The 72,089-nt window shown below is 49.7% G+C and overlaps 1 protein-coding gene across 1 annotated transcript; it reads left to right on the top strand.

The window, feature by feature from the left end:
• The first annotated feature begins 14,026 nt into the window (after positions 1 to 14,026).
• Positions 14,027 to 41,924, top strand: LOC119950906 (spondin-2-like). Its single transcript, XM_038773823.1, has 5 exons — positions 14,027 to 14,284; positions 17,175 to 17,389; positions 32,290 to 32,797; positions 39,390 to 39,806; positions 41,710 to 41,924. The coding sequence occupies exons 1-5, from the start codon at positions 14,104 to 14,106 to the stop codon at positions 41,835 to 41,837; spliced, it is 1,449 nt and encodes a 482-aa protein (XP_038629751.1). The 5' UTR covers positions 14,027 to 14,103; the 3' UTR covers positions 41,838 to 41,924.
• The last annotated feature ends 30,165 nt before the right edge of the window (positions 41,925 to 72,089 follow it).

Below are 72,089 nucleotides of genomic sequence, written 5' to 3'. Positions count from 1 at the left end.
TTAAAGAGGAGCCAATTTAAGATTTGAGATTATGAGAAATGTCTTCTCTCAGAGGGTTGAGAGTATTTGGAACTCCTCGCCACAGAGAGCTGCGGGGTCAGAGTCCTTGTGTATATTTGAGGCTGGGATAGATGGATTCTTGATCAGTAAGGGAATCAAGGGTTACGGGGAAAGGGCAGGAAAGATGACGTGAGGAGTGTCGGATTAGCCACGATCCTATTGAATGGCGGAGCAGGCTCGAGGGGCCAAATGGCCTCCTCCTGTTCATATTTCTGGTCTTGATGCACAATCAATGGACACGAAACATAGGTGAAGTCCGAACGAAAGGCTTTAATTAGCAAGAAGTGAGCCCGGCAGCAGACGTACAGAAACATGGCTGGCTGCCGGGGAACACGGTTTCTTATACCCCGCCTCGTAGGCGGAGCTACCTTCCTCTTAGCCAATAGGGATAAGAGGCACACAATACCTGGGCCAATGGGCAGTGAGTCCTCTGCACCAATGGCAGCTCACATTCCCAGGTACCGTAATACCCCTAGTCATACTACCACATTCACCCCTTGTTGAGAAAGGAACCGGGGGGGTTGCGTACGGGGAATGCGGAAATAGAGAGGGGGGTGGGTGTCCCGTGCGAGTATATAAGAGACTGGTAGTATGACTAGAGATGTTGGATCGTACCTCATCAATGTTGGCTGCCCACTGGCCCACAACTATTTACAGGGTTGAGTCAAAACACAGTAACTATGTACAGTTTGGAGAATGGAAAAAAAATAGAGAACAAGCAAAAACAAGAGTCCATCAATAGTTAACATGGATTCGATCAGCCAATCGGGTGCCTTGGACGTCCTGTGCGACCTGCGAAGCTGCGCCGGCGACGTTGGAGTGGTGGTCGCCTGTGACTCCGAGAGCGATGATCCTGTTTTCACGGCTGCGTCTGTACCCCTCGTCGGAGCTAGTGGGGGCCAGGCCGGGGAAGGGTCGTCCTGTCCACGAGGCAGCGCGTGTAAAGGTGTCGGTGGGGCAGGGGGTGGGGGGGCGCCTGCCGGGGGCAGTTGGGGTTCGGGGGTGGTTGGGGGGGGCTGGTGCCGAGGGGGGGGGGCCGGGATCCGGTGGGTGCCAGGTCCCGTAGGGAGACCGTGTCCTGTCGGCCTTCGGGATACTACACAAACGCGTACTGCGGGTTCGCGTGGAGCAGCTGGACCCTCTCGACCAACGGGTCCGACTTGTGCACCCGCACGTGTTTCCGGAGCAGGATGGGCCCGGGGGTAGCCAGCCAGGTCGAGAGCGGGGTCCCTGAGGAAGACTTCCTGGGAAAAACAAAAAGGCGTTCATGAGGAGTTTGGTTAGTGGATGTACAGAGAAGTGACCGGATAGAATGAAGGGCGTCTGGGAGGACCTCTTGCCAGCGGGAGACTGGGAGATTTCTGGACCGTGGGGCCAGCAGGACGGTCTTCCAGACCGTAGCATTCTCCCGCTACCTGTCCGTTACCCCGGGGGTTATAACTGGTCGTCCTGCTGGAGGCGATGCCCCTGCTGAGCAGGAATTGACACAGCTCGTCACTCATAAAGGAGGACCTCCTATCGCTGTGTATGTAGGCGGGGAATCCGAACAGGGAGAAAGTGGTGTGTAGGGCTTTAATGATGGTGGTTGCGGTTATGTTGGGCAGGGGATGGCGAATGGGAAATGGGAGTACTCGTCAATCACGGTGAGGAAGTACGTGTTGCAGTTGGTAGAGGGGAGGGGACCTTTGAAGTCCATGCTGAGACGTTCAAAGGGGCGGGAAGCCTTTATCAGATACGCTTGTTTGGGGCGGTAGAAGTGCGGTTTTCACTCCGCGCAGATGTGGCATTCCCTAGTCAGTGTCCTGACCTCCTCGATGGAGTAGGGCAGGTTGTGGGTCTTTATAAAGTGGAAGAAGCGGGTGGCAGAGGTCCACGTGGAGGGTTTGAAGGCGGTCCACTTGTGCGTTAGCACAGGTGCCGTGGGACAGGGCATCCGGAGGCTCGTTTAGCTTCCCAGGACGATACAAGATGTCATAGTTGTAGGTGGACAGTTTGATCCTCCACCGCAAGATCTTGTCGTTCTTTATCTTGTCCCTCTGTGCATTGTCGAACATGAAGGCCATTGTTGGTCTGTGAGGAGGGTGAACCACTTGCCTCGACCGAAGAGTGGCGGATTTCGGAAGCGTGGAGGGTACGGGAGAAGAAGGCCACGGGTCTGCCCGCTTGGTTCAGTGTGGCCGCCAGAGCTACATCGGACGCGTCGCTCTCGACCTGGAAGGGGAGGGACTCATCGATAGCTCGCATCGTGGCCTTTGCAATATCTGCTTTGATGCGGCTAAAGGCCTGGCGGGCCTCCATCGACAGGGGAAAAGTGGCTGATTGGATGAGGGGACGGGCTTTGTTTGCATAATTGGGGACCCACTGGGCGTAATATGAAAATAAGCCCAAACAGTGCTTGAGGGCTTTGGGGGAGTGGGGAAGGGGAGCTCCATCAGGGGGCGCATGCATTCTGGGTCGGGGCCTATCACTCCGTTACGCACTATGTAGCCGAGGATGGTTAGACGGTCGGTGCTAAACACGCACGGTCCTTGTTGTAGGTCAGGTTCAGGAGTTTTGCAGTTCGGAGGAAATTTCGGAGGTTGGTGTCGTGGTCCTGCTGGTCATGGCTGCAGATGGTGACGTTATCGAGATACGGGAAGGTGGCCCGTAAAATGTATTTGTCGACCATTCGGTCCATCTCTTGTTGGAAGACCGAGACCCCGTTTGTGACACCGAAGGGAACCCTTAAAAAGTGGTAGAGTCGCCCATCCGCTTCGAACGCGGTGTACTTTCGGTCACTCGCGCGGATGGGGAGCTGATGGTAGGCGGACTTGAGGTCCCCCGTGGAGAAGACCTAGTACTGCGCGATCCTGTTGACCAGGTCGGAGATACGGGGGAAAGGGTACACGTCCAGCTGTGCAAACCTGTTGATGGTCTGACTGTAGTCTATGACCATCCTATTCTTCTCCCCTATTCTTTACCACCAGCACTTGTGCTCGCCGGGGGCTGTTGCTGGCCTCGATGACCCCTTCCTTCAGAAGCCGCTGGACCTCGGACCTGATTAAGGTCCGGTCCTGGGCACTGTACTGTCTGCTCCTGGTGGCGACGGGTTTGCAATCCGGGGTGAGGTTTGCAAACAAGGACGGGGGATCGACCTCGAGGGACGCGAGGCTGCAGACAGTGAGGGGGGGCATAGGGCCGCCGAATTTGAATGTTAAGCTCTGGAGGTTACACTGGAAGTCTAACCCCAGGAGTGCTGCCGCACAGAGGTGGGGGAGGACGAATAGCTTGTAGTTTTTAAACTCCCTCCCCTGGACCGTGAGGTCCGCTATGCAGCACACCGTGATCTGTACCGAGTGAGAACCGGAGGCCAGAGCGATTTTTTGCTTAACCGGTTACACAGGGAGAGCGCAGCGTCTTACCGTGGCGGGGCGGACAAAACTCTCTGTGCTCCCGGAGTCCAGCAGGCAGCTTGTCTCGTGGCCATTGAGCAGAATCTTTGTGGTTGCTGTGGAGAGGGTACGAGACCGCGACTGGTCCAATGTGACTGAGGCAAGTTGTGGCAGATATTCAGAGTCATCATCAGGCAGGGAGTAGTCACCCGCGGGGTCCTCGGTGCCGATCCAAGATGGCAGCGCCCGTCGGCCGCACTTGGTGGGGGGTGGACAAAATGGTGGCGCCCGTTCCCCGCACATGGAGTTGGGGGTCCAAAATGGCGGCACCCGAGGATCGCACGTGGCGGTGGGGGTTGGGAGCAGCGAGGTCCGCGGGCCGCACAGGGCCCCTGAGGAGAGCGGGTGGGAGGACCTGCGGTCGCTGCTTGGGACCGCAGCGACCGCTTTAGACTGGCAAACGGCCACAAAGTGGCCCTTCTTCCCGCAGCCCTTGCAGGTTGCGGAACGGGCCGGGCAGCGCTGATGGGAGTGCTTTGCCTGGCCGCAGAAATAGCAGCGGGGCCCCGCGGGTTTTTCGGGTTCCCTGTGGCGCAGGCCTGTGGGGAGGGTCTGAGTCCGTGGGGTGAGAGAGGTCGAGCTCCACGTTGCCCAGGGGGCCGGCACGTGGTCAGGGGCGTACGCGCGAGCGTTACGATTCGCAACGTCTAGAAAGGAGGCGAGGGCCCGTGCTTCCATGTGGCTTAAAGTTTCTCTCTCCAACAGTCTTTGGCGGATCTGCGAGGACTGCATACCTGCAATGAAGTCGTCTCGGATCAGAAGTTCGGTATGCTCAGCAGCAGTCACCTGTGGGCAGCCGCAGTTCCTCCCCAGCACGAGGAGGGCACGGTAAAATTCGTCCAGTGACTCACCAGGTATCTGCTGCCTCGTGGCCAGTAAGTGCCGAGCGTAGACTTGGTTCACCGGCCGTATGAAATGTCCTTTGAGTAAATCCATAGCCGTGTCGTAGTCTGTCGTGTCCTCTATGAGCGTGTACACGGCGGTGCCGATGTACGAGTGGAGGATGTGCAATTTCTGTTCCCTCGTCGGGACGTTTTCCGCTGTGCTCAGGTAACTATTGAAGCAAGCCAGCCAGTGCTTAAATGCGGCTGTTGCATTTGCTGCGTGGGGGCTGAGTTGAAGACACTCCGGCTTGATGCGAAACTCCATCCTTTAAAATCTTGCTAATTAAATTGATGCACAATCAATGGACACAAAACGTAGGTGAAGTCCGAACGAAAGGCTTTAATTAATAAGAAGTGAGCCCGGCAGCAGACGTACAGGAAAATGGCTGGCTGCCAGGGAACACGGGTTCTTATACCCTGCCTCGTAGGCGGAGCTACCTTCCTCTTAGCCAATAGGGATACCTGGGCCAATGTGTAGCGAGTCCTCTGCACCAATGGCAGCTCACACTCCCAGGTACCGTAATACCCCTAGTCATACTACCACAGGTCTTAAAATCAATCAAACAGGTTACCTTATTTCTGGATGCAGCACCTTGCTTTGTTGCAAACAAGCTGTCAATTGTTCTCCATTACGACTGTGTCTAATCTTCAAACAGATATACTTCATTGAGTGGAAAGAGTTTGGGACATTCTGACGTGGTGTAGGGCGCTGCACAAATGCAAGTCTTCTTTTCTGTACACACCCTTTATTTTACGTACTTAACTGTGGTTTGAATCTCTAACTTTCTAGCTCCGAGACACTGCACAGCAACCGTTTCAATTTTCACCGGGGTGGGGGTGGGGGAGGAGGGGAAGAGAGAAAAAGCAGTAAGGGGTATTTTTTATTTTCTAATCAGTGGCAGATTTGCAATGCCAGATATTCCACCGTTAACGTGCCCCATCAAAGTCACACAACTCCCTTTCAAACGAAAACTAACCACGCAAAGTTTTCACACAGGTGATAATTTTAGGACTGACAGCTTTCTCTGTGTTTTTCTTATTGTTTTCATTTTTCAGCCTGTGCCCGTGCAGTACACCACCCTCGAAGAGTGAAATTGTAAACCTTTACTGTCTCCGCATCAATTAAAACCTTCTTGTACTGGCCTGCCTGGTGAGGGTGTAATTAGAACACATTCATGCTGGTAAGTGCCATTTAAGGAGCCAACTTGTTCTCCTGGTACGCTGCATTAATCCCTCCTTTCTTGAAGCTTTTGAAGAGTTATATTTTCCAAATCTCTTCACTTGTTTTTTTTGTTATAAAATAAGATCTATAACTGTATACACACACAGACAATGGTGTGTTACCTCACAGAAGTCAGCTCACTTGTACATTGCTGATAGTACCAACTGCACTGAGGTCAGAATAACTTCCTTCAGCTAAGTCACAAATTGAGAGTTTAATTTTACTCTTACTTTTTCTCCTGATTTCCGCTAAAGGTGTTGCCTTCAGCAGGGCCTTGTGTTATAAATTGGCAACCGTCATCTGCTGGCCTGGCTGAGTGCGGGCAGGCAGCTATTTGACTGGAGGAACCGTCACAGTGACAGTTCACATCTGTCCTCCGGCAGTTGATTGAGGCGTAAGTTAATGCTATCCTGGCTTGTAGAATACCCTTGTAGAATGCGATGGAATTGATGTGTGGGAACCGCGTGACCCCTAAATTGGAACTCTCTCAGATTGCAGGGCCCTTGTCTGATTGGTCGCTGTTCCCACTCTGGCGGCCTCACCCCAGACCCCTGCACCCCGAAAAACAAATGTTAAAAAGGGAATTTGTTGAATGTTGGCCGTAGCACAGAGTCTAAGGAGGCTAGTATTTCCGTGCTTCACCTTGCTCAAAGAGGCAGGATGGGACAGACAGGTTCAGCAAACTACAAAAAAACATCAGCTAATAAAAAAATTCAAAATAAAGCCCTGAAAAATGGATGCACTTTGTGTTCTTGTCTAACGTGACGTTCCTAGTGCAGTACTGAACAAGTGGTGCACTGTAGGAGATACCGGGCAAAATTCTCCGCCTCGTGACGTCGCAAACGGGAACCGCGCTCGGGCGGAGAATCGGGTGTCCGGTCAAAACCGAGATACGTGCCTGGCGCCGATTCAGGCGCTATGCTCTAGTCATTCGCTAGTGGCGATAAGAAGATTTGCTTCCTGCGCCAGGGGAGGCATGCATTTTCCAGCATTTAAATGTCATTGCAGCGTTTGACCCACTTTGTTCCGGGCCTCCGCGATTCTCTGCCTGTGTCAGGGGAAAGTCATACGGCCATGGTTTACTACAGGTATTTACAAATGTGGACTGGGCGCCCAGGCTGTTGAGGGGGAGAGAGAAGGTACGCAAAATCTGAAAAACTGTTAAACGTTCTAGCGCTGCCAGGGCCGGGGGAGTAGCGGGCAGCCACTTGCTGACCGCTCCATAGATTTGGGGTGTCCTCTCGGGATCGGGGTGGCCTGGCTCAGACCCTCATTGCTGCAGTATGTGTTTTAAACCCACCCATTGGGTACAACTTACAGGCCCCTGGCTGCTCACTCTGCTGACCGCTCTCTGTGTTGGTTAATGTTCAGAGAGCATCTGGTTATTTGGGTGCCCACCCAGGCCGCCCCTCTGGAGTCCCTCAGACCCCGGCTGACCCATCACCAGGATGGGCGTGGCCAAGCTCAATCAGTGGCCCAACAGGTGCTGCCACTCCTCAGCACTCATCAGAAACACAGCCCCACTGCGGGGGAAGCAGGGGAATAGCAGAGCTCACCTCAAACAGCGGATACATGCATCGCGGCCTCCCTGGCACACTGCCCCTCTCATGGCAGAGGCTTCAGCAGTGACGCTATCAACTAGCGCACTCCTCAGGACCACCAGCTGTCTCCAAGCCCTCCCTGTTCACCGCCCCCCCCTGCTCCCATCCATCCTGCCCCCCGACAGGTTGTCACTGCCTGTGTGTCACACCCGGGACCCACATCACACTGCAGCTAAGCTCCCAGCAGCCTCACCTCCATCTGTAGGACCTGCCCACACACCAGCCTCTAAGCATGGAGGTGATTGGTGGCATGCCTTGGCCCTCTCCTGCTGGTGGGATAACACACGGCCCACCCAATGACACCCATCTCCCACTGGGGAGACAGGACAGGGGCCGCACAGCCTATCACTGACACAGGTTGTGGTAGCCACTGTTACCCCTGTTGACAGGGCCGGGTGGTGAGGATACAGACTCCCTGGTGCCTCTCATTGCTGGGGACAGGGGTAATGGCTGAGGAGTGGGGGTGGGATTGGGGGGGGGGACATGTGCAGGGTGGAGCTGAAGTGCAACTCAGCATCACCTTGTAGCCTGTTGGATCTGGTGCAAAGGAGGCACCGCATCAAGTCACGTATATACCGTCAGCGCCTGTCCTTCGAGCTCAACCATCTGTCTTCAAAGACTTTGGCTAACCAAGGAGACCGTATGCCACCAGTGCCAGATGATGGCGCACCTGGTACTGTGGGGGGTTTGGAAGAGGACACCTGCTTCCGGTGGCGTCATTATTCAAGATGGTGATGGTCGCCCTGAACCATTATGCCTGTGGGTCTTGCCAGGGATTGAGAGGGGACCTGTCTGGGATCTTCCATACACAGGTTCATCCGTGCTGTGACGTCCCCTATGCACCCGGGCAGCAGACTATATAAACTTCAATCAGGACCAAGTCCACCAGGATACTTGGGCAGCAGGATTTGCCATCATTGCTGGCATGCCCCAGGTCCAGGGGGTGATCAATGGCACACATGTCCCCCTATGAGTACCGGATCATCAGGAGGTGCCCTTCATCAATAGGAAGGGCTTCCATGGCCTGAATGTGCAGTTGGTGTGTGACTACCAGCTGCACATCATGTACATGTGCACCCGATACCCTGGCAGCGTGCACGATGCTTGCATCCTGGCACACTCGTCGGTCCCTGACACCTTCGAGGCTCTCCCTCAGGTCAGGATTGGTTCTTGGATGACAAGGGTTACCCGTTGAGGCCTTGGATAATGACACCTGTCTGGAGGCCCCAGACTGAAGTGGAGAACCTTTATAATGATGCCCATGCAGCAACCAGGAGTTTCATTGAGCGGTACATTGGCAACCTCAAGATGTGCTGCCTGGGCCACTCTGGTGGGGCGCTCCAGTAATAATAATAATAATAATCACTTATTGTCACAAGTAGGCTTCAATGAAGCTACTGTGAAAAGCCCCTAGTCGCCACATTCCGGCACCTGTTCGGGGAGGCTGGTATGGGAATTGAACCCGTGCTGCTGCCTTGTTCTGCATTACAAGCCAGCTATTTGGCCCAGCGTGCTAAACCAGCCCCAGTAGGAACTCTAACACCGGGATGGCCTGCTGCATCCTGCACAGCATCGTGCAGCAGAGTGGAGACATACTGGAGGAGGAGAAAGAATGGCAGGCTCATCTGATGAGGAGGTGATGTACCATCAATTCACTACAAGACGATGAGAACGAGTGAACATAGGCTTTATTATCCAAGAACTTGCCTGCCTGTGACTGCGGTAACAATGAGCGCCGCCCACAGGCGGCAGGTCTGTATATCGCCCCGGGGGGCGCGGAACCAGAGGCGGAGCCCACCAGAGTTCCAGTACAATACATGGAAGGAGATCATATTACCATTCCCTGGCCATAGGCCACAGTACAATACAGACAACTTATATTATGGTGAGTACATTCATCACAGGAGGATTTCAAGAAGAACCAGATATGGAGCCCCGGCTAGCACGGCAGGCCACCCAACGTGTGCTCCAGGGCCACCGCAGATGGGACAACCTCACCACCTTCAGATTTGCCAAGTAGGAGACCTAGTCACTGGCAGCTCGGCCATCCTGTCCCACCTCCCTATCCTCTCCTCCCTCCACCGCCCCCACAACCCCTTTCCAAGTGGTGCCCCCTTCCCCATAGCCGCTCACATCCTCCCCTGTCCCTCCTCCCTTCAATTCATCCCACCACCTGGTTTAGCTGGTTTAGCTAGGGGCTGGTTTAGCTCACTGGGCTAAATCGCTGGCTTTTAAAGCAGCACGGTTCGATTCCCGTACCAGCCTCCCCGGACAGGCGCCGGAATGTGGCGACTAGGGGCTTTTCACAGTAACTTCATTGAAGCCTACTCGTGACAATAAGCGATTTTCATTTCATTTCATTTCACCCAGCTGCCCCCCCCCCCCCCCCCCCCCCCCACCGAGGGCCCTACCAGCATCGGCACAGGGTGTTGGCCCAGGGTTGGCGGTATCAGCGGGTCTTGTCCACAGGACGGTGAATGATGATGACTCTCTCTGGGATGAGCTCTGGAACTCCTGATCGTTTGACCAAGTCTGACTCCTGCCTTCAGGATCAGATTCCACTGCCCCGCCTGGGTGATCCCTGTATGTGGTGCTGGGCATTCCATATACTCCGGAGGTAGGGTGGGGGGGCCGGTTTGGGTGTTGGAGGGGTGCGGTGAGGTACTGTGGTGGGGGAGGGGACCCTCCCATATTGCGCTCGGGCCCAGGGGGGGGGGAGGTTGGGGAACGTTTGGGGCCTCGGAGATCGCGTTGAATAGTCATGCGTTTCTTGGCACTTCCTTTTGGGAAGAACGCGCCCTAAATCTCCCAAATGCAGAATTTCGCCCACAGTCTCTGGGATGTTGTTAAATAAAAGCCCCGTCTGCCGATTTTGAAGCAGAGCAGGGAGCTCTCCCTCATGTCCTGGCTGATATTTATCCTTCAAACACGCATCACTGAAACAGATGGTATGGTCATTTCTCACATTGCCTGGTTGCTCCGCACAAATCGTTTGCCACACTTCCCGGCGTTCCGACAGTGACCATACTTCCAAAGCACTCCAGTGGCTGCAAAGCACTTTGGGACACGCTGAGGTCTTGAAATGCGCAATGTGACTGAAAATTCAAAACTGTGCTTCGGGACCTTGTGGGGACCGGTTAGTTCAATTGACAAGAGCGGGGTGCAGAATGACACCGTTGGCCCGTGTGGGTTCAATTCCAACACTGGCTGTGGTAGTCCACAAATGGCCATCTCCTGACCTTTCCCCCATGCTTGATGTGGAGTGGCTTCCCTCGAGCTACATAAACGCCTGTCTCTCTCTGATAGAGAGAGGTGCCTATGGCCCCTGGTGGTGTATTACCTTACCTAAACTTTGGCATCTTTTAGTCCCACCTTATGGGACCTTTGCTTAATGTATTAACTGGAACTGAAGGATTTAAACATCAACCTGGGTTCCTGTTCCTGGTCACTATGATGAATCATAGAATCCACAGTGCAGAAAGAGGCCATCTGGCCCATCGAGTCCGTAACGGCCCCTGGAAAGAGCACCCCACCCAACCCAAACCTCCAGCCCATCCCCGCAAGCCAGGAACCCCACCCAACCTTTCTGGATACGAAGGGCAATTTAGCAGAGCCAATCCATCTAGCCTGCACATCTTCCGACTCAGGGAGGAAACCGGAGCTCCCGGAGGAAACCCACGCAGACACGGGGAGAACGTGCAGACTCCGCACAGACAGTGACCCAAGCCGGGTTTCGAATGTGTCAAGCCACAGTGCTAACCACTGTGCTACTGTGCCACCCATGGAGTTTTCCTTCCTCCAGTTTAGGTGCAGCCGCACTGCCGCACTCTGAACCTGACTGAGACCCTCAATCCAAGCTACGACCGACTGGCGTAGATTTCATGGCCTCACCTCACAAGATGGAGTCAGCTCCTCAGCCCATTGACGAGCTTTAAATCTCCCTTCCGAGTCTTGCCGAAGAATGGAAACATTGGGCAGGATAAAGGGGTCCACAGTCAAATAATTCCTGGGTTCACAAGTGAAGATTGAGCATTTTGAGCTGGATTGAGGAGATGAGCTACCAATACCCCAGAAATAACCCAGCTTTGGGCAGCACAGTAGCATGGTGGTTAGCATAAATGCTTCACAGCTCCAGGGTCCCAGGTTCGATTCCCGGCTGGGTCACTGTCTGTGCGGAGTCTGCACGCCCTCCCCGTGTGTGCGTGGGTTTCCTCCGGGTGCTCCGGTTTCCTCCCACAGTCCAAAGATGTGCGGGTTAGGTGGATTGGCCATGCTAAATTGCCCTTAGTGTCCTAAAAAGTAAGGTTAAGGGGGGGGTTGTTGGGTTACGGGTATAGGGTGGATACGTGGGTTTGAGTAGGGTGATCATTGCTCGGCACAACATCGAGGGCCGAAGGGCCTGTTCTGTGCTGTACTGTTCTATGTTCTATGTTCTAAACAGTACCTTGAACCGGTGAGACGGAACAAAGAAATGACTTTCAGTGATTGTCTAACACGCCCTTTTTTTGCTGAAATGGATTCCATAATGCCATGAATCCATAACGTTTTTAGCAACTCAGTGATAAATATTTAATACAGTGTTCTCCTTTGTTGGCGAATTATCTGGAAGCTCGATATAAAGCTAATCTTTAGTTTGGAACTAAACCGTGACCGAGAGAGATACATCGTGACAACTGTTACAATGTTGACTTCCAACAAGATGCAATATTTAAGAGAATCTAGAATTAAGGACTCTACAATGCAGTTAATAATCACGTTTAGATTACACCAGCATTTGCACAAATATGGTAACTTGTTACGAAACAAGATTGCCTGCACAGGCCTTGGTTGAGAATAAGAAACGTTTAAAAAGGTACATTTTTTTTTTGAACACAGAAAATCCTTATCAGACGTATCTTGTCGAAACTCGATGGGAAGAGAAACAGAATGGGTGAACGGGAATTACATAAGGTGACGACGAGGGTGAACGAACCCGTAAGGCTAAAGCTTCAGTTGTGTCCCACAACCCCGTGACTGCCTTGTGCCACTGTTGTACCCTCTGTACTGATTTATGTAATGGTCTCTTTAAATCAACAATTTCTTTCAAATTACGTTCGTCTTGCTCCACTCTGGTAGAAAGATTAAAGAAGTAACTTGCATTCAGATATCACCATGCACAGCTTCAGGACGTCCCAAAGCATTTTACAAGCAATGAACTCCATTTTGAAGTGTTGTCACCACTCTAACGTAGAAAATGCAGCAGCCAATAGGTGCACAGAAAGCTCCCACAAACAGCAATGAAATAAATGGGCAGATAACCTGGGCAAGATGCTCCCTTTCCCGACAGCGATTTCGGAATCGGCGATCGGGCGGAGAATCCATTTTTATGACCGGATCAGGAGTGGTGCCTGTTTTACGCAGGTTGTACATACCCTCGGAGAGGGCCCCACCGGGGTGTGCACCGCACACCATTAGGACAGTCTCAGGACGTCACCTGAAGGCCCTCCCCGATGCTCCGCCCCTGATGGGCCGAGTTCACAACTGCGCAGTTCATTCCTGGGGCCGGATTCTCCGACACCCCGCTGGGTCACAGAATCACCCGGGGCCGCGTCAATCCCGCCCCCGCCGTGTCCCGAATTCTCCGCCACCCGAGATTCGGCGGGTCGGGAATTGCGCAGCGCCGGTCAGCGAGCCCCCCCGCGGCAATTCTCCGGCCCACAATGGGCCGAAGTCCCGCCACTGACAAGCCTCTCCCGCTGGCGTGAATCAAAACACCTACCTGACCGGCGGGATTGGCGGCACGGGCGGGCGCCGGGGTCCGGGGGGGGGGGCGATCTGACCCCGGGGGGTTCCCCCACGGTGGCCTGGCCCACGATTGGGGCCCATCGATCGGCGGGCGGGCCTGTGCCGTGGGTCACTCTTTTTCTTTCGCCTTCGCCATGGTCTTCACCATGGCGGACGCGGAAGAGACACACTTCCCTGCGCATGCGCTGGTATGACGTCAGCAGCCGCTGACGCTCCGGCCCATGGCGGACTTATGCCGGCAGCGAAGTCCTTTGGCATGGCGCCAAAGGCCGTTCACGCCAGCCAGCGGATTGCCAACCACTCCGGCGCGGGCCTAGCCTCTCAATGTGAGGGCTTGGCCCCTAATGGTGCGGAGTGGTTCACGCCACTCCATCACGCCGGGACCACCCGCCCCACCGGGTAGGGGAGAATCCCGGCCATGGTCCCAGCCATGCGGGAACCCGACGTGGCGGCGTGCTGCTGGCCGTGGGGGGGGGGGGCCTCTGCGAGGGTTGGGAGGACTGGTGGGGGGGGGGGATGTGGCCAGGGGGTATCCATGGGGGCACTATCCAGCAGGTCGGGTCCGCGCACGGCCAGCACCATGTTGTATGGCAGAACCGCTGCAGGTTGTCGCCGTGCGCATGCACGGCCATGGACCTGCCAATTCTCCAGCCGTTTATGACAGCGGAATCAGTTTATCCTTATATACTCTGTCAAAGTTACAAACACTGCTGGCAAACCTCCCCTTAAAATTCTACATCATGAGGAGAGTGATCTCAGCTTGTGTAGCTCCCTCCACACAGCCAAATCTCCACTGCAGCCACCATCTTCCCCCACCCACCCCCTTCCAAGTCCTTAACCTCCCCCAAAGGTGATGCCCAGAATTGGAAACAATACTCCAGCTAACTGAAGTCCTATTCTAAAGATCATTTCTGACTTGCACCTTCTAAAGTGCATGAAATGGGAGCCAGGAGGGCATCTATTTCGCAAGAGATTGATTTTAGTAAATATTAACCCGAGGAGAGAATTCCATCCTGTGGAGGCCAAAGGGTTTGTTTATTCAGAAATCTGTCGAGCCCAGGCTCCATCTCGTTATGTAAAATTCACCCTGAATTGATCTCTGGTTTCCAAACTCCAGTATTATGAATCCTTTTCTCATCTGTCCGTTCCTCGTCTACCAGGCCATCACTGCCAACGCAATCCACTGCCAAGCCAGGAAGCCAGCAAGCTACTCCCTCAGCTTCCTGGCAGAGTGGAACAGTCTCTCCTTTCCAAAGCAATATCCGACACACAGACCTCCAGCCCAGTGGTCTATGCTTTTCGGTAAGTCACGACGTTCGGTTGCATTTGTAATCTAAACGTCTCACATTCTGCTTAAAAGAAATCTTATTACAGAGAACAAGTTGAATCAATCCAGCCAGCAAGCGATAAATGAAAAGAAATCTAAAGAGAGAACCACTTTCCTTCTGAATCCATTGGCCTAGATATTTATATTTACAATCTCCAATAGATCCCAACCGGGTCTGTTCTGTCAGTTCCATACCTGGTCGACTTTGTACTGATCTTTTCTGTTTTATTTTTTAAATTTAGAGTACCCAATTCATTTTTTCCCATTAAGGGGCAATTTAGCGTGGCCAATCGACCTACCCTACATCTTTCGGTTGCGGGGACGAAACCCACGCAAACATGGGGAGAATGTGCAAACTCCACATGGGCAGTGACCAGGATCGAACCTGGGACCTTGGCGCCATGAGGCCGCAGTGCTAACCACTGCACCACTGTGCTACCCCGACTTTATACTGATCTTAACCATGAATGATCTCGGGCTTCCCGCCATGTTAGAGGGGGAGTTTGTATTTAGCAAGATTCACGGGCTGACTGATTGCTCCAGCCTCGTAAGTCTTGTGCGGGTTATAACAGGGTGTTTAGCTATTCGCCCATCTCTAATGCCTATTGAGGCCTCTTTGCAAATTTGGGAATCCCTGATGCTGTGGGATTCTCCATTGGCGGGAACCTCTGCGTCACTGGTAACACACCCAAGCTCGTGGGTTTCCCGACGGCGTGTGGGTGGCCACAATGGGAAACCCCATTGATCGGCTGCGGGAATGGAGAATCCCGCTGCCGGTGGGGGCATGCCGGTAAACGGGGCTGGCGGGGTGGAGAATCCCACCCATGATTCCCATCACAAAGGTCTCGGCACAGAGAATGTGAGTTCAAATCCCACCAATGTCATTTGTGAATTTGAAATCATTGTATCTAAAAATCACCCAGCGCAATGATATAAATTCAACTGAACTGTACATTCAATTGAACTGCATCATGACCAAACATATGGGGCGCGACTCTCCGCTGCCCACGACGGGTCGGAGAATAGCGGGAGGGCCTTCCCGACATTTTTCCCGCCCTCCTGCTATTCTCCCCCCCCCACGGCCGCCCCACGACATGAATCGCTGCTCGCCGTTTTTTACGGCGAACAGGAATTCTCCCCAGGTCGATGGGCCGAGTTCCCAGGCCTTTACGGCCGTTTTCACGACCGCAATCACACCTGCTCTCACCGTTCGTGAAAACGGCCGCAAAGTGCAGTCCCGGACAACCATGGCACCGATTGGCACGGCCGCACCACGGCCGTGCCAAGGGTGGCATGGGCCTGCGATCGGTGGGCACCGATCGTGGGCAGCGGGTCCGATACCCGCGCACTATTTGTTCTTCCGCTGCCCCGCAGGATCAGTCCGCGGGGCGGCTGAGGGGCATGACGGCCCGCGCATGCGCGTGTTTGACACATCTGCGTGATGACGTCATCCACGTGATGACGTCATCCGCGCATGCGCGGGTTGGAGCCATCCAACCCGCGCATGCGCGGCTGACATCATCGTGCGCGTCAGCCGCCGTGACGCTAAGCCCGCGATGCCGTGCTTCAAGGGGCCGCGCTGCTAGCCCTGCCCGGGGGGGAGAATCGGGTCCTGGGAGGGGGCGCGGAGGCTGCCGTGAAACACGGCCAGTTTCACAGCAGCCTTTACGACTTGCCGCATTTGCGGAGAATTGCGCCCATGATTCCATGAGATAGTAAACCTTTAATTTAATTACTGTAGGTCAACTCTTCTTAGCTTACATATACGTCACCAAGTGCCTAGTGCATGCAATTCCTTCAATCTTTATTATTGTCACAAGTAAGCTTACATTAACACTGCAATGAAGTTACTGTGAAAAGCCCCTAGTCGCCACACTCCGGGGGCTGTTCGGGTACACTGAGGGAGAATTCAGAATGTCCAATTCACCTAACAAGCATGTCTTTTGGGACTTGTGGGAGGAAACCAGAGCACCCGGAGAAACCCACATAAACATAGGGCAAATGTGCAGACTCCGCACAGACAGTGACCCAGCCGGGAATCGAACCTGGGACCCTGGCGCTGTGAAGCAAAAGTGCTAACCACTATGCCACTGTGCGTTCTACACAAAGTTAAATAGCTCAATCAATCAGTCTACACATTAGACATTTATTTGAAAAATGGGAAATGGTACTGCAAAAAATATTTTGGTCATCCTTTATTCTGAACTGTTGCAAAGGTGTCCAATCAAATAAAGGAATTAGTTCAGTTGGTTGAGACAACCACATCTTAAGTCGAAACATCATAACTCGGAACCAATTTTCCCATAAGAACAATGTTATAAATGGGGGATTGGTTCCTGAACAAAATTAAATAGAATTTTTAGATGCGTAATAAACAACATTCGTGTATTTATGCTGTAAATAATAATCATATTGACATATTAAAAATCGCACATAATAAGCTAAAAATACACCTAGAAATATGGTACCACGCTGTACACTGAGTGAGGGAGATGTGCGGTGCAGAATATTGATATGAACATTTGAATTTGTTGGATGGTATGGCATCATGTTGGAGCAAGTATTGTAAAGTCGACGACTGCCTGTAATTATATTAATGGGATTCAGAAAGAATGACATCTTCATATGGGATTGAAACAGATACTGCTGTTAGGATCAGATTATACCAAGAAATGCTGGCTAATTGTTTTGGTTACATATCCGTGCTCACAGTTTGTGGTGATGATACTGAACCTCAGTGTGGTTGGTGTCAAGGGAGGAAATACAATTCACAGCGAATACCTGATGGGAGATCAATGAGAGATCATTTGAACGTATGTAACCATTATCCAAAGTCTCTTCATTCTTTGCCCTTTGCCCTTGCAGGCTGTGTCCACAACTATGACTTCACTTTATGGGCTGAAGGGGCCATGGCCTCTTCTGGTATTAAGATGTTTGTGGAGGACGGAAAACATGAAACTCTAATAGAAGAGATGAACGCTACACTAGGTGCTGTGCAGAGCTGCTTTCACACCAACCCCATCACGGCAGGAGAAGGGAATTCCAGCACAGTTTTTACTGTCACTCCTGCACACCCTCTTGTAAGTAACAAGAACAAAAAACTTATTTAACTCAACACGTGTTTTGTAACTCTCCAATGCGATGATGTATATTTCATCTACTCTCGACTTTCAGACATCTCTGCTACAGTCCCGAAGACAGTGTCTCTTTCTGATGTGCAGCCAATGTGTGCAGCATCATTATCAATATCTGGTGGCCCTTCCTCATCCATGAAGTTTGAATGTATATGGCAACGTGGATCGCAATAGAGAGCCCCACAGCTCAATCCATTAGTGTCATTCTTGCTGCTGGAGACACACACATGTACACATATATACACACACATATACATGCACACACACATATACATGCATACATTTACATGCAAACATACACATACAAATACATACACACACATATACACACACAGATACACGCACATATTTACATGCACATATATATATATATACACATGCGCAGACATCCATATACACGTATGCACACAACCTTTTGTACACATGCAGGCATGTACATATATATATACACATGTACACACATGCGCACAAACACACATATACATACACACATGCATGAACACATACACACACATGCATACACATATATTCATGCACACACATATACATACATATACATGCACACATACACACACGTATACACATGCATATATAAACACATACATACACATACGCACACACATACGTGCACGCATATACATATATATGCACACATATACATTCGCACATATACACATTAACATATAAACACGAACACAAATGTGTTCAAAACCATGAGAGATCTAGACAGGATAAACACAGGGTTAAGAACAAGAGGTCACCCATTTAAAGTGATTGGCAAAGAAATGTTTTATGCACCAAATGGTTAGGGCCTGGCGTGCACTGCTTGACAGTGTGGTGGAGATAGGGTAAGTGGGGCTTTTAAAAGGGAATTTGATAAGCACTGAACAGAAAAGAAACGACAAAGCTATGGGAAAAGGGCTGGGAGTGGGACTAGTTGTTCTTGTAGAGAGTCACTAGGGAAATGATGGGCCGAACAGCCTCCTATCTGTGTTCCAACCGTTCTTCGACCTGGATTTTCCAAAGCAGAAAGCAGATATGCAACCCAAGATGCATGTTGGGACCCTGTGGAAATCCTGACGCATTAATCTCTGAGGGAATTACCCTGGAAGTTTGAACTTCCAATGCCAATTCCTCCGCTTCCCAGGACCCTCCGCCAAAGTCGCCAACCTATTTTGGATAGCCCCAACTACCTTACCTGGATAGTTATGCCAGAAATGTTAGGCAGAAAAATATTTGTCTGACTCCTGGGTAACTACAGAACTGACCCCGCAATAACTCACACTGACCCCCTTTAATTCCCCTCAACCCCCTGACTAACACCCAACAACCTCCTAACCCCCCCCGGCTACCCCTCACCTGACTAACTCCCCAACCCCCTGGTCAATGGTAACCCCAAGATGTTGACAGTCAGGAATTCAGTGATGGTAATGCCATTGAAAGCAGGGGATGGTTAGGTGATCGCTTGTTGGAGATGGCCATTCCCTGGCACTAAGGTGGCACAAATGCCACTTGCCACTTACCAGCCGAAGCCTGAATGTTGTCCTATTCTTGCTGAACATCAACGCAAACTGCTTGACTGTCCCAGCATTTGTGAATGGTACTGCACATGAAAATCTTCCTCAACAGCGTAAAAGTGTTTGCATTTAGAGATAATCACAGAAACCACTCAGCTTACACTGCCATCTTGAGTGCGGTAGGAGCTATAATTTTAGCGTAAGCCATGTTAAGTGTGGCACTCACTGGATGTTTTAGGATTTCTACAAACAAGGAGATAAAATGGCAGGACGAAAATCTTTTTTTCATGTCGGCATGTTTGAAATGTGAGAAAAATGTGACAATTGAGCAGAAGTCAAAAGACAGTGAACTCCATAGAAACACTGTGCCTGCATTTTCTCACGAGCCTGCTGCGGAGTTCAGAAGGGTATTTGTGGGATAAATGACCTGGTTCAAAGGTTGTGGTTTTATCGTATGATTGAGATGAGGTCACATAACTCCCAAGTACTTACCACAAACATCATCTGATAAGGAGCTTCAGCTGTGTCTCGTTCTTCTCCTCAATATTTTTCTGCTCCTCAAGGTGAGGTACCTCAGTGTTCTAAAGTGAAACTTCCCGCATTTAGCAGCTAGGAGCACTAGTGCATTACTTGTCCCACATTTGGAGTCCGTTTTTTGACCAGTGTTTGACATGCACATAAAGGCGAACTTTGTCCTGCCTCATGCCAAGCTGACAAGGCCCCATGTGCGGCAGTCAGAGTGCTTGCTGGGAAGATGCTGGAAGTGTGTAAGGCCCAACTCCTGGCCTTGCTGAATTTACTTGTTAAGTATTTATTCCAAATTTCTTTTTTTTAATATAATTTAGAGTACCCAATTTGTTTTCCAATTAAGGGGCAATTTAGCATGGCCAATCCACCTACCCTGCACATCTTTTGGGTTGTGGGGGTGAAACCCACGCAGACACGGGGAGAATGTGCAAACTCCACACGGACAGTGACCCAGAGCTGGGATCAAACCTGGGACCTCGGCGCCGTGAGGCAGCATTGCTAACCACTGCGCCACCATGCTGCCTTTATTCCAAATTTCTTACTGCCCATAGTTACTGCCTTTAGACAACAAAGTCACAAGAAAGCAAATACAGTTCCCTGCCACTACCACCACTCTTGGTTTTCACAGATAGCCAGCCATATCGGCCAAAGTGTGCGAACCATTTACCATCAGGATTGACATCCAAACTGAATAAAGTGCATTGCCATTTTGTGCAGATCAATGTTTACTGGTTTGCTATTCATAAGCCAATTGAAAGATTTTTTTTCTGGACCCAATTATCATCTTGTTTTACATATAAACATAAAGATATAAATAGAAGCAAGATATTGTATGACCGATCTCACATGAAGCACATTGGCCAACTAAAGCTGCCCAAGTCATTCAGACAGTGAACAGCCGGTAAGTGGAGACAAGGGCGGTCACCTCACCCCTGGCATTCAGTTCTTTTGTCCACGTTTGAACCAAGGCTGTAATGATGCCAGGAGCTGAGTGACCCTAGCGGTACCCAAACTGAGTATCCGTAAACAGGTTCAAGCCTTTGATCGAAATCTCTAAAAATCGGAGCCCCCGGAGGAGGATTCGCCCATGACAGGTTTTTGGAGGGGCAGTCCTTACCGATGGTGGAGGGGGAGAGAAGGGAAGAGTTGGAATCCCCGTTGGGCCCTGTCCTTGACGGGCAGGGCACAGACTTTATAATGATTGTCCTCTTAAGGTTTTTATTTCTTTTTCAGTGTCTCCCCATTTTTCACACCAAATCTTTCCTTGTTAGAGTCAACAAATTGACAGCTTCCTTCATTTGGGCGGGAAAGACTCCAAGGATTCGTAGGCAGTTTCTTCAGAGAGATAGTCAGGTGGCTTAGCTTTACCTAATTTGTTATTTTCTTACTGGGCAGCTAATATTGAAAAGTACTGGGTGGCTCAAGGGTCCGGATTCCATAGGGGGCGGATGGAGGCGGGCCCTTGTAGTGGTCCTAGCTTGGGTGCCTTGGTAACTGCCTCGCTTCCAGTTTCCTCTGGAAACATCTCAGGTCTGGTAGCAGTGTCCGCTGTGAAGATTTGGAGGCAGTTTAGACAACATTTTTTTTTTAAATTTAGAGTACCCAATTATTTTTTTTTCAATTAAGCAATTTAGTGTGGCCAATCCACCTAACCTGCACATCTTTGGGTTGTGGGGGTGAAACGCACGCAGACATGGGGAGAATGTGCAAACTCCTCACGGACAGTGACCCAGAGCCAGGATTCGAACCCGGGTCCTCAGCACCACAGGCAGCAATGCTAACCACTGTGCCACCGTGCTGCCCTAGACAACATTTTAAGCTCGGCTCCATGTTGTTGTTCGCCCCGATTCGTAGTAATCATTTCTTTGTGCCGGTGGGTTTAGGTTCGATATTCAGGTCATGGGGGCAGGAGGGTCTGGAGAGGTTTGTGGATCTGTTTGTGCAGAGTAGGTTTGCCGATTTTGAGGAGATGTTGGAAAAATTCTAACTCCCAAGGACTAATTTATTTCGGTATTTCCAGATTGGTGATTTGTTCCGTAAGGAGTTTCCTTCGTCCCCCCCCCCTTGGCACCTTCACCCTCTTTCTTGAATAGAATCTTATCTCTGGCCAATGCAGGTGAGGGGGAGGATTTGGGATATTTATACCTGTTGGCAGAGTAGGCTCCTTTGGATGAGGTGAAGAGGAAGTGGGAGGGTGAGCTGGGTCGGTTTTGGGTGGAAAGGTGTGGAATGAGGCTCTTCACAGGGTCAACACCACCTCCTCATGTGCTAGGCTCAGCTTGGTTCAGTTCAAGGTGGTGCACAGGGCTCCATCTGACAAAGATGAGAATGTTTTTTTTCTCTTTGGGGTGGAGGATAGGTGTGAAGGTTGTTCATGGGGGCCAGAGAACCATACCCATATGTTCTAGTCATGTCACGTAGTTACACCCACATTGATGTGAGGGAGGGAGTTCCAGGATTTTGACCCAGCGACAGTGAAGGAATGGCGATATATTTTCAAATCAAGGTGGTGAGTGATTTGGAGGGGAACTTGGAGGTGGCGGTGTTCCCAGGTAACTGCTACCCTTGTCCTTCTAGATGGTAGTGGTTATTGGTTTGGAAGGTGCTACCTAAGAAACCTTGGTGGGTTCTTGCAGTGCACCTTGTAGATGGTGCCCACATGGCTGCCACTGTTTGTTGGTGGTGGAGGGATTGAATGTTTATGGAAGGGGGAGCAATCCAGTGGGCGGCTTCATCCTGGATGGTGTTCAGCTTCTTGAGTGTTGGAGCTGCACTCATTCAGGCAGGTCGTCCAAGGCTTGGGTCACATTGTTCTAACATGACTGAGGCGCAGGTCATGGGAGCCCAGCCGCAGGCAGCTCCCCCCCCCCCCCCGCCCTGCCACTCCTTGGCAGTCACAGCCCAAGAACCAGTCCCAGCCCAACCTTCCACTGGTGGGACAACATTGAGAGGCAGATTGGACTGGTGGCAGAAAAATATTTGACAATGCGTTTTTACGGATTGTGTCCCCTTCCACCTGACTATGTTCAACTACACTCGTGCCAACTTACATTTCATCTATCTTTCTGATCTTCCGTGGCTTCCTGCTCCTTCTAGCTTCTATCCCAGATTGCACATCAGGAGTGGAGGTGGCCTGCTGCTCGTCTTGCCCTCTCCCCTGTGAAGCCCTTGGTGGTCGTCCTCTGGAGGGCCTGGACCTGGATGGGCCTGGCTGACTTCCGGACATTACAGGTGACGATGTGCCACCCTGTTCTGCCCACCGCCCAGCAGATGCACCAATGTCAAGAAGGGTTGGAGTGTTCCAGCATCTCTCTTGTGGGATGCCCCAGGATGGGGAATCCTCTCTCGGGGTGCTCGCTGGCCCCTGGGTTACTCCGAGGGACAGAGGGGCAGCCGGAGTGATCTCCAGAGGCTTAAATGTCATCTGCCGCTGCCAGTCCTGGAGGCCCACCCTCACCTGAACCATCGTGTTGATGCCCTCAGCCATGGTGCTCTGTGATGAGCTCCATCTCCATCAACCAGTGAGCCATGTCCCTCACTGTCTTGGTCAGGTCCCTCTGTGACTGTGTCACAGCACGGTAGCACGGTAGCACAAGTGGATAGCATTGTGGCTTCACAGCGCCAGGGTCCCAGGTTCAATTGCCCGGGGCACTGTCTGTGCAGAGTCTGCATGTTCTCCCCGTGTCTGCGTGGGTTTCCTCCGGGTACTCCGGTTTCTTCCCACAGTCCAAAGACGTGCAGGTTAGGTGGATTGGCCATGATAAATTGCCCTTAGTGACCAAAAAAGGATAGGAGGGGTTATTGGGTTACGGGGATAGGGTGGAAGTGGGTTGATGCAGGCTTAAGTGGGTCGGTGCAGACTCAATGGGCCGAATGGCCTCCTCCTCCACTGTATGTGTTCTATGTCCCTCTGTGACTGGCCAAGGTCTGTCATTGCCTGGCCAATGCTCTTGATGTCCTCACCTATGACCCTTTGTGAATGGGGCAAGCTCTGGAGAACCACAGCAATGTCCATCTGTGCCCGGGACATGTCTGCCTGTGACTGGGTTCCCCTGTCCTGCGCCTCAGCCACGGACAGCACAATGTGACCCAAGCCTTGGACATCCTGACACATGGCTCTACCATCTTGCCCCAGGCCTTCCGCTGCAGAGGCCCTTTAGTGTTGGCCTGGGTGCCACCGTTGTCGGCAACATCTCCCGCACTGAAGACGATTGGACTCCTCCAGTGTTACTTGCAGGTGCTGGGATGTTGCTGACATCCCCTCCTGTAAATACTGGCTCTGCATCTGCATCCACACCAGTGATGAGATAACCTCTTCCAAAGGCAGGACAACTGTCTTGGGGACAGCTGTTCCCTGGGATTGGACAGCCCTCCGCCCGGCCTCGCCCTCTGGAGTACCTGCCTCCACCTTATGTGCTGCAGCTTGTGTGTGATTCTCACTGAGGGTGACCCAGACCCAGGAGCCTGACCACTAACACATCCCACCAAGGTGATAGTCTTTGTACTGGTGGGCGGTGCTGGTGAGAAGTTGGGGTTTTACCCAGAGGCCAGAGGTCTGGTCCGGGGTGTTCTGAGGTCTGGAGGTCAGGGCTGTGACCCTGGACGGCCCGGCCTTCTCTGATGGGGATCCTGGAAGACAAAGGACATGAGGTCAGCCCTTGGGAAGGACTGTGGGAGATGAAAGACTCACTTGAGATGGAACATCTGGATAAAGTTGTATTGGGCTCTCAGTCTTCGGCGATTGCCGAACTCCATGTCAGCCACAGCTCGCACCTCAGCCTCCTTCGTGAATTCCGTGACCCTTTCTTCAAAGGGGGCTTGGACTAGTATCTCAAGCATGCCCCCCGCCTGCCTTTTGACGCTCCCTTCAATTGTGGATCATTTTATCCTTGGGGACACAGAAAGGTTATACCAAGATGCCAGCCTGCTAGTTTTAGTAAGGGTGGGGTGGGGATTCTAACTGGTACCACATGTGGGCAAGGCATCTGGCCAAAGAGGACAGGGCATGTGTTGGGGGTTTTTGGAGGGTGGGTTCTGAGGGACATGCTAGTAGGAGTGTTACTGGTATATAACGGTTTGAGGGAAGAATTCAGGGATCAAGGTCGGGGGTGATGCCAGGACGTCCCAGGTGATTACTCACCCGAGCTACTCAAAGGAGATGGTTCATCTTCTTTCTGTATTGCATGCCAGTCCGCCTGGTGAGGTCACCAGCACTCACTGCATCTGCCACCTCGTCCCAGGCTTGATTCATTACAACTGGCCGGTGTTTCTGCCCCACCGTGGGCGCCCCTTCTCATCCTGCAGATGCCCACATCAAGGAAGCGTGGTGCAGCTCTTTTAGCAGCCATCTTCTCAGCTGGAGTGGGAGTCTGGGCTGAGTGGAGCGCTTAACAGCTGTTCCCGCTGGTCAGGCTCACAACGGGATCCCCGACCCCAGCGAATCACTCGCCTGGGGTATTGGCAGTCGGGCGGGATACACGTGGGCAGCGTGCTGGCCCAATTGCAAGGATGGAATCGCGCCTCCCCAGAGCTTCTACTGGCAGCACGGAAATGTTGTGGTTCTCCGCTGCCGGGAGCACTTAGTCTCTCAACCAGACAATCACATCCCGAGTTTTAAGGTGCTTTAAGGGGCATCTTAAAGGAGAACAGGTGGCAGAAGGTGAAGTTTCGGGAGGTAATTGCAGAGCTTAGGACCTGGTGTCCAGCCTTGTAATCACCTCTGCAAATTTGTTTTATGGTCATGTTAATTGAGGGATATATTTTGGCTGGGTCACAAAGGCCACCCTGCTCGCTTTCAAATAGTGGCTTGGCATCTTTTGCATCGAGCTGGGAGGATGGGCCTTGGTTTAATTTATCATCCCAAAGATGTTGCCGCTGACATTGCAGCCCTCCCTCGGCACTGCAGAGGGGTGGCAAGCAGGATCCTGTGCTCGAGCGAGAATTAAGCCAGAACCTTCTGACTCAGAGGTGAGATATTACTCACTGAGCTATGCGAGTCTTCACTTCAAAATGCAGTGATAAGATTAAAAAGAAAGAAGCAGCATTTATATAATACAAAAACAGAAAATGCTGGACAATCTCAGCAGGTCTGACAGCATCTGTGGAGAGAGAAGGGAGCTAACGTTTTGAGTCTGGATGACTCATTGTCACAGCTGGAGAGAACTGGAAATAGGGTCATATTTATACTGTTGTGGGGGGGGGGGATGGAGCAGTGGGGGGCTGGATAGAGGGCCAACGATGGATGGACATTGACAAAGATGTCGTAGACAGAAAGATAAAGGGAAGGTAAATGGGGGTGATTAAGGCTAAGAGTGGTGCTGAGAGTGACACATAAAGAGATTAGAATGTGTTAATGGCAGAACAAAGTTTAACATTGGGTCAAAGGACAATTGGCACAATTGCCAAGGAACAGATGGCCCACGTAGTGTGTGGTGGGGGGGGGGACAATGGTGAGGGAAAAACAGATCGATGGAAGAAGTGAAAATAAGTTGATAGATATAAAAATGGGGTGAAAGTGGAGGAGAGAGTTCACAGTCTGAAGTTGTTGAACTCAATGTTACGTCCGGAAGGCTGTAATGTGTCTAATCGGAAGATGAGGTGCTGTTCCTCCAGTTTGCGCTGGGCTTCACTGGAACATTGCAGCAGGGCAGGCCAAGGACGGACATGTGGGCATGAGGGCAGGGTGGTGAGTCGAAATGGCAGCGACAGGAAGGTCTGGGTCCTGCTTGTGGACGGACCAAAGGTGTTCTGAAAAGCGGTCACCCAGTGACTCAACATTGGAGAGACTGCGTTTAGTCTCTCCAATGTTGACTAGGCCGGAATTTATATGAAAGACATTAAACCACCTTACAGACAATTATGTACTTATGAAGTGTCATTACTGTTATGGTGTAGGAAATGCTGATCAGTTTGCATAATGTTCATTTTGTTTATCAGGCCCTCGGGACTTCATATGTACATATAAATTGAAAATCTTCAACATCAGTCAAATATCAGAATATATATGGATCAGAATGATTGACGTCTGGCAAGGCCTTAGCCAGTCCTTTTACGATGGCCGCCTTTACTGTTATCCAGTCCAGGTTTTTCTATTTACTGTTCTCACTTGTGCAGAGGTTTCTTGAAATGTGTTTTATTTTAATGAAAAAAGGATAGTTAGCCGGTTAATCTCCCCATCTCCTTTGAAATTCAGACATAAATACTGATGTCAAGCCCAGTCAATCAGAACCATGCATTCCAAGTATCAGACATGAATCTTATTTTTACTTTAAGATTACATATTTTGACAGTAGTCATGCATGCCCAACAGTGACATTCCATTACGAGGATAAAGGCATGATGGAACCTCTACTGACATTGTGTAGCCGAGAGTAGAAGAAAATATGTTACCTTAAAACTACACGATGCTTGCACGGTGGTACAGTGGTTAGCACTGCTGCCTCACAGCGCCAGGGACGTAGGTTCAATTCTGGCCTTGGGTGATAGTCTGTGTGGAGTTTGCACATTCTCCCCGTGTCTGCATGGGTTCCCTCCGGGTGCACCAGTTTGTTCCCACAGTCCAAAGACGTGCAGGTTAGGTGGATTGGACACGCTAGTCATAGAATTTACAGAATTTACAGTGCAGAAGGAGGCCATTCAGCCCATCGAGTCTGCACCGGCTCTTGGAAAGAGCACTCTATCCAAGGTCAACACCTCCACCCTATCCCCATAACCCAGTAACCCAGTAACCCCACCCAACACTAAGGGGAATTTTGGACACTAAGGGCAATTTATCATGGCCAACCCATGTACCCCCTTGAGTCCCAAGGTTAGGTGGGGTTACGGGAATAGGGTGGGGGGCCTAGCTAAGGTGCTCTTTCAGAGGGTTGGGGCAGACTCGATGGGCCGAATAGCCTCCTTCCACACTGTAGGGAGTCTATGATTCTATATGATATTATAACATTCAACATTTCACAAATTGATTTGTTTATGGAACTGCAAACATGGCAGTCATCGATACCAGTACCACCCCATAAACAACATTAAGATCAATGGCCAATAAGGTTGTTTTAGTGGTGTTGGTTGGGTGGGGAATGCTGGCCAAGAGAACTCATTTCTGTTGGCACTGCCGTGGAATCCTTAATGTCACCCTGATCACCTCAATATTGCACTGGAATATCAACTTATTTCATGCAGTTCAAAGCTGACATGGCAAGTTAGAATGCTATCAGCTAGGCCAGGCAAGGCCATCACCAACAATTGCAATTTTTAGATGAATATTATATATTTAGACATTTTAATGATAAAATCTGATTTTAAAAATAACTATTCTTAATGTAGAATCAGAGTAAATTCATGGCTGAGTAAGAGGCCACACGGCCCATCGTGACTGCACCAACCGAAAATCAAGCCTCCCGGCCTAATCCCACTTTCCAGAATTTGATCCGTAGCTCTGTAGGTGACAGCACGCGAGGTGCACATCCAAACACGTTTTAAATGAGTTGTGCCTCTGCTACTCCTTCAGGTAGTGAGTTCCAGACTCCACAACCCTCTGGGTGAAAAACCTATCCCTCATCTCCCCTCTAATTATTCCAGCAATCACTTTAAATCAATGCCCCCCCCCCCCCCCCCCCGCAATCACTAACCTCACTGTTAAGATAAATAGGGCCTTCCCATCCACTCTATCCAGGCCCCCTCACAATTTTGTATATCTCAATCAAATCTTTCCCGACCTCCTCTGTTCCCAGCAGAACAGCAACACCAACATCTACAATCTCTCCTCCTGGCTGAAATTTCCCAGTCCCAGCAACAGCCTCGTAAATCTCCTCTATACCCTCTGGAGTGCAATTACATCCTTTCTGTAATGAGGTGACCAGAACTGTACACTGTACTCAAGTTGTGGACTAACTAATGATTTATACAGTTCCAGCATAACCTTCCTGCACTTCTATTCTGTACATCAGCTAATAAAGGGAAGGATTCCATATGTCTTCTTAACCGCCTTATCGACCTGTCCTGACACCTTCAGGAGGGATCTGTGGATTCACTCCAACCATCCTCACTTCCTCTACAATATTCGCCCATTCATTGTGTACTCCTTGCCTTGTTTGACTCCACCCCCACTCCCAAATGCATCGCCTCAAATCTCTGGGATGAATTCCATTTGCCACTTTTATGCCCACTTGGCCAGTCCATTGATAACTTCCTGCAGTCCAGAGCAATCCTCCTCACTACCAACCATGCAACTAATTTTTGTGTCATCTGCAAACTTGATTATGCCCATTACATTTACATGTAACGGCAGCACATGGTTAGCACTGCAGCTCCACAGCGCCATGGACCCAGTTCAATTCAGGCCTTGGGTGACTGTCTGTGTGGAATTTGCACTTTCTCCCCGTGTCTGCGTGGGTTTCCTCCGGGTGCTCCGGTTTCCTCCCACAGTCCAAAGGTGTGCAGGTTAGGTGGATTCGACATTGTAAATTGCCTCTTAGCGTCCAAAAGGTTTGGTTGGGTTACAGGGATAGGTTGGGGGTGTGGGGCTAGGTAGGGTGCTCTTTCCAAGGGTCAGTGCAGACTCGATGGGCAAAATGGTGTCCTTCTGCATTGTAGGGATTCTACAAGCAAAACTCTAATATATACCACAAAAAGCAGGGTACCTGATACTGAGCTCTGCGGAACCCCACTAGAAACAGCTCTCCAATCAGAAATCTCCATCAATGATGACCCCTTGTGAATGTATTGTGAAACTTAGGAGACCTCTCCACAGAGGGCTGTGGACGCTCCATCATTCAATATATTTAAGGCTGGGATGGACAGATTTTTGGTCTCTCAGAGAATCAAGGGATATGGGGAGTGGTTGGGAAAATAGAGTTGGCACCCAAGATCAGCCATGATCATATTGAATGGCGGAGCAGGTTCGATGGACCATGTGATCTGCTCCTGCTCGTATCGCTGGTGTTCCTGTGTAAAGTTTGTTGAAGTTCTTCGAAGACTCAGTAAATAACACATAGGGAGAGATTTTTAGTTTGGCTACCGAATGGGCACATTACCTCCTACCGTTTAGGAGAGGTGACCAACAGTCGCTTCAAGATCGCTGGTCAGGTCTCCCATTACCTGGAAAAATTAGAGCGGCGTGGGCTATTTGTGCTTCACCTATTTTCCCCTTGAAAGTTGCAGTCAAGGTCTTACCACAGGTGTTAAACCTTTGATGTGTATATCGAAAGAGCCTCTCACCTGCTTTAGGTGAGAATGTTGGTGCCCATTTAAAGCCTTGCCTGATGGCTGATAGTCAGACAAATGGATACGTATGATGCTCGCCCAGACTTTTAAATGCTTGATTTCCTGTTGCTTGGGTGCACCGCCAATGGTGCCATCCTTCAGTTGATGTCAACCAGGATTGTGCCATGATAGGGTTCAACATTGTTGGGCTACTTATTATGCCACAGCTGGGTTACTGAGAGGCGATATTACCCAGGGTTGTCATTTCTGATCATTGTACAGTTCTACTGGAAAGTGTGAGTCCGTGGATGTTGCGCAGAACAGGATTGACCTGCCGACACGCGCTAATTTTCACTATCAGTTTGTGCAAAACTACCTGTTATACATCGTACCCCGTTTCTCCATTCCAGTGACTCCTAATCCCTAATCCAAAATGTTACACCCCTATTCAAAAAAAAAGGACAAATCCAGCAACCACAGGGCTGCCAGTTTACCCTCACTGATGGGAAAACCTTTAGAAAAGATTATCAGGGACACAATAAACAGTGATTTGGACAAGTGTGAATTAATGAAGGAAACCCAGCAAAGATTTGTCAAAGGCAAATCATGTTTAACTAACTTGTTGAGTTTTTTAATGAGGTAATAGAGAGGTTTGATGAGGTTCATCTGGTTGATATCATGTACATGGACACTCGAAAGGCATTTGATGATGTGCCACATGATAGACATGTCAGCAAAGTTGAAACGGAATAAAAGGGACCATGGTAGCATGGATAGAAAATTAGCTGAGTGAGTGCAGTGGTGAATGGTTGCTTTTTGGACTGGAGGGAGGTGATATGTTGGGGTTCCCCAGGGGCTGGTAATAGCATACTGCTTTTCTTGATCTAAATTAATAACATACGCTTAGCTGTACAGGGCAAAATTTAAAGATGGCACAAAATGTGGCTACGTTGTGCATTGTGAAGAAGATCGTGATGGAGAACATATTCAAGCTGGTGCAAAGTATTAGTCTCCTTATTTCAGGAGAGGATTCGGCGGCACGGTGGCACAATGGGTAGCACTGCTGCATCACAGTGCCAGGGACCCGGGTTCAATTCAATAGTCACTGTATCACCATCAATGGAGCAGGTAGTCCGCATTATCAATGGACAGCCCACCTTCTGAAATGGCAGTGGAGGACACAGTTAATTTGAAATGAAAATCGCTTATTGTCACGAGTAGGCTTCAATGAAGTTACTGTGAAAAGCCCCTAGTCGCCACATTCCGGCGCCTGTCCGGGGAGGCTGGTACGGGAATCGAACCGTGCTGCTGGCCTGCTTGGTCTGCTTTAAAAGCCAGCGATTTAGCCCAGTGAGCTAAACCAGCCCCTGGTCTATTCCTATAACAACTTTGAAGGATGAATTGAATACGTATTTGTAAAAGGAGGGATTACAGGTAAGGGCAGGGCAGTAGAATTGGACTAGATAGCTCCATATGAAGAGCTCAAATTTTTAAAAATTCATTTACAGGATGTGGGCGTCGCTGGTTAGGCCAGCATTTATTGCCCATCCCTAGTTGCCATTGGAAGGTGGTGAGCTGCCTTCTTGAAACCCTCCAGTCCTTGAGGTGTAGGTACACTCACTGTGCTATTAGCGAGGGAGTTTCAGGATGTTGCCCCAGCGACATTGAAAGAGCGGCGATATATTTCCAAGTCAGGGTGGTGAGTGACTTGGAGGGGAACCTCTAGGTGGTGGGGTTCCCAGGTATCTGCTGATCTTGTCCTTCTAGATGCTAGTGGTTGTGGGTTTGGAAGGTGTTGGCTAAGGAACCTTGTTGAGTAGCTGCAGTGCATCTTGTAGATGGTACATATGGCTGCCACTGTTCGTTGGAGGTGGAGGGTTTGAATGTTTGTGGATGGGGGAGCAATCAAGCGGGGCTGCTTTGTCCTGGATGACGCAAGCTTCTTGAGTGTTGTTGGAGCTGCACTCATCCAGGCAAGTGGAGAGTATTCTATTGCACTCCTGACTTGTGCCTTGTAGATGGTGGATTGGCTTTGGGGGGTGAGGAGTTGAGTTACTCGCTGTAGGATTCCTACTTGTACAGGAATGATGGACTGAATTCCTATGGGTACAGGAATAATGGACTGAATGGCTTCCTGTGCTGTACGTTTCATGCAGGACAATCAAAGGTTTTATAACTCAGCTCAATCTTACTTGGCACTAAAGTCAATGGTAAAACCAGTCAGGGAGTAAAACAGGTAGACTCCCCAATGTAATCCTGCCAGCGTTAGGTTAAAATTGCCTCCGATGGTTCAGTGCCTTGAGGAAAGGAGGGTGGACAATGGGGTTGTGGAGGGATAAAAGAAATATTTTGTGTACAAAACAGGTGGTAGCAACTCAGCAATACTTTTAAATTCCACTCATTATGTTTTCCTCGCTGCCGATTCACTTCCATTTGCTTTACATGACCCCCACAGCAAATTTCAGCCCCTAGGAATTTTTTGTAAAGTTACGAAAGTTGGGATTCTCCCGTTCTTCCCTCTTGCGAGTCAAACTTTTTTCTTCCTCGTTATGAGTTTACCACAAAAATTGAGGAACTAACCTGGATTTTCATTTTGTTTCTCAGGTGTCATTTCTGGTGCGTATAATTCCCAGTCCAGATTGGTTTCTTGGTGCTAACAGTATCAACCTGTGTGAGAGTGATAATTGGAAAGAATCCTACACCTTGGATCTATTCCCTTGGGATGCTGGGACAGACAGTGGATTTACATTTTCATCTCCAAACTTTGCCACCAACCCTCAGGAGACAATATTCCAAATAACAGCCAAGCATCCGTCCCATCCAGCCAATTCCTTTTACTACCCACGACTGGAAACCTTGCCCAGAATGGGCCACTCAGAGTTCACTCTGCTCTCCGCAGACTTGCCCAGTCAGGCACCGAGTGAGGAACCCGAGCCAACACAACTAACCCAAGGAAGGAACCTGACTGAACTTCCTCAGTTTAACCGGACGGTCACTGAGAATGGGACAAAGACTGAAGCTGAACTCTTCAAAGTCGACGATGTTTTCAATGATGTGCTTGAAAAGCTGTTGAATAAGGAGCCTGGGAGTAGGTACAACACAAATGGAAAGAGTAAGTGATAACCTGAGCTGGACCATGTGCTCACAGGGGAGAGGGACAACAGTAGACCAGTCAGTCCTCTGAGCCATTCCATTAGATCATTGGTGGATCTGGTGGGTCTGGCCTTTACTCCACTGACCTGCCTTAACCTCATATTCCTCAATACCCTTTCCCAAACAGGGGCGGCATTCTCCCCTACCCGGCGTGACAGAGGGTCCCGGAGTAGGGGAGTGGCGCCAACCACTCAGGGGTCGGGCCTCCCCAAAGGTGGGGAATTCTCCCCACCTTTGAGGGCCAGCCCAGCGCCGGAGCGGTTGGCACCAGAAGACTGGCGCAAAAAACCGGCGCCCCCGGCAGCGGGGCTGGCCGAAAGGCTTTCGCCGGTCCGCGCATGCACCGGCAGTGACGTCAGCGGCAGCTGGCCGCTGACGTCACTGCCGGCGCATGCGCGATGTGGGGTTCTCTTCCGCTTCCGCCATGGCAGCCGCGGAAGGAGAAATAGTGCACCCAGGGCACTGGCCCGGAGTCTGAGCGGGGGGCACCGATCGCGGGCCAGGCCACCGTGGGGGCACCCCCCAGGGTTTGATCGCCCCCCCGCCCCCCCCCCCCCAGGACCCTGGGGCCCGCTCGCGCCGCTGATCCCGCCGTTCCAGAGGTGGTTCAAACCTCGGCGGCGGGAGAGGCCTCCCAGCGGCGGGACTTCGGTCCATCCGGGCCGGAGAATCACCGCAGGGGCCTCTCCGATCGGAGTGGCGAGATTCCGCCGCCGCCACTTCCCGGGTGGCGGAGAATCTCTGCCACGGCGGGGGCGGGATTTTAGGCGGCCCCAGGCGATTCTCCGACCCTGCTGGGGGTCGGAGAATTTCGCCCCAGAAATCTATCAAACCTGAAGGCCGTGATTCTCTGGTCCCCCAGCCGTGTGTTCCTCGGCGGCGCGCCGTTCGCTGGTGGCGTGCCCCTATGAAACCTGCTGGCAAAGCTGCGTTGCAGCAGGGAAATTGAATCGCAACGAGCAGAGAATTCCGGCTGAAAGCTCCAATGCCCCAGTATCCACACCTTCCGCAGGAAGAGAATCATCTTCCTCATTACCTTCTGTGTGAAAATGTGCTCCCTGATTTTGCTCCTGAACAGCCTGGCTCGAATTTTGAAACCGTCCCCTCGTTCTTAATTCCCCCACCAGAGGAAATAGCTTCTCCATATCTCCCTTGATTAATCTAATTAACACCTCAATCAGATCGCCCCCTAAATGCGTTTGTACAATACAAGTAATCCCTCCTTATAATTTACCCTCGAAGACCTAACGGACTTCAATTTCCTCAATTTGTGTCAGTTGTTGGGAAATTCTTCCGATCTTCACCTGCCTCAACTTTGCTGGGTGTCCGCCGCAGTAAGGTAACGAAGCAGGAGCAGGTACACAAAGCAACTCATAACATTTCATGTATTTACTTTTGAGGTTGTTTCAGACGTCCACATTGTGGTGCACAGTTTACCCACTGGCATCACATATTGGGAACTCAGACAGAGGATTCCTGTAGTTTTCTGTCCATTAAACTTTGCAACAGGAGTGTCAATTCATGAGATAAGTCATTTAACCGTTGGAGGTCACAGAACCTGATTTTGTAACCAATGCTCCCCTCCAGAGAGCCACAACAATGTTGCTCCTCCACCTCGGATTTGTACTCCCTTCAAAAGTGGCTTCCATTCTGAAAGTGGGAAATGACCTTCTATTACCTTCCACTGAGCACAAAGTGTAAGCCGGCACTCCGTAGCATTGTACTGAGAGAGTGCTGCACTGCCAGAGGTTTTGTCTCTATAGATTGAGCATTAAACCAAGACCCCGACTACCCTCTCAATTGGATGAAAAAACATTACTTTGCGGCAGGGTAGCACAGTGGTTAGCACTGCTGCTTCACAGGGCCAGGGACCCGGGTTCGATTCCCGGCTTGGGTCACTGTCTGTGCGGAGTCTGCACGTTCTCCCCGTGTCTGCGATTCCTCCAGGCACTCCGATTTCCTCCCACAATCTCGAAAGACGTGCTTGTTAGGTAATTCGGACATTCTGAATTCTCTCGCCATGTACCCGAACAGGCGCCGGAATGTGGCGACTGGGGGCTTTTCACAGTAACTTCATTGCAGTGTTAATGTCAGTCTACTTGTGACTATAAAGAGTATTGTATTATAAGAAAGGCTGGAGAGGTATCCCCAGTGTCCAGGACAACATTTCCCCTCAGTTAACTTCACCAAAGGCAGATAATCTGATTACTGACACACTGCAAATTGGCATCCATGTTTCCGGCATCAAAAGTGCTTCTTGATTGTAAAGCACTTTGGAAAATCCCAACGTTGGGGAAAGTACTCCAGAAATGCAAGTTGTCTCATTTTCCCTTTTACTGCCATGCACAATAATTTGAAGGCCTTTCTCCTGTTGTTCCTTTTGAGACGTTACTGCACCGTTACACACAGACGGCCTCCTAGCTGAATCCTCAGTATCAAAAACTGAGAGTCATCAATTTTTCTGTTGCTAACCATAAAGGTCGTCTACACAGTTGTTATGCCAAGATTGTAAACATAATATCGAGGAAATCACTAAAGTGAAGGGTCAAGACCCATTGTGCAGGAGACAATTAGAGGTATAAACAGTTAAAGGGAAATCAAGTAAGTTGGCTAATTGTGGTTGGCGAGACCAAAGTTGGATTTTAAAAGCCTGAAGATTGGAGAATCAGTGAAAGTACTGGGGACCAGACTTCAGTGGGTTGCTGTTTCCCCAGTCCTGCACATTCCAATGTGCAGAACACTGACACTGGACTGATTCCTGAAACTGCAGCTATGAACAGGAAAGATGGGCTGGTGCCAAAACAAAAAAATTCCTCAGCAACTCCCACTGTTACTTCCTAGAGCTAAGAGAAACCAGAGATTTATTGACTTCTGTTGATGATAGGAGCATGTTCCTTCCACTGCTTAGATTGCCATCTTCAACATTGCTGTTGCAGAGCTGTGCAGGCTGAGAGACTCATGGTGGGAATAATCCCGGCCTGCGTTTTCTGCTGGAGATTGAGGAAGTCACAACCTGAAGCAGACTCCTGCCAAATGAAGCAGGGGGACGATGGATTAAAGATTCACCCTGCATTTTCATCAGGGTGGGTGCCACTAAAAGGCTGATTAGTGCTTTGACACGAAACACTGGGCTCAAATTCGGGTTGCCATCACCTGGTGTTGACGAGGCAGTAATGGCTTCAATTTTGGTTTGGTAGCTTCACAATCATGGTAACACCCTGCAATGCAGCTGTCACCTTATACCTGATAGGGTTACCAAAATCTGGCTGGTCATATTCCTGGATGTTTCTTCACATGACCTGACGCCTCCCAGCCACCGTACCCCCCCCCCCCCCCCCCCCCCCCCTGACATCCTCGGGCACTCCACTAGCTAGAGAACAGGCCTTACCACAACTGGACAATTTGCGACTTTCGGTCCAACTACTCTTTCTCTCCCCCACGTCGAATGTTTTGAAATTAATAGGTAAAGGTGTTCCAATAAAGTGAAAATATCTTTCCTCCTGGTTGCTCACTGCGGTGTCCGGAAGATGAATGTTCATTTCCTGGAGACCCCAATCCTACTGATTGCTAAACTGGATCCACTCCATGCTGAGTGCAAAAACCTGTAATCGTGTTTCCAATCTTAGCATTTGAAAACTGATGAGTACAAAAATTCACCCAAAAGAAAGCCGAGCACTTTTTTTCCTTTGACAAGTGTTATCTCTTCATTGACGTTGGGCAGCTTTACATGCTTTCTGCTGTACTCGTATATGTCCTGCACCACTAATGGTGGGCTGTCTAAAGCCAGGGATTATCGAACAACCTGCATAAACCAATACATTAACACAAGGTTATCAGCTAGCAGTCTGAGCAGGCAATTAATTCACCAGCAACAACCTCCAGGAGAAGCAAATGATTTCTTTTCTCAGCCCCTATTATTTGATTTATACCAGGTCTCCCACCCCAAGCATCTTGCGAGAAAAGGTGTGGGCAAATGATTTATCGTCTCCCATCAGCTCACCCCCTCAGCACTGACGTAGGAACCGGAGCGGCCAATTTAACTCCTGTAGTCTGTTCCACCCTCTCATTCAATGAGATCATGGCTGACCTGGGTATAACGCCATATACCCGTCTCTGCCTCAGACCCTTGGTTAACAAAAATGTATCAGTCTCACATTTAGAAACATAGGGAATTAGCAATTGATTTAGCAATTGATTTAGTTGTTTGTGGAAGAGAGTTCCAAATGTCCACCATCCTTTGCTTGTCGAAGATATGCTGACCACTCCCAAAAGACCTAGCTCTAATTTTTTGGCTTTCCCCCACCCCTAGAGATTGGGCACTTGACCCCTTTGAGCAGTCACAGCTAGGAACAGATGCCTCCCTGTTACATGGCGCTGAATTGCTATGCTAATATGCTTCGACACTCCCTGAGTCAACAACAACTCGAATAATGCCACACGAGGTCAAGTATCTGCCTAACTAACATTGATAATCTCTCTGCTCCCTTCTCAACCCTAACCAATCTCCCTGGGTCCCACCTATCCTGGCTCCCGTCTATTTCCTGATACTATGGGAATGTTGTTCAATTGACAACGAGAGAAGTTGGGAATCTAGAGAAACATCCAACAACAAAAATAACGATTAACCTCTAATTGACCGTATGATCTCTTCAGATCAACTCCCTATGATGAGTATTGGACTATTGGCCTTAAAAGAACAGGTCAATAATTAAATATGACAAACATGCTCAACACCGCAGATTGCTCATGAGCAACAGGGTGGCCCGGTGGCACAGTGGTTAACACTGCTGCCTCAGATCTCCACGGTCCTGGATTCAATTCCAGCCTCGGGTCACTGTCTGTGTGGAGTCTGCACGTTCTCCCCATGTCTGCGGGGTTTCCTCCGGGTGCCCCGTTTTCCTCCCAGTCAAAAGATGTGCAGGTTAGGTGGATTGGCTATGCTAAATTGCCCCTTAGCGTCCAAAAGTTTAGGTGGGGCTACTGGGTAATGGGGATGGGGTGGAGGCGTGGACTTAAGTGGGGTGATCTTTCCAAGGGGCTGGTGCAGACTTGATTGGCCAAATGGCCTCCTTCTGCTGTGTTAATTCTATGATTCTATGATAACAGAATCAACAATGCAGTCATTAAAACCCACTCGTAAACTATTTGAAGAAATTATATTAAGGGTGGCACTGTAGCATAGTGGTTAGCACTGTTACTTCACGGCTCCAGGGTACCAGGTTCGATTCCCGGCTTGGGTCACTGTCTGTGTGGAGTCTACATATTCTCCCCGTGTCTGCTTGGTTTCCTCCGGGTGCTCCAGTTCAAAGACGTGCAGGTTAGGTGGACTAGCCATGCTATATTGCCCTTAGTGACCAAAAAGGTTAGGTGGGATTACTGGGTTACGGGGATAGGGTAGAGGTGTGGGTTTAAGTAGGGTGCTCTTTCCAAGGGTAAAATGGACTGAATGGCTTCCTTTGGCACTGTAAATTCTATGATTCTATGAACAGGATGAGAGATTAGCTAGTATGATATAATGTGAAATACCAGTTACTGGAATCTCCAATACCACATACTTGTGTAAAATAAAAGCAAAATACTGTTATTGTGGGCAGCAAGGTGAGCAGTGGGTTAGCACAGCTGCCTCACAGTGCCAAGGTCCCAGGTTCGATCCCGACTCTGGGTCACTGTCTGTGTGAAGTTTGCACATTCTTCCCGTGTCTGTGTGGGTTTCACCCCCAAAGATGTGCAGGCTAGGTGGATTGGCCACACTAAATTGCCCCTTAATTGGAAACAAAAATTAATTGAATACGCTAAAAACAAATTTTTTTAAATACTGTGCTTGCTGGAAATCTGAAATACAAACAGAAAATGCTGGAAAAACACAGCAGTTCTGGCAGCTTCTGTGAAGAGTGAAACAGAGTTCACGCTTTCAGTCCATATGACCCTTAGAGTCTGTTGTAATCGGCTAGTTAATACAAAACTGTGACTCTTGTACATGTACTCATAATATAGTAATTTTAGGTACACTATATAAATACAATAATCAATTAATGTGTTTTTGTCCATTTACAAAGAGTTGCACAAAAATGTTAAAGTTCACATGCAAAATGCACAGAAATAAATATCAAGATTTAAATTGTGATGCTGATTACTCATTTTTTCACAGCAGAAAACTAATTAGCCTCATCTGAGACTCTCAATTAGCAACATGTGGCTAGTGGCTAATGTATTGACCTGAGGAAGGAGCTGCGCTCCGAAAGCTAGTGATTCGAAACAATCCTGTTGGACTTTAACCTGGTGTAAGAAGACTTCTTACTGTGCCCACCCCAGTCCAACACCGGCACCTCCACATAATGTATTGAATGACATTGGGTTAAACTGTGCTATGTCGATATGGAATTTAAGTGATAATTCTATGTATCAAAGTAGTATTTCAGCATTTATTGGCAACAATGGCACTTCATTGGAAAGCGAAATCAAAATGCACACCAATGCATTGAGCAGTAATGACTAAATGCAACTGCGTTATAAGGTAGAAGTAACAAGATTTTTATTTTGTTACCCTTCAGACTCCCAGGCAAAGGAATTCACCAGCACGCCTCTGGATTGCGAAGTCTCTGCCTGGTCTTCCTGGGGTCTCTGCAGCCGTAGCTGTGGAAGTGGCATTCGGGAGAGGACACGGTTCATCTTACAGCATCCCGCCAACGATGGGGAGGCCTGTCCAACCTTGCTGATCCAGGAAGGGTGCGAGGAACCCCCTTGTCCGACTGCCGTGACAAACAGCAACGTCACTGTTTCAGGCCCAGCAGAAGAAGCTACAAAGACACACTTTGAGGCAAACCTGAACGAGAGAGTAGACTCTGATTTACAGGAAGAGCCCCTGTCACAGCACAACCAAACAGCAGGTGAACCAGAAAATATCACAGCACTAGCTCACCCTGACACAGTGCGATCCCAAGAAAGCAGCCAGCTTCTCAAATTCACAAGTAAGTTACAATTGTCCTTCTTTTCTGGAGCAAATGCAGCAGGCCTTCTTGTTCTTGTGCCTGCTGAAAGACTGCCCAAACAGCGGGTACGGGAATAATCATAGAGTCATAAAGCACAGAAACAAGCCCTTCAGCCCATCATGTCTATCCCGACCATCCAATACCAATCTACACTAATCCCATTTACCAGCACTTGGCCCGTAGCCTAATATACCTTTGCGATTTAACTGCTTGCCCAGATGCTTCTTAAATGTTTTGAGACTATCTGGCTCCACCGCCCTCGCAGCCAGCACATTCCATATTCCCACCACCCTCTGGGTGAAACAATGTTTCCTCAGGTCCCCCTCTAAACCACTTACTCCTCACCTGAAACTATGTCCTCTGGTCTTTGACACCTCTGCCATAAGGAAAAGATTCTTCTGATCCACCCTGGATCTCTGACGCTGTGAAGCAACAGTGTTAACCACTATGCTACCATGCCACCCATAGAAGGCTTCAAAAGGAAATTGGATAAATACTTGAAGGAGAAAATATTGCAGTGATACGGAGAATAATGGCGGAATGGGACTAATTGGACTACTCTTAGTAAAAGCTGGCATAGACGTGACTGGCGGACTGGCATCCTTTGCACTGTATTTTATGATTCTGTGGAACCTATTCCGTGCATTGGTAAAATTCAGTTCTTAATGCGCCTGAACTTGTGCAAATCTCATCAACAATGGCCTGGGGCAATCATTGAAAACAGGTATGAGTTCATTTTAAGTTGCAACATGGTGCAAATCCTTTACTGCAGGCCAAATGCTAACCACGGGCAAGGATATTTGTATAATTATTCACTATGGCTCATGCAGATTCAGATGGATCTAGGGAGCAGTAATTTTAACTGTGACCAATATCCGATCAGCCACCATATCTCATTAAACGCAGCGAGCTGAAGGTGGTCTTTTCCCTCGTTACATCTGTATAGGCCAGTTCCAAACTAGAAGCTACTGTCACCATGGATACCAGCAACAAATGAATTTCAGAGCAGCTTATTGCTTTAAAGTTTTATTTTTATTCTTTGATGGGATGAGGGGATCACTGACAAGCCAGCAATTGTTGCCATCCATCCTAATTGCCCTCTTCAACTGAGTGCCATTGTAGAGGTCAGTTAAGAGGAAGCCACATTGCAGAAGGCTGGTGGATTTCCCTCCCTAATTAATTAATTAATGTCACTGTCAACAGTGGTTAGCACTGTTGCTTCGCAGCACCAGAGACCCAAGTTCGATTCCCGGCTTGGGTCACTGTCTGTGTGGAGTCTGTACGTTCTCCCCGTGTCTGCGTGGGTTCCCTCCGGGTGCTCCGGTTTCCTCCCACAAATCCTGAAACACGTGCTTGCGAGGTGAATTGGACATTCTGAATTCTCCCTCTGTGTACCCGAACAGGCGCCGGAGTGTGGCGACTAGTGGCTTTTCACAGTAAAATGTAGTGTACCCAATTCATTTTTTCGCAGTTAAGGGGCAATTTAGCGTGTTCAATCCACCTAGCCTGCACATCTTTGGGTTGTGGGGGTGAAACCCACACAAACACGGGAAGAATGTGCAAACCCCACACGGACAGTGACCCAGGGCTGGGATCGAACTTGAGACCTCGGCGGCGTGAGGCAGCAATGCTAACCCACTGCTCCACCGTACTGCCCTACTTCATTGCAGTGTTAATGTAAGCCTTCTTGTGACACTAATAAAGATTATTATTATCACCATATAAATGGCTTTATATTCCAGATTTATTAATTGAATTAACCTGGGTCTTTGGATAACAAGCCTATTGACCATAACGCTGCACCGCTGTCTGCAAGAGGCCTGTCTGGTAATTCCAGCTCGCAGGACAATGATATTTATACTTCTTCCTCTCTCACCTGCAGATGAAAGCCAGTGGATCTCAGAGGCTGGAGCTCAATCCATTGAGAGTTTGCCCGTACTTCGAAATGCTTCTACTGATCAGTCCTTCACTAACCTAAACTCAACTACAGCAACAGAAAGGGCTGGATAGGAAGCACCCAATCTACTGAAGTCAACAGAACTCATACTGGTTCTGATTAACTATGTGGTGAAAAAGAATAAAGTTGTTTACAAAGCATTTGTGTGTGCATTGTGCTGAGAAATGTGGAGCTGATGGGAAGGATAATATCAGAGACACATAGGGCTGGATTCTCTGATTTTGAGGCTATGTCTCCACGCTGGCGGAACAGTGGCATTTTACCACCGAAAATTCGGTGCAAAACGGCCACCGATCCTCCCTTTGGCTGGGGCTAGCAACCGCGAAGCGTAGAACACCCGGTGCTAGCTGCTGATACGGCCCAGAGAATTGCCGGGTCCGTGGCCGCGCATGCGCATGACAATGGCCGCGCCATGCAACATGCCGCTGGCCGCTCGCGGACCCGGCCTGCGAAATAGTGCCCCCACTTTGGCCGGCTCGCGAGCCAAAGCCCACCCCCCAGCCCCTGACAAAGTCCCCCTTGCTGGCCCTCCCCTGACTGCTGGACTGAGTCTGCAGCCACTACGCCAAGTTCCCGACGGCTAATACCTCACGCGACCGACGTCGTAGGAACCCGGCCGGTCGGGAGGCAGAGCATTGCGGGGGGGGGGGGCCTCAGGCAACATCCTGAAGCTGTTGATACGGCGAGCACGCCGCTTTGGAGGGGGCGTAGCATCGCAAAAGTGGCGCCGCCCCTGATTTTGTCGGACACGTGTATTTTCCGGCCGATTGCCAAATGGGGTTTCGGCGTCGGCGATCGGAGAATCCTGCCTATAGTTTTTCTCAACAAGAGCAAGTTGAGTACGACACTCAATTCTAGTCACCAGTCAGGGGAGGCATGAGCTACCAGGCTTCACCCTGATCTTGGAGTTTTCAGGTGTAAGGAGTGACTGGAGGAATCTGTGCTCTCTGGCCCTGATAGGATGCACCTGGGGGGAAGCAAATAGAGGCATATGGACAGTGAACAAATGGAAAAGATAAATCCTGAACAATGCTTTAAATTAAACTGCAAGCACAGGACAAGGGGTCACTGGGTTTATTGCTAAATGTAGGGTTGAGATCAGGAACCTATTCACACAAAGGCAAAAACAATGCAATTGTTTAGCAGTTGGGTCTCCGGGTGATTTTCTAATTCAGTTGGGAAGTTTGAACATGGGATCAGCGTGCCTGATTGTAACTCAAGTTCGTAGTCAACTAATCTACTCATTCCACTGGTCACTATTACAATTTGGTAGCAAAGGCAGCCTATTTAAAAGTTAATAAAATACGGATTACTTGAATAACGGAAAGACTCTCATTCCAACATCAATTTTGTCTTTTAAACAAAGGTTGTACTAGAACGCGAGTATTGACAGATGCTTATTGAATGATATTGAAAATACTGCACATCAGGATTAAGTATTGTTCGCTTGACCCTCAGTCCTCCAGCAATCAATCAGTTACTCCAGGTACACAGCCTTGCCTCCAAGTTCAGCTTCAGGGCACCAAACACCCCTTTCAATGAAGAATTGAAGAATTCATCATGTAGCCCCGGGTGACTGATTGTGTGGAGCTTGCACGTTCTCCCCGTGTCTGCAGGGTTTTCCTCTGGGTGCTCTGGTTTCCTCCCACAGTCCAGATATGTCAGGGGCTGTTTAGCACACCTGCTAAATCGTTGGCTTTGAAAGCAGACCAAGGCAAGCCAGCAGCACGGTTCGATTCCCGTAACAGCCTCCCCGAACAGGCGCCGGAATGTGGCGACTAGGGGCTTTTCACAGTAATTTCATTGAAGCCTACTTGTGACAATAAGCGATTTTCATTTTCATGTGCAGGTTAGGTGGATTGGCCATGCTAAATTGCCCCATAGTGCCCAAAGATTAGGTGGGGTTACAGGGGTAGAGTGGGTGGGGTGCTCCTTCGGAGGGTCGGTGTAGACATGATGGACTGAATGGCCTCCTCCTGCACTGTAGGGTTCCTATAATTGATTCTATGACTTCTATAATGATTGACCTCCACATTCACAGGAAGCACCTTTCCAAGACCTTATTAAAAAAAAGAACAAAGCTGGTTTATTCGATGTTTATTCCTAATATTAACTCCGGCAACCGGGCTGGAGTTTATTAACATCAGCAGAAACAGGCCCCAATGAATATAATTCAATGTAATTTGAATGTGTGCCGAAACCCAGTATTGAACCGGGAACCTTCAGTCTAGCACTGTTCCATGGTCCTGTTAGCCTGCCAACAACTTGGGAGGAAATTGAACTTTCTCCGATGTGAATGGAGAAAGTTCACAGCGGAGGAGAAGGATGGGAAAACTCCAGGAACACTCGAGTTTTCATTGAAATCATATCTACTTAAAAAAATATAGCTGGGGGATGTTGCCGGGGTGGAACTGTGCGAGGCCTTTGGGTGGTTTGAGACCATTGAACAGAGCTGGGGTAGGTGAGGCCACTGTAAATATTTGGTAACGAGGCAAATAACACATGGCAGTGAAGATTGTGCACAACGGGTGCAGTGACACTGTGCTATAAGAAGTCCTCTGTTGCAGACCTGGTTGTTGGTTGTACAATATATCACTGGGAGTTTCATAGAAAAAATAGATGCAGGAGTAGGCCATTCGGCCCATTGAGCCTGCACCACCATTCAATATGATCATGGCTGATGATGCAAATTCAGTATCCCACTCCCACTTTCTCTCCAGACCCCTTGATCCCTTTAGCCACAAGGGCCACGTCCAGCTCTCTCTTGAGTATATCCAACGAACTGACCCCCAACATATTTCTGTGATGGAGAATTCCACAAGTTCACAACTCAGAGCAGAGGTTCTTCCTCTTCTCAGTCCTGAATGGCTTACCCCTTATTCTTAGGCTGTGACCCCTAGTTTTGGACGTCCCCAACATCGGGAACGTTCTTCCCTCAGCCAGTCTGCCCAGTCCCATCAGGATTTTATATGTTTCTATGAGATCCCCTCTCATTCTTCTAAACTGCAGTGAGTACAAGCCCAGTCGATCCAATCCTCCGTCATGTGTGAGTCCTGTCATTCGGGGAATTGGTCTGGTGAATCTGGTTCGACAGCTTCATCCCAATGCCTTTTCTGCACGAGGAGTATGTGCAAAAATAATTCAAGTATTAAATTGTAGCAGCTGGTGTTCAGAATTAAACCTTCTTCGTCCTGTGCAATGGAGATGCTCGGACCCCCTCCTGGGAGCAGAGGGGTTGGGGGGGGGGGGGGGGGGGGGGGGGGGGAGTGGAGGTTTCTCTCCAATATTCCGAGCTGCAAATCCTGTTCCAGATCAGAGGGGGTCGAGCCACAGCTTCAGAGTGCAGCCGCCAGCTGGGAGCAGAGCAATGTTGTGATACTGGAGCTGAGCTGCCATCCATCATGTCACCGAGTTCATATGAATCATTCTGTGCACACCCAGAAAATCAACTCGCAACGTTGGTCCACCGGAGGGTTGAGTGATCTCCCGGGCAGGGCTGTTCATTTGTCTTTTTGGGGCCACATGTGGGGAGGGGAGACCTCACGGGGCAAAACTCAGATGCCAGCCTGGCTCAGTCAGTATCAGTCTGGGCTCTAGCCAGAAGGTAGGAGCCCTGCTCCATGTATAAGTCTGACACAATGAGACCCTCCACCCCCATTTTAACCTCGAGCTGAATTTACGCTCCATTGGCTTTCACATCATGTAGCTCAGGGTCAATATTGAAAGCAAGGCAGCACGGTGGCGCAGTGGTTAGCACTGCTGTCTCACAGCGCCGGGGTCCCTGGTTCGATCCCGGCTCTGGGATCACTGTCCGTGTGGAGTTTGCATATTCTCCACTTGTTTGTGTGGGTTTCGCCCCCACAACCCAAAAGATGTGTAGGGTAGGTGGGTTGGCCACGCTAAAATTGCCCCTTAATTGGAAAAAATGAATTGGGCACTCTAAATTCATTTTTTTAAAAATATTGAAAGAAAAACTCAGAGGGAACATCTGGAGTTCCCACTGCTTTACATGCAAGAGGCCTAGCTCATTCTTCACGGGTTAGCAGTTCTCCCTCAGCCGTGGACTAAATGACGTTATGTTTCTGTGATAGTCTCTACAGAGCCCCCCCCACCCCTTCTCATGGTCCAACCACATGAATGGTCACAGAGTTGAGAGAATGCACACACCCTCACACACATGGAACGAGGGGGGTGGGGGGAGGGGGGAGGGGGGGGGGTTGTGGAGGAAGGAACTTTGAGACACAGAATTCCAGTTTCACTACTTCTGGTCCAGATCATTTCTGAGCAAAATCCACAGCCGTTTACAAGCAGAAACCTCACAGAAGTACAAAACAGCAACCGCCAGACATGATTTGCATTCATATAGTGCCTTCCCGAAAGTTCAGGGCTTTTCCAGAGCGCCTAAGAGCCAATGAAGCAGCACTGCCGTGCAGGAGTGAAGAACTATTTCAGAGCAGCAATCCATTTGCACGCAGCAACCAGAGTATTTATTTTTTTTATTGCTATTGGTTGTGGGATAAACATTGGGCCAGGACATCAGGAAAGACCTACCTTCTCTTCTTGAAAAATTTCCCACCTGGAGGATTAGGCCAAGGCCTTGGTTTAACACTCCACTCGAAAAGAAACAACACATCTGACAGTGCAGCTCTCCCTCAGTGTTGCAATGGAGTGTCAGCCTAGATTTAATCTTCAGGTCTCTGGAGTGGAACTTGAATTCCCAACCTTCGGATTTAGAGACCGGAGTATTTCCCAATGAACTGTGACACTATCATAACATTACCAGCTTACAAGAACTTTACTGTTCTATATCTTGGTTTCGGACAATGCTCGGCACAACATCAAGGGCAGAAGGGCCTGTTCTGTGCTGTACTGTTCTATGTTCTATGTTCTTATATACAGTTCCGCCACTGAAGTTACATCTGCCCATTACTAGCCCAGAAAATGCAGAATAAAATCTCCCGCTGTGCTGGATGATGGATACTGTGCAAAGGGCGTTATGACTGTGCAGTGTATGACAGATCATTAAGTACTCAACAGGTGAGGTTTGTCCATTTAGTTAACTAGTGTTGAGCGATTTTAATTAGGACTCTTGTTCATCTTTCAAATTGACACAATTTGCTTTCAGATGGAAAATACTCCCCAATCATATTAGTCAGATAAACAAACACCTTGGTATCCAGAGCTGAATAGAGAATTGTGTGTTTTCACGGGCAATAGCCATCAAATAGAAGCTTGCAGCAGCTTGTGACCGAGATGCCTGAATTCAAATCTGTCTGAAAAATGTTGGATTGTGATTTGTTTATCTTACAGCCCAACGTTTAATGAGTTGCTTGTAATATGATGAGTGATAGATTCACTATTCACTAACGTCCTTCAGGGGAATGAATGTTCCGCCCATACCTAGCCTGGCCTATGTGACTCCAGACACACAGCAAGGCAATGGCCCAGCAAGCAACCCAATTGTAACAACCCATTGTAAAGACAAGAGCAATAAACCCGGACTAATCACCCAGCACTGACCTATGCAGTGGACACAATAAAGACACACTCCGTCCAGTCAAATCTGCAACACCACCTCACTAACATTTAAAGACTTGTTTCAACATTGAGGGAGCTGTACCTTTGACTCATTGAGCAACAGCCTGGCACAATCATGTTGATAGAATCAGACATTTCACTTTCACCCATTGTCTCAGACTCCTCCATCATCTCCCCTGGGTATGTCTCGTGCCATTGGCAGGATTGACCCGCCAGGGGTGGTGGCACAGTCTAGAAGGTGTGTCCCTGGTAGTCTTGGGCACTGACCTTAGACCCCATGAAGTCCTGTGGCATCAGGTCAAACAATCCTTCTGATTAACATCGACCACCCTCCCATAGCTGGTGAACCTCCTCCATGTTGAACGTCACTTAGAAGAAGCCCTGAGGTGGCATAGAACCTACTCTAGATGTAGGACTTCAATGTCCATCATCAACATTGGCTCGGGAGCATCTGTGAAGATTTGTGCTCCAGAATGAGCCACACCGCTAGCCGAGCTGTTCCAATACATCTGCAGCACAAGCATCTAATCATCAATGGAGAAAATTCATAGAATTTACAGTGCAGAAGGAGGCCATTCAGCCCATCGAGTCTGCACCGGCTCTTGGAAAGAGCACCCCACCCAAGGTCAACAACTCCACCCCATCCCCATAACCCAGTAACCCCACCCAACACTAAGGGCAATTTTGGACACTAAGGGCAATTTATCACGGCCAATCCACCTAACCTGCACATCTTTGGAATTACCCAGGTATGTTCTGTTCAGAAAAGGCAGTTCAAATTAAACCCAACCAATTAACACTCCAGCAATCTACTCTCAATGATCAGCAAAGTGATGGAAGGTGTCATTGAGATAGCTATCAAGCAGCACTTACTGAGCAATGTTCTGCTCCGTTTGGCTTTCACCAGGACCATTCAGCTCCAGATCTCATTACTGCCTTTGTCCAAATCTGGGTAAGCAAACTGAGCTCAAGAGATGAGATGAGAATGACTGCCCTTGACATCAAGGCAGCATTTGACCAATTACAGCATCAAGAAGTCATAGCAAAATTGAAGTCAGTGGGAATCAGGAGTAAACACTCCATTGGCTGGAGTCAAACCTGACACAAAGAAAGGTGGTTGTAGTTGTTGAAGGCCAATCATCTGAGCCCCAGGACATCTTTCCTCAGGGTAGTGTCCTGGATCCAATCATTTTCAACTTGTGAAATTATGGCTACAAGGGCAGGTCAGTGTATGAATGTTCTGCAGTGAGTAATTCACATCCTGACGCCGTGTCCACCATCTGCAGGACAGAGTCAGGAGTGTGACGGAATATTCTTCACTTGTCTGGATGAGTGCTGCTCCATCAACACTCAAGAAATTCAATACAGTTCATGAGAAAGCAACCTGCTGCATTGGCACCCATGGGTGCCAGGGTTGTAGCTGTGCTGGAGCAGCTTGGCTAGGGGTGCAGGTCTTCAGGACTACTGCCGGAATGTTGCAGGGCACATAGCCTTTGCAGTATCCAATGCCTTCAAACATTTCTTGGTATGACATGGAGTGAATCGAATTGGCTGAAGACTGGCATTTGTGATGCTGGTAAGGGGAGCAGGCAGGAGGGTGGGGTTGAAGTTACAGTCAGTTCAGTCATGATCTCATTGAATGGCAGAGCAGGCTTGATGGGCTGAGTGGCCTACTCCTGCTCCTAAGTCATATGTTCGTAAGAGTTTTTCTTTTTTATGCTTTTAGCAAATTGGCCAACTGCAATAATCTGTCGAGCTGTGCTTGGCACTGTCCAAACAAACCAGGCAACCAGTTAATGCTGCAGCTGCACTCACATCCAGACAGAAAGCCTCAAGGACTCCTAGAGCCAAACATAGGGATTGGTCTGAACATTGGTAATTTCTCAGGGGATTAAAGAGGCAAATATATTAGACTGCACAACACATACCTTGATTTCTCCACACCTCTAATTCATTTTCCTTGGCTAAAGCCTTGATGACATTGAGCTCGAAATGATGAGTGATATCATTCTATTGAACTTTTGCCATCGCTAATTTATTACCGTCTAATTTTAGTAAAAATAGCCAAAAGATACAAACTGTAAATAGCTACACAGCAACACAATTTGCATTTATCTACTGATTCTTATGTAGAAAGAGGACTCAAGGCGTGTCGCAGAAGCAGTGTCTGATAAAAAATCAACACTGAGACAAATGAAATATTAATAATAACCTTTATTATTGTCAATAGTCGGCTTACATTAACACTGCAATGAAGTTACTGTGAAAAGCCCCTAATCGCCACACTCCAGCGCCTCTTCGGGTACACAGAGGTAGAATTCAGAATGTGCAATTCACCTAAAAGCACGTTTTTTGAGATTTGTGGGAGGAAACCGGAGCACCCGGAGGAAACCCACGCAGCCACGTGGAGAACGTGCAGACTCCGCACAGACAGTGACCCAAGTGGGATTCAAACCTGGGACCCTGGGCACAGTGAAGCCACAGTAGTCAACTCAAATCTAATCTTCTTCAGCCTGAGAAAGTTGCACAAGTCCCCAGCCAATCCGCCACCCCCGGCGGTGTGTCCGGACCTTCAAGTCAACAGGATCCTTCACCAGGCAATCAGAGAGGTCAAAGTGGCACAATGGCGCAGTGGTTAGCACTGCTGCCTCACGGCGCTGAGGACCCAGGTTCAATCCCAGTCCCGGGTCACTGTCCATGTGAAGTTTGCTAACTACTGTGCTACCATTCCATCCACAGAGATTATTAAAAACTTTACCGAAAGAGGTGGGTTTTAATGGAGGGCCCTGAAGATGAAATGGGAACTGGAGAGTTTTAGGGAGAATATCCCAGATCTTTGGGCCTCGGCAACTGAACACACAGCTGCCAACGGTGAGATGAGGGGAGGAGGGATGATGTCCGAAACCTCAGAGTCAAAGGAACGCACAGTTTGGGGTGGGTTAGAACCATAGAACAGAAGAATGGCATTCAGCCCATCAAACCTGTACCAGCTCTCTGAAAGAGCTATCCAACTGGCGATTAAGAAGGCGAATGGAATTTTGTCCTTCATTGCTAGAGGGATGGAGTTTAAGACTAGGGAGGTTATGCTGCAATTGTATAAGGTGCTAGTGAGGCCACACCTGGAGTATTGTGTTCAGTTTTGGGCTCCTTACTTGAGAAAGGACGTACTGGCACTGGAGGGTGTGCAGAGGAGATTCACTAGGTTAATCCCAGAACTGAAGGGGTTGGATTATGAGGAGAGGTTGAGTAGACTGGGACTGTACCCATTGGAATTTAGAAGTATGAGGGGGGATCTTATAGAAACATTTAAAATTATGAAGGGAATAGATAGGATAGATGCGGGCAGGTTGTTTCCACTGGCGGGTGAAAGCAGAACTAGGGCACATAGCCTCAAAATAAGGGGAAGTAGATTTAGGACTGAGTTTAGGAGGAACTTCTTCACCCAAAGGGTTGTGAACCTATAGAATGCCTTGCCCAGTGAAGCAGTTGAGGCTCTTTCATTACATGTTTTTAAGGTAAAGATAGATAGTTTTTTGAAGAATAAAGGGATTAAGGGTTATAGTGTTCGGGCCGGAAAGTGGAGCTGAGTCCACAAGAGATCAGCCATGATCCCATTGAATGGCGGAGCAGGCTCGAGGGGCCAGATGGCCGACTCCTGCTCCTAGTTCTTATGTTCTTATAACTGCTTCGACTTCTGCTCTTCCCCACAGCCCAGCAAACTTTCCTTTTCAAGTATTTATCCAATTCCATTTCGAAAGTTGCCACTGAATTTGCATTCCAGATCACAACTCACTGTGTTAAACAATTTCCCCTGATGGGCCATCTGATCTGTGCCAAAGAGTTTGAAGGCGGGAGGAGGTTACAGTCATAAAGAGAAGCGAAGATGTGAAGAATTTTAAACATCTGGATGAGAATTCAAAGTTGAAGGCACTGGACAACCATGTTAGAGTTCTAACATAAAATAGGCATTGTCCTGATCATATGCTCCTGTCTGTCAATACTTGGATAATTAAAATCTTGCTGAATGATAATTTTGGTATTGTTACTTATCTCTCAAACTTGACGGAGGATTTCCTCCTCTATTTTCTCTCTACAATTTGACAATCTTATAATAGTGGTGGAACAAACCTCTTTTGTATTCCATGCTGACTCTGTCGACATCTCCTGCATGTTTATATATTTTATCTTTGCAGCATCTGTCCATTGCCTCTTTTACTAATATTGCCTCTCCATCTCCACTTGAATTTTTTTTTTACCCCTCTGAAACATACTTCATGCTGTTGTAGCGATGCCCCTTTAAGGAGACGAGATCCATCGACCACGTGACTGGCTTGGGGCCAATTGTGTGGGAGCGCGCCAACCTTGGCCAATGGGAGTTTGCGTGGGGACCTGAGGGCCGATGTAGTAGCCTTTGATTACCTTTTTCTTTAGAAATTTAGAGTACCCATTTAATTTTTTTCCAATGAAGGGCAATTTAGTGTGGCCAATCCACCTACTCTGCACATCTTTTTGAGTTGCAGGGGTGAGACCCATGCAGACACTGGGAGAATGTGCAAACTTCACATGGACAGTGACCCGGGACTGGGTCCTCAGCGCCGTGAGGCAGCAGTGCTAACCACTGTGCCACTTTGACCTTCGCCTCTCTGATTGCCCGGTGAAGGATCCTGTTGACTTGAAGGTCCGGTACACCGCTGGGGGTGGCGGTCTGGCTGGGGATTTGTACGACTTTCTCAGGCTGAAGAAGATTAGATTCAAGTTGAGGGGGTCAGAAGAGGGTTTCGAGGTGGAGGCAGTTCACGAGGAGCTGTTTGCTGCGGGAGGGAGGGATTAAAAGTCTGTTGACTGCGCTTTGATGGACTGTGTATTTTATTGATGTTGTGTATGTTTGGAATAAAATATCTTTGAAAAATAATCATTGTGGGGAGGGGGACCATTGCCAGGAGACCTGCCATGTTTGGGATTTTGTGTGTTTCCATTGCAACCAACAAGGGAACGTTCAACCATGTTGCCGCACAAGGCAAAGCGCATCATTGTAAAATAAAAAACAGCAGCAACAATCCACAGCACCACAGAACATAGTGGAGAAGAATTCTGGTGAAGAAAATTTGATGTATGGGTTGAATGCAGTCCAATTGATCAGAACAGTTCTGATTGAAATAATCTTAAGGATGAATAGTGGACCCCTTAAACTGGATGTTAACACCGGGGCTTCAGTGACCATAGTGGGTGAACAGACCTCGCAATATCTTTGGGCAGGACCACTGCCTTTAGGCTTACAGAATACTGCAGCCAAGCCTTCAACATACACGGGGAGATATTGAAGATCCTCAGACAGCCAATACCCCAGTGGTCTACAGAGGGCAGGAGATTAATCTAATAATAATCGCTTATTGTCACAAGTAGGCTTCAATGAAGTTACTGTGAAAAGCCAATCTGCCTTTGGTTGTTGTGGAAGGACATGGACCCAGCCTGTTGGGAAGAGACTGGTTGAAGACGATTAGGCTGAAATGGCTGGAGATCTTCAAAACATCTGACAGCATCCTCTAAGATGTCTTGAGTAAGTATTTTTCCATGAAAGATTGGGCCAAATTAACGGCGTAAAAGCAAAGATATATGTCAATCTGGATTCAACACCCAAGTTCTTTAGAGCCAGGCCTGTGCCATACGCATTTCCTCAGAAGGTTGAAGCAGAGATAAAGAGGTTGGAAGAGCTGGGGATAATCAAGCTGGTTTGGTTTTCACAGTGGGCTGGGCCGATAGTCCCGGTCCATAAACCCGATCAGCCGTTAACAATTTATGGGGACTATAAGATGACCATAAATCAGGCTGCCCAGGTCAATCGGTATCCAATTCCTTGAATCTCTACACCAAGCTGGCAGACGAGGCCTCGCCCATTCAAAGTTGGACCTCAGTCACACCTACCTGCCATCAGAGCTGGATGGCTGCATGAGGGGCGTGGGAAGTTTTCTACGAGCAACGCCCACAAAAGCCTCTTCCAGTATACCAGATGTTGCTCGGCATTGGTTCAGACTGAGCTTTTTTCCAGTGCACGATGGAAAAATCGCCTGCAGGGGATTCCCACGGTGATGGCTTACCTTGATGACGTCCTAGTTACTGGCACCACACTAGAAGAACATGTGGCCAACCCAGAGGAAGCATTAAAGAGCTTTCATGATGCTGGGGTCTGCCTAAAACATGAAAAATGTACCTTCCAGGCCTCTGAAGTGACATTCCCAGGATTTTCTGTTGATGCAACGCAATTGTACCCTTTGGAGGAAAAGGACAAGGCCATACAAGATGTCCCTGCAGTTAAAAATTTCAGTGAGCTTGTCCTTTCTTGGTATGGTCAATTATTGTGGAAGGTATATTTCGAATCTAACCACAACATTGGCACCATTACACCTACTTTTAAGGAAGAATCAGGGGGTGGCAATGGAAGGAGCCTCAAAAAGATGCCTTCCGAGTTGCGCCTCAATATCAGGTTGAGAATAACGACCAGTAGATTCCCCCACTGCCATGGCCACCAGGTAACAAGTCACACATTTGGACAGTCCACAGTTTTTTCTCTTTAGGATCACAATTGTGATGAGGTTCACTGTGAGGAAGGGTTAGGGTTAGGGTTATCAATGACCAATGAAATTATCCATCAGCCTGGGAAAGACATTACAAGTATGGTCGACGTGGTGTTGACAAAGTCAAATAAATACTAATACACACACTCGCACACATACAGAGACAATAAAACACTCACACTAACACACACACACACACACAAAGACACTAATACACACACTCACACACACATAGACACTAACACACACACAGACACTAATACACACGCTCACACACACACAGACACTAACACACACACACACAAAGACACTAACACACACACACACACAAAGACACTAATACACACACACATACAGAGACAGTAATACACTCACACACACACAGACACTAACACACACACACAAAGACACTAATACACACACTCACACACATACAGAGACAGTAATACACTCACACACACACACAGACACTAACACACACACACAAAGACACTAATACACACACTCACACACACACAGACACTAACACACACAAAGACACTAACACACACACACTCACACAAAGACACTAATACACACACTCGCACACACACAAAGACACTAATACACACACTCACACACACACAGACACTAACACACACACACTCACAAAGACACTAATACACATACTCAGACACTAACACACACACAAAGACACTAACACACACACACACTCACAAAGACACTAATACACACACTCACACAGACACTAACACACACACAGACACTAACACACACACTCACACAAAGACACTAATACACACACACAGACACTAACACACACTCACACAAAGACACTAATACACACACTTGCACACACACAGACACTAACACACACACAGACACTAACACACACACTCGCACAAAGACACTAATACACACACTCGCACACATACAGAGACAGTAATACACTCACAATCACACAGACACTAACACACGCACACACAAAGACACTAACACACACAACACACACACACAAAGACACTAATACACACACTCACAGACACTAATACAAGCAGTTATTGGATAGGCACAGGAGCGCACCAGAATGACAGGGAGTGGGAAAGTTTGATCTTGGTTTCGGACAAAGCTCGGCACAACATCGAGGGCTGAAGTGCCTGTTCTGTGCTGTACTGTTCTATATTCTATGTCTTCAAATCTATTTGTCCATTTTGATCCAGGGGCACCAAGCGTGCTTACATGTGATGCCTCCCCTTACAGTATCGGGGCTGTTTTATCCTACAAAATGGGAGATGGTACAGAACGCCCTCTCACATTTGCCTCAAGGACCCTTTCAGGAGCAGAACAAAACTACGCCCAGATTGAGAAGGAGGTTATTTTCGATGTGAAGAAATTCTACCAGTATGTACGGTCGACGGTTCGACATGGTAATGAACTGCAAATCATTACTGGGCTTGTGAAGGGAAGACAAGCCCATACTGCCCATGGCCTCTGTGAGGGAGCAGCGCTGGGCCCTGCTGTCGGCGGTCTGCTGCCAAGTTTTTCAGCACTGGCCTGCGATGTAAATTGTTAATGTGGATGCGTTAAGGAGCGGCACATGGCACTGCTGCCTATGGCGCTGAGGACCCGGGTTCGAATCCCGGCCCTGGGTCACTGTCCGTGTGGAGTTTGCACATTCTCCCCGTGTCTGCGTGGGTTTCACCCCCACAACCCAAAAATGTGCAGGTTGGTGGATTGGGCACGCTGAATTGCCCCTTAATTGGAAAAAAAATTTGTGCACTCTAAATTTATTTATTTTTTAAATGTGAATGCGTTAATTCGCCTGCCCCTACCCAAGAGCATTCTGCCTCCACCTGTACCCCAGGAGATCATTCTATCCTCAACCTCTTAGACACCCTGCCAGTGTCCGCAGGGAACATCTGCAGCTGGACACAAAGAGACACATAGGTCAAATGAATGATACATTCTGGCTGGCGATACGAGACGTTTGACCAGCTGAGGCCCTACTTTATGCATCAAAACAAGTTGATATGTGAAGACGACAGGATTTTCTGGGAATCACAGGTGGTTGTCCCACCTTAGGCCAGGGGCCCCCCTTCAAGAGTTACACAGCACCTACCCAAGGCAGACAAAGATGAAGATGTTGGCGCGCGTCTATGTCTGGTGGTCAGGAATAGACAAGGCCATTGAAGAGCTCGTACAACAGTGTTACCCTTGCCAAATGCATCTGTCTTTGCCACCTTCTGCCACCTTGGGAAGGGCCAGGTCGCCTGTGGACTAGGGTGGACAGGAGTTATGCAGGCCCGTTTTTGGACAACATGTTTTTGGTGCTGGTAGATGCCCATTTGAAGTGGTTATTGATCCAGGAGATGGGGACCACTACCTCGGCAGCCATGGTCGAGGCTTTGCACCTTGTGTTCGCTATTCATGGGCTTTACATTAATGGCATTCAAAAGGCAACTCGACAAACACATGGATAGGATGGATATAGAGGGATACGGCACAAGGAAGAGCTGAGGGTTTTGGCCAAGGTTGGTATCATGACCGGTACAAGCTTGGAGGGCAGAAGGGCCTCTTTGTTCTTTGTTCTTTTTAAGATAGCTTTGCAAATATCCCCTCCCTCTCAGTTATAAAGTTTAATTAGCCCTGCTCTGGATTATTCCTTGTCCCTTTTCAGGACCAATCTAAACCTTAAGCGACAATGGTCACTGTCCCGTAAACCCACTCGTACCAATATTGGGTCCACTTGGGCCAAATTCTCCAGAAGCTGTTCCAACAGTGCCTGCCCTCTCTGACTGGAAATACGGCTGCAGAAATTATCTTGAACACATTGCAGGAGCTCACATCCTTACTGTCCTGTTGCACTATTTCTATCAGTCTATATTTGGATAATTGATGTCCCCCATTATAATTATTCTGTAATTCTTGCAGCTCTCTGTAATTTCTCTGCAGGTTTGTTTCTCTACATCCCTTTCACTACTTGGTGATCTATATTCTGCATCGATCAATGTTATTGCACCTTTCTCATTCCGTACCTCTACCCAGAGAGTTTTTGTCCTTGACCCCACAGGAACATCCTCCCCCCCCCCCCCCCCCTTTTCTGCCCCCTTACCCCTGCTGTGGTTTTCCTTTCTTTTTCTCTTAGGTTTAGCTGCCCCCCCCCCCCCCCCCCCACCCCCCCCCCCCGCCGGTCTATCCCTCCCTCTCATGCCTTTGCTACTTTCCCCTGATTCTTGGCTACCTGGCTATTCTTCTGCTTGTTCGTTGGCCACAAACAGGTCTCAGAACAATTGGGTGAATGGCTCCCACGTTCTGTGGAAGCCGTCGTTTGACCCTCGGATGGCGATTTGATTTTCTCCATTTGGAGAGATTCCGAGAGGTCGGACAGCCAGTCTGCAGCTTTGCGTGATGCTGTTGACACCAGCGTGATGCTGTTTCCTCTCCACCAGGAGCTCTACGGTCGGGTCCTCGGAGTATTTACGGTCTACCTCCAGTATGGAGTTGACCAGCTGCTGCCTAACTACCTTTCCTCCCTATCTCTTCGCGCTTTGAAAGCGATAATTTCCCCTCTTAGTACGGCCTTTAGCGCTTCCCAGAACGTGGAGGGTGAGACCTCCCCGTTCTGGTTGTTCTCCGTGTACTCTGCTATGGTCTGTGATATCTTTTCTTTGAAGGCCATGTCAGCTAGTAGGGCAATGTCCAACCTCCATGTGGGGCGTTGGGCCCTGCCCGTCTCCAGCCTCACGTCCATGTACTGGAGTGTGGTCGGATATCACAATTGTGGAGTATTCCACTTTGTCTATCCCCGGAAGCCCCGTTTTCCCCACCACAAAGAAGTCAATTCTGATGTATACATTGTGCACTGGGGAGAGGAAGGAGAACTCCTTCTCCCCTGGGTGGTTGAACCTCCAGGAGTCCACCGCTCCATCTGTTCCATAAAGTGACCGAGTTCCCTTGCCATGCTTGAGATTTTCCCCATTTTGGGGTTTGATCTGTCAGGCGTTGAATCCTGTATGCAGTTGAAGCCCCCCCATGATTAGTCGGTGTGTCGCTATGTCAGGGATTTCTGCCATGGTATTTTTGATGAAGCTCGTGTCGTCCCAGTTGAGCACGTGCACGTTAACTAGTACTACCGGCGCCCCATCCAGGGCCCCGTTGACCATGACATACCGCCCCCCTGGGTCTGTAACCGTCTTTGTCGCCCTAAACATCGTCCCCTTGTTGATCAGTATTGCCACCCCCTGGCCCTCGTCCTGTAGCAGGAATGGTAGGTCTGTCCCACCCAGCCCTTTCTTACCCGCAGTCGGTCCTGCTCCCTCAGGTGCGTCTCTTGGAGGAAGACTATGTCGGCCCCCCTATTTCTGAGGTGGGTGAGGACTCTGGATCTCTTCACTGGGCCGTTGAGACCCCTTACGTTCCAGGTGACTATCCTGGTGGGGGGCTTCTGCCCCCTCGCTCCTGTGGGATTAGCCATACTTATCTGGTGGACGCGCCCCTGCCCTCCGGGGTTTCCCTTTGTTGGGGATCCGTCCAGGATGGCCGCTGTCACTGCTCTCTCCATGTGGTCGGGTCCCTGCGCTCCGGGGTTTCCCTTTGTTAGGGGTCCGTCCAGGATGGCCGCTGTCACTGCTCTCTCCATGCCAGTCGGGCCCCTGCCCTCCGGGGTTTCCCTTTGTTAGGGGTCTGTCCAGGATGGCCGCTGTCACTGCTCTCTCCATGTGGTCGGGTCCCTGCGCTCCGGGGTTTCCCTTTGTTAGGGGTCTGTCCAGGATGGCCGCTGTCACTGCTCTCTCCATGTGGTCGGGTCCCTGCGCCCCGGAGTTTCCCTTTGTTGGGGATCCGTCCAGGATGGCCGCTGTCACTGCTCTCTCCATGTGGTCGGGTCCCTGCGCTCCGGGGTTTCCCTTTGTTAGGGGTCTGTCCAGGATGGCCGCTGTCACTGCTCTCTCCATGTGGTCGGGTCCCTGCGCTCCGGGGTTTCCCTTTGTTAGGGGTCTGTCCAGGATGGCCGCTGTCACTGCTCTCTCCATGTGGTCGGGTCCCTGCGCCCCGGAGTTTCCCTTTGTTGGGGATCCGTCCAGGATGGCCGCTGTCACTGCTCTCTCCATGCGGTCGGGTCCCTGCGCCCCGGAGTTTCCCTTTGTTGGGGATCCGTCCAGGATGGCCGCTGTCACTGCTCTCTCCATGTGGTCGGGTCCCTGCCCTCTGGGGTTTCCCTTTGTTGGGGATCCGTCCAGGATGGCCGCTGTCACTGCTCTCTCCATGTGGTCGGGTCCCTGCGCCCCGGAGTTTCCCTTTGTTAGGGGTCCGTCCAGGATGGCCTCTGTCACTGCTCTCTCCATGTGGTCGGGTCCCTGCGCCCCGGAGTTTCCCTTTGTTAGGGGTCCGTCCAGGATGGCCTCTGTCACTGCTCTCTCCATGTGGTCGGGTCCCTGCGCCCCGGGGTTTCCCTTTGTTAGGGGGCCGTCCAGGATGGCCGCTGTCACTGCTCTCTCCATGCGGTCGGGTCCCTGCCCTCTGGGGTATCCCTTTGTCCAGGGAGCACCCGACATGGCCGCCCACTGTGCGTCCACCATGCGGGTGGTCCCCTGCACTCCGAGGTCTCCCTTCGCCCAGAGACCCTACTGGGTGGGTGCTTGCAGCGATTCCTTGTTACGAGCCTTTGGTTGTGGCACTTTGTCGTCCTAGTGTTTTTTCCTTTCTAGCCTTGTTTGTCCCTCCTTCCTCTGTCCCCCCCCATCGGTCCCTCCCTTTCCCCCCCTTTTACCCCCTCTCCCGTATACCCCTCTTTTGTCCCTCTTTCCCCTGTTCCTATCCCCATTTGCTCTCCCGCCTCTGTTGAGTGCCCCCTCCCCACCCCCGGTCTGGCACCTTCCCCCCTGTTGGGGGCGCGCAGCGGCCCTGCTTAATTACATGTCCCCGGCGCTAGCCTTCCTGCTCGTGCAGTGGCCCCCCTCTCGGGAATTACTGTGTCGCTTCTCCCTTGCCCGGCCTCTGCGGTTTTCTTTTTTTAAAATAAATTTAGTGCACCCAATTCATTTTTTCCAATTAAGGGGCAATTTAGTGTGGCCAATCCGCCTAACCTGCACATCTTTTGGATTGTGGGGGTGAAACCCACGCAAACACGGGGGGAATGTGCAAACTCCTCACGGGCAGTGACCCAGAGCCGGGATCGAACCTGGGACCTCGGCAGCAATGAGGCAGCAATGCTAACCACTGCGCCACCATGCTGCCCTCTCTGCCGGTTTCTGCCCACTCTTCCCCCATCACACCCTGCACTCCTCTCGCTTGCTTTCCCTTCTCTGCTACTCTCGTTCCCTTGTGCAGGGGCCTGGCCTCCCACCTGAAGCTGTCCCTCGGGTAGTGGTTTGCTTTTTGTTCAGGGTACGCTTGCCGTGGTGGGGGGGCCTGGCGTTGCCCCCCCTCCATCGGCGTGCTATTGCCCCTTGCCAGGAGCACCTTAGTTCTACCCTCGCTGTCGGCTTTCCAGCCCGTGTTCCTCGACAAACTTGTTTGCTTCGGCGGGGGCTGTGAAGAAATATTCTCTTTCTTGGTATGTGGCCCAGAGTTCCGCTGGGTACAGCATACCAAAACGCACGTTGCTCTTGTAAAGAGCTGCTTTCGCTCTATTGAATTCAGCCCATCTCCTGGCGAGGTCTGCCCCAATATCCTCGTAAACTCTAATGTGGTGTCCTTCCCATTTGCAGGTTCTGTTTTTCCTGGCCCAGCGCAGGATTGTTTCCCTGTCCTGGTACCGGTGCAGTTTTGCTGTAACTGCCCTCGGTTGGTCCCCTGCCTTGGGCTTCGGGCGCAGCGTCCGATGTGCTCTGTCCATTTCTGGTGGGTTGGGGAAAGTTTTCCTCCCCATTAAGCTGCCCAGCATCTCGGCTACATATGCCGTGGGGTTTCTACTCTCGTTCCTGGTAGGCCCACTATCCTGACATTTTGCCTTCTCGAGCGGTTTTCCTGATCGTCCACTCTGCCCTTCAGACTCACGTGCGTTGTGCCAGTCTCGCCGCCTCCTTCCCTAGGGCCGTGATCCGGTCGCTCATGTCACTCGCGGCTTTTTCCTGCTCCTTAATGGTCACTTCTTGGGCTTCCAGTTTCTCCTCTTGGGCTTCCAGTTTCTCCTATTGGGCTTCCAGTTTCTCCTCTTGGGCTTCCAGTTTCTCCTCTTGGGCTTCCAGTTTCTCCTCTTGGGCTTCCAGTTTCTCCTCTTGGGCTTCCAGTTTCTCCTCTTGGGCTTCCAGTTTCTCCTCTTGGGCTTCCAGTTTCTCTTCTTGGGTTTCCAGTTTCTCCTCTGCTCTGCCCAGGGCGAGCTGCACCTCCACCAGGGCTTTGGCCATTGCTGCCCGCACTGCGGCCTCCATGTCTGCTCTGGCTTGTTTACCTGCTGATGTCCCCTCAGTGCCTCGGCAAAGGCTGCCTTCCAGTTCCAGTTCCCCCCCTGGCCCAAGGGGAAAATGCTCCTGTCTGCCCAGTTCTTTTTGTTGTGGCGAGCCTTCCATTCTGCCCCTTCGTACGCCGATTAGCTCGCCTGAACGGGCTCGCCCATCGCCTCATCTGCTTTTGGTGCCCTTTCTCCCTCTGCTTTGGCTCTCTTCTCGCATTTTTTTATCCTCCCCTTTCTTTCCCCCTCCCTTCTCTCCTTTAACACTTTTTTTTAAAACTCTTTTCAAAAAAAACTTTTTTTGTTAAAAAGTGAAAAAATTATTTTCCTTTAAAAGTTTTCTTTTCAAAAAGTTTTCTTTTGGAAAAAGCGGAAGTTCTTTTTTTTTTCCTCACACACCCAGGGTCGAGAGAGAGAGAGACAGAGGCTTCTGGTTGGGCCTGGAATCCCTCTGTGCTCCTTGCTGCTGGCTCGGTCCCTGCTTTGGTCCGGGCCACCGCTCGTCCTACGTGGGGGTGGCGGATCGCTCTGCTCCCGAGCGCCCAGGTCTCCCACTTGAATGCGCTTTGAAGTCTGGCGGGTTCTTCTGCTTCCCCACTCTCTTGTTGCGGGGCGAAAATGGACGAATTTGCGCACTTAGATGCAAGTTCTCGGCGAGGCACGGGATGAAACTTCCACCCCACCGCCCCCCCCCCCCCAGGAACTCCTCCACCCGTGACCGCTCTCTTCCCCCGCGGAAGCCGAATCCTGTTTTAGCAATAATAACATAATTCTATTTGTCAACCTGTGACGGTAATTCGACAGTCTTATTACCACATTCCGTGCATCCACACTAACCCTGATTTAGGCTATTTTACTTCCCCCCCCCTTATTCTGACCCCATCTAATGTTACTATTGTCCACTCTAATTCTATCAAACTCTCCAAATATTCTGAAATATAAGCATAAAATGCTGAAAAAACTCAGCAGGTCCGGCTGCATCTGTTATTATGGGCCAGGGGTTAGAGAACCCCAAAGTGGATCATGGAGTTCACCTGACCCACAACTTTTAATAGATTGTGGTGATGGGGAACACATGGGCTTTCCTTTACCACTTTAACAAACCCCACTGCCTTATAGAACATAGAACAGTACAGCACAGAACAGGCCCTTCGGCCCTCGATGTTGTGCCGAGCAATGATTACCCTACTCAAACCCACGTATCCACCCCATACCCGTAACCCAACAACCCCCCCTTAACCTTACATTTTAGGACACTACGGGGAATTTAGCATGGCCAATCCACCTAACCCACACATCTTTGGACTGTGGGAGGAAACCGGAGCACCCGGGGGAAACCCACGCACACACGGGGAGGATGTGCAGACTCCGCACAGACAGTGACCCAGCCGGGAATCGAACCTATCCCTCACAGGCTGAAATTGATGTCGGAAACCAAGCTTTTGATTTATGAATTAATCATCTGCCATTTCTGCTGCTAACCTCAAGTTTTAATCTTCTGCTCTTCCGCATGAGTTCTCACCACATCAGGAATTTTTAAAAAAATAGATTTAGATTACCCAATTATTTTTTCCAATTAAGGGGCAATTTAGCGTGGCCAATCCACCTACCCTGCACATCTTTGGGTTGTGGGGGTGAAACCCACGCAGACACGGGGAGAATGTGCAAACTCCACACGGACAGTGACCCAGAGTCGGGATCGAACCTGGGACCTCAGCGCCGTGAGGCAGCTGTGCTAACCACTAGGCCACCGTGCTGCCCCACATCAGGAATTGAGGGCCCGATTCTCCGCCCCCCACGACGGGTCGGAGAATAGCGGGAGGGCCTTCCCGACATTTTTCCCGCCCTCCCGCTATTCTCCCCCCCCCCGCCCAACTCCCGACACGAATCGCTGCCGCCGTTTTTTTACGGCCGGCAGCGATTCACAGCTGCTAGATGGGCCGAAGTCCCAGCCCTTTACGCTGTTTTTACGAACGGCAAACACACCTGGTCTGGCCGTTCGTAAAAACGGCGGGAACAACTCGCTTTTTATAACCATGGCACCGATTGGCACGGCAGTACCACGGCCGTGCCAAGGGTGCCATGGGCCCGCGATCGGTGGGCACCAATCGCGGGCAGCGGGCCCGATGCCCGCGCACTATTTCTCCTTCCGCCGCCCCGCAGTATCCATTCGCGGGGCGGCTGAGGGGCATCCCGGCCCGCGCATGCGCGGGTTTCGCGCAAATACGTGATGACGTCATCCGCGCATGCGCGGGTTGGAGTCTTCCAATCCGCGCATGCGCGGCTGACGTCATATGACGCGTCAGCCGGCGCTAACTCCGGCAAGCGGGCTTAACGAAATTCGTTAAGCCCGTGATGCCGGAGCTTGCGGCGTCGGGCTGCTAGCCCCGACCGGGGACCAGAATCGGTTCCCGGTCGGGAAGGGGCGCGCTGGCGTCAAACCCGCCCGGGTTTGACGCCAGCCTTACGATTTCTCCCGTTTTGGGAGAATCGTGCCCTGAATTTTTAAACTCCTCCAAAAGTATAATTTCTCTGAAATCTTCATACGTTTTATCTATTTTCAAAGCCCTTATCCACCTATCAAAATTACTGTTTGATCCTTGCAAACCCCACGTACATTTGACTAGGTTCTCTCCTTAAGTTTCTAAACCTTTGTCTGTAGGCTTCAGGCACTAGTTCATATGCACCTAAGATGGATTTTTTCACCTCCTCGTAAGTCCCAGATACCTCTTCCGATAGTGATGCAAACACTTCACTAGCCCTACCTACCAGCTTTGTTTGAATCAGTAATACCCACATGTCCTGTGGCCATTTCATGAAATGAAAAAGGCTTCTCCCTCCTTCGCATCAAACCTTGGCACTGCATGGACATATTTAAATATATCCCTACCAAGCCTTTGACTATGACGCTCTTTCTCACTATCCTCATCACTATCCTGAAACTGTACATTTCCCTTTATGTCCGCCAATTTTAACTGACTATCATGGTTCACGGCCATTTTCTGAAGTTCAAACTCTCTCTCTTTTTCTTTTTGTTCTGCCAGAGCTATTCTTTCTTTTTCTCTTTCTTCTCTCTCCTTTGCTCTTTCCCTGATCTGTATCTCCCTTTCTCTTTCTTTTTGTTCTGCTAGGGCTATTCTTACTTTTTCTCTTTCTTCTCTCTCCTATTCTTTTTTCATGATCTGCATCGCCCTTTCTCTTTCTTTTTCTCTCATTGTGTATTCAAGCTGCTTTAATTCTTTTTCATGCTCAAGTTACTTAATCTGCAACTGGATCTTTACCATTTCCAATGCGTCAGACTGTTTCTCAGGCAATTTTAAATGTTCAGTTACCGTGGGCAGGATTCTCCGACCCTACGGCAGGTCGGAGAATCGGCGCCAGCATGGTTGCCGCGACCCCAGTCGCAGGCCGCTCTACGTGGCCCCCCTGTGATTCTCTTGCTCGGATGGGCCGAGCGGCCATAAGAAAAGAGCCTAGTCCCGTCGGTGCTGTTCTAACCTGCTCTGGGCCGGCGGACTTTGGTGTGTAAGGGTCGGGTGGCGGCCTTTGGGGGAGGAGGGAGGGTCCGACCCCAGGGGGGACCTCCGATGTGGCCTGGCACTCAATCAGGACCCACCGATCGGCGGGCCAGCCTCTGTGGCTAGCGGCCTCCTTTCCTACTCTCCGGCCCCTGTAGTCCTGCGCTATGTTGCGTCGGGGCCGGCGCGTTAAAGGAGGCCACTGCGCATGCGCTCAGCGGCACCACTGCCACTGCTCATGTCCTCATTGGCATCGGCGCAACTGCGCATGCGCGGATCCCGTTACGCAAAGTTCGCGCGGGGATCTGCAGCTGGAGCGGCGCGAACCACTCCAGCGCCGTGCTGATCCCCTGTAGGGGCCAGAATTAGTCGTGGGTGCGGCCCGTTGACGCCGTTGTGAAAGGCGACGGCATTTACAACGGCGTGGACACTCTGCCTGTGGGATTGGAGAATCCCACCCCATTTCTTTTTGCATTTTGCCAGGTAATGTTAACTGCGATATTTTTACCAAATCTAAAAGCCTGTTTTTAGTCTCTGTCCGTAAGGTACTGCGTGTGACCTTCTCCACACCCAGAAACTTCAGAGCCTCTGAAAGAGCCATTGTCCATACCACACTCCCTACTTAAGCTGGAATACCACACTTGAAAAGCAAACACAATATGGTCTCCCCTCACTGTCTTTAAGTTCACTAAGCCAATCCAGTAGATAGACTTTTATCCCCCTCCAGCCCCCAATTTGTTATGGGCTAGGCTTTAGAGAACCCCAAAGTGTATCATGGAGTTCACCTGACCACAATATTTAATAGATTGTGGTTATGGGGAACACAGGGACTTACTCTGCAGGTGTGATGCAACAGAAATATAAAGCACTTTTAAATTAAAGCAATGTTTATTTATGAAACCAGTTAAACCCACAGGAAACATCTTAACAACTACCAACACCAATAAATCCCCAAAGAATACAGTATGCTATAAGTAACTCTTAATCTTTCCTTGCAACATCCATAAGACACAAAAAGAGCCCTTTTTACAGAAAGACATCAGGTTTAATTTCTCTACTGAGAACAGTTGCCACTTTGAAATAACCAAATGAACATTCCCCAGCCTGCAGAGATTCACACACATCTTGCTGTGACTGCAGCTTCTCCAAAACGAAAACTAAACTAAACAAACCCTGTAACAAACAGCCCAAAGCGAAAGTAAAAGCAGACAGACAGCCCAGCTCCACCCATTCTCTGACATCACTGATAAACACCCATTTCTTAAAGGTACTCTCACATGACACTGTGGAGAGAGAAACCGAGTTAACGTTTCGAGTCCAGTATGACTCTTCTTCAGAGTTAAAGAGGGGCAGAAATGTGATGGATTAGATACCGTATAAGAGGAGGTTCAGCAGCTGGAGGAGAGTAGAAGGTCAGTGATTGGTGGGAGAGATTGCAGCGAAGATGTGTTGGGCAAAAAGTAAAGTGAAGTAATCTTTATTGTCACAAGTCGGCTTCCATTAACACTGCAATGAAGTTACTGTGAAAAGCCCCTAGTCACCACATTCCACCGCCTGTTCGGGTACACAGAGGGAGAATTCAGAATGTCCAATTTACCTAACAGCACATCTTTCGGGACTAGTGGGAGGAAATCAGAGCACCCAGAGGAAACCCACGCAGACACGGGGAGAACGCGCAGACTCCGCACAGACAGTGACCCAAGCCGGGAATCGAACCTGGGAGCCTGGAGCTGTGATGCAACAGTGCTAACCGTGCTGCCCAAGTAAAAAAGAATTCTATTTATCTTGATATTACTCACTGATATGAAGGAGGTCCTGTGGAGCAGCAGGTAGTGTCCCTGCCTACTGAGCCAGAAGCTTTGGGATCTAGTCTCACACTAGGATGTGATGGCCAAGAAGGTTCAGAATGTGGCCAACGGGTTGAGTATCAACCTGCAAAATCCTTCCAAACACATCAATGGCCGGTGGTGAGAGCAGGAGAGACGCCTGGTCAGCCTTTCTTGATGTGGAGTGGCGGCCCTCAAACTATGAGCTGCCAGCAGCCAGTTCCAGGAAAAGACTCGCTATGGAAACAGATGAAAGTCTGCCTTGTCCAGCTAGGTGTGGGACGAGAAACAACAACAATTCACTGATATATCCTCCTTATCGGTTTATGCTTCTCGTCTTCCCACTGACACATTTTCTCCCTCTGCACTCTGAATTATCCCTCAGCTTCCCATTCCCTTGATAATCTAGTTTGAACCCTCCTCAAGAGCATTAGCAAAGCCTCAGAAATCTAAAGCCCAACTCCATTTCTCGAACCACTTGTTGAACTCATCATCTTCCTGTTCCTATGCTCACTAGCATGTGTCACTGGGAGGAATCCTGATCCTCCTGCCCCAGCTTTTTAATTCCCTTCCTAACTTCCTAAAATCTGCTTTCGGGACCTCATCCCCTTTCCTATCTATATCATTTGTTCCATTGTGGATCGCAACTTCCAGCCCTTCACCCTCCCCTCAAAGAATGTTCTGCAGCCGTTCTGTGACATTCTTCGCCCTGGCACCAGGGAAGCAACATAGCATCCTGGAGTCACAACTGCAGCCGCAATGGGCAGCACGGCAGCACAGTGGTTAGCACTGTTGCTTCACAGCACCAGGGTCCCAGGTTCGATTCCCGGCTTGGGTCACTGTCTATGCAGAAACTGCACGTTCTCCCCGTGTCTGCGTGGGTTTCCTTCCGGGTGCTCCGGTTTCCTCCCACAAGTCCCAAAAGACGTGCTATTCGGTAATTTGGACATTCTGAATTCTCCCTCTGTGTACCTGAACAGGCGCTGGAATGTGGCGACTAAGGGCTTTTCACAGTAACTTCATTGCAGTGTTAATGTAAGCCTACTTGTGACAATAAAGATTATTATTAAAACACCTGTCTGCTCCCCTTTGGGATCTCCTATCACTTATAGCATTTCCATTCTTCCTCTTCCCCTCTGAACCACCTGTGGTGCCACAAACTTAGCTGTTGCCACTGTCCTCGGAGGAACAATCTAACCCACCAATCCATTTGATTTGTGCCCCTAACACTGGACTCAATGTCCACTGCCTCCATCACTGGCACATTTCAGCTGTAAAATGCACCAACTACAGTATCCAATTCTGAAACTCAATCAGCTTACTTTGTCAACTCAGTCCTGCAAACTCTATCACCATGGATAACATGTGCAGCAATAATGTGGAAATATCCATATTCCCCACAGGCCATCCTAACCTGGTTAGACATCACTCTTCCAGCACAGTCAAAATCCTGGAATCTCCACCCTAACGGCTGAGCTGGGAGTATCACAAGACAAGCAGCAGCTGAAGGAGGAGTCCCATCACCACTCCACAATTCTCTTCTCCTTAAAGATATTCTGAAAGCTGACCTATTCGGGATTTTGGTCATCTGTCCTAAAGTCCCCTTCTTTTGCTCAGGATTTGTCTTGCTATGCAGATAACACTGCACCTTGCATCAGATATTTCTCAGTGTGCGCACAGATGCTTCGTCAATCTCCAAGAAAGTTGGAATGCTCAGTTCTTGCAATAAGTACAATCCGACCCCACCTACTCACAGATTCACCTGCTCCATTTTCGTTTGTGGAGTGTACCGGGAAAGTGATGAGTGAGCTCCTCGAGTTAATCATGTTGGTTACCTCCAGCTAGTCAATGGGGAGGCTGGGAAACTCGGCATTTGGAGCAGGAACTGGGAATGCAATGGCATTCTTTAGTAACGCAGTATTGTATTTGGTCATGCAATGACATGTTTCAGTGACAGGATGGTGTGTTTTAGTAATACCATGACATATCTCAATATTGCAACATGCCTTGTGAATGCAATATTGTGTTAGTAATAAAATGGCCTGTTTCAGGAAGACACCGATGTGTTTTGGCAGATGGAAGCTGCCCCAGCACGTCGACGTGCTCGGCACTGGTGGGGGATAAATTGGTTAGAAAAAAAATTGCTTCCTGCATTTCAGTATCTGCTTTCTTTGTTCCATGATGTCATGTGAAGCATCTTTGCCTGTGCATATTTTTCTCAGGCAAGCTGTAAACAATGTTGAAGAGATAAGATTATCAGCTGATTATATTGAATTTGGTGTGACTAACAAGGCATATACGCTCACAACATAGCCCCCACATCCCTACCAGTATAAGGATTCCCCCCCACCAGGTGAAGCCTTATCACTCAGTTACTTGATACAGGGCAGAAGCCTGAGGCCTACAGGCAGTCAGATATTTAACAAGGATTAAACCCAGCACAGATTAATCTGATAATTCATCTGACGTTAGCCAGCACACGGCTTGAAGCAACAGAGACTGGCAGAGATAGGGAGATGTCATCTGTCAGTAAAACTATGGCCTGCACGCACAGTCATTCGGCCTGGTTTTCTGAAGACAAGGTTGCCTTTAGTGTCTTGATGGGAATTCGATGGGTCAGAAGTCAAAGGTCAGTTTATGAATGCTTATCCGTTCAATAAAGCAGTCGAGGGGTATATGGTGGAGGGGGGCACAAAGTGAAGGGAAGCAATTTAGATTTTGTCGACCAAATTCTCATCATCAGGAGATGGGGAAATTGAAAAATAGTGTCTGCTGTTTACACTGCTTGACATCAGAAATTAATCAAGGATAGGTCATCATAATCTGGAGTGCAGAAATCTGTCTCTGTTTCTCCAGAAATTGTGTGTTATTAGTACGTTTGTGTAAACCATAAAGCATTAAAACGATTCTAAATACATAGAAGCAATAACATTCCCCTGTCATGGAGGCCCCGAGTTTAAAACATGGGCAGAACTATAATGTGTTTGTCCATGAGACACTTAACACACATTTCTGAGAACCGACCCCTCAGGATTAAACACTGAGGTAAAACAATCAAAGATACGGGAATTCTTAACTTTTTCCTTTACCAATAATTTATTTATTTATTTATTTTTTTAAAAACTCATTTTATTCAAACTTGTATCAAAGTAGGTTACAACAAATAAATACCCCGGGAAACATTCTTCCCAACAATCAACTATACAGTTTGTACAGATTTTTCTCCTTTTTCACCCCCCCCCCCCAACAGCTCCTCAAACACGGTCACAAACATCCCCCATCTTTTCTCAAACCCCCCGAAGAGCCCCTTAACTCATACTTTATCTTCTCTAACCGCAGGAAGTCATACAGGTCACCCAACCATGCTGCTACCCCCGGTGGCGATGCCGACCGCCACTCCAGCAAAATTCATCGCCGTGCAATCAGAGAGGCGAAGGCCAAGACATCGGCCTTCCTCCTCTCCATGAGCTCCGGCTTCTCTGAAACCCCAAATATCACCACCAAAGTGTTCGGGTCCACTCCCTCCTCCCCTATCCTGGCTAAGACCATAAACACTCCCGCCCAGAATCTTCCCAAGTTTTCACAACCCCAAAACATGTGCGCATGATTCGCTGGCCCCTACCCACACCTCTCACACTCATCTGCAGCCCCCTGAAAGAACCCACTCATTCTCACCCGAGTCATATGCACCCTGTGCACCACCTTAAACTGAATCAGGCTCATCCTTGCACACGAGGAGGGCCCGTTTACCCTTCGCAGTGCCTCACTCCTTACTCCCCAATTGATCTCCATTCCCAACTCCACTTCCTATTTCTCCTTGATCTTCACCACCCACTTGCCTCCCTGCTCCCCCAGCCACTGATATATATCCCCAATTCTTCCCTCCTCTTCCACATCCAGGCAATCTAGGGAACCCCTTCCAGACCTTTCGTGCAAAGTCCCTAACCTGTAGATACCTGAACTCACTATCCCTCGGCAGCTCTACCCTCTCCCTTAGCTCCTCCAGACTGGCGAATCCTTCCTCCAAATACAAATCCCTCACCTTGTACAGCCCCACTTCCCGCTTTCTCTGTCCCCTCCACCCCAACCAAAATCACCCGACTCACTACAAAGTAATCAATCCTCGAATACACCTTGTAGACGTGTGAAAAGAAGGAATACTCCCTTCCCCCTGGGTTCTGAAAGCGTCATGGATCCACCATTCCCATCCTCTCCATCAACCTCCCCAGCTCCCTTGCCAATCGTACCCTACCCATCGACCTGGGGCTCGATCAATCCACCCTCGGCTCCAGGACACAGTTCAAATCTCCTCCCATGATCAACTGGTACGTGGCCAAATCCGGGATTGCTGCCAACAACCCCTTCATAAAACCCACATCATCCCAATTTGGGGCATACACATTTACCAACACTACCGGTGCCCCTACCAATACCCCTCGCACAATCACATATCTCCCACCTGGATCCCTCACCTCCTTCACACTCACAAATACCTTTTTTTTACTCATTAAAATCGCCACACCCTCGATTTCAAATCAAACCCTGAGTGAAAAACCTGCCCGACCCACCCCTTCCTTAACCTAACCTGGTCCTTCACATGGAGGTGTGTCTCCTGCAAAAAGACAACCCCCTGAGGTTTCAAGCTCCTGAGGTGCGCGAACACCCGCGACCTTTTAACTGGCCCATTCAGTCCCCGGACGTTCCACGTTACCAACCTTACTGGAGGCTTGCACCTCCAATCCCCTCTACCGTCCGTCATCTTCCCCCCTTAACTCCTGCCCCTTTAATTCCACTCTGTACCTCGCCCATCCCAGATGGCCCCTTTCTTCGCCCTTGAGATGATAGTGAGCAGCCGGGGCATTCAGAGGGAGATGTCAGCGTCACTCCAGAAGGTCCACAGCCAAGGGGTCCCAGAGGCTACGGGCGCAGGAGATGCTGCCGGCAATAAGTGGCACCGATCCAACACTGCTAAGGTGGCGACCGCAGTGGAGAGCCTGGTGCATGACATCGGCAGCGTGAGTGAAGGTGCACAAGGCATCACGCAGTCGGTGACGGCCATGGCTGAGGGCCTCGGTAGACTGTCCTCCTCGATGGAGACGTGACCCAGTACCAGAATAACCTGGAGGGAGTGCAGCGGGACATGTCCTGCGCTCAGATGGGAATGGCCGAGGCGCCGGGGAGCATGGCGCAATCACTGAGGAGCATTGCCGAGGGCATTGACACCATGGTGCAGACTTTTGGGAGGTGCCAGGGCTGGCAGAGTCAGATGATGCAGGGGCAGCCGGGGCTCGAACCAGCTTCCCCTCCATTCCCAGATGAATATCAGGGCCCTATGGGCACTGACCAGAAGGAGGGGCCGCTAGATGGCAACCCGGACTCATCCCAAGGAGTGGCGACTGTGGCCACCAGCTCCCCCCGAGTTCCACCCCTCTGATGAAGCCACGTCTCACAGTCAGCACCC

The sequence above is a fragment of the Scyliorhinus canicula genome, chromosome 16 (genome assembly GCF_902713615.1).
Source record: "Scyliorhinus canicula chromosome 16, sScyCan1.1, whole genome shotgun sequence".
NCBI classification, from domain to species: domain Eukaryota; kingdom Metazoa; phylum Chordata; class Chondrichthyes; order Carcharhiniformes; family Scyliorhinidae; genus Scyliorhinus; species Scyliorhinus canicula.
Note: the sequence above shows the minus strand (reverse complement) of the source record. Positions and strands in the feature narration are given on the sequence as shown.

What these genes read in the sequence shown, in the direction of transcription:
- LOC119950906 (XM_038773823.1), top strand. Translation starts at nt 14,104, where the DNA reads ATGAATCCTTTTCTCATCTGTCCGTTCCTCGTCTACCAGGCCATCACT. An exon ending in TCACTCCTGCACACCCTCTT is followed by an intron (nt 17,390 to 32,289) that starts GTAAGTAACAAG and finishes TTTGTTTCTCAG; the next exon opens with GTGTCATTTCTGGTGCGTAT. An exon ending in CCAGCTTCTCAAATTCACAA is followed by an intron (nt 39,807 to 41,709) that starts GTAAGTTACAAT and finishes TCTCACCTGCAG; the next exon opens with ATGAAAGCCAGTGGATCTCA.